The sequence below is a fragment of the Protopterus annectens genome, chromosome 5.part1 (assembly GCF_019279795.1).
Source record: "Protopterus annectens isolate FY-2018-M chromosome 5.part1, PAN1.0, whole genome shotgun sequence".
Lineage (NCBI taxonomy): Eukaryota > Metazoa > Chordata > Ceratodontiformes > Protopteridae > Protopterus > Protopterus annectens.
The window spans coordinates 17277679-17349767 of record NC_056736.1 but is presented as its reverse complement, the minus strand read 5'-3'; positions in this window follow the sequence as shown (position 1 = coordinate 17349767).

The following is a 72089-nucleotide window of genomic DNA, read 5'->3' as shown; positions in this document are numbered from 1 at the left end:
TACTATACAGATACACTCATTTGAGAAGGCTCCACCCCTTAGTTCATTAACTCCTTGAATTATTTTCTGTTTCCTCCCTTCCCACCTCTAACTTAAAAAAAATGCACCATATTCAACTGCTTTTAATTGTTTTTGTGTTTCTTCCCACGTTATTACTTTATTTTGCTTTTGCTGCTTGTTTTTGCAAAGTGTTCATTTGCATTTCTATTCTGGCTGCATTTATTACTGCTTGTTAGTAGCCCGTTTAAATTGTAAACTGCTATTCTGTGCCTCTTAGTTTTGGCTTGCCAGTTGTCTTTTATTACTAATAGAAGGTTTGTGGTCTACACCCATGTGGCAGGAGAGGTAGCTAATCCTTCTAAGTTTAGACATGCTGGTTGAAGGCTTAGTGTGCCTGTTATTTTAAAAGGTTCTTGGTTTATGTTTGGGCTTCATGCCAGTTATTTTATATTAAGGGTTTGTAGCCCACTCTTGCAGAGGAGAGTGTAGCCTTTGTCTTTCCCAATCTGGGAGTTGCTGGTTGAAGATTTATTGTGCTTGTTTCTTTATTAAACATTTTTCCTGAAATTGTTGCACATTGCTGTAATTGGTCTATATTACATGACGGAAACCTTTAGGGTTATCATCGGGACACCAAAGGTTTCCATCACTAAAATGTCGAACTCTGAAAATCAGCGAACACAGGGAACAATGGCGCTAATAAATTAAAAAAAAGTTGGAAATAGAACAGTCAGGAGTTTCTTTGCCCCTACACTCTCAATGTAGAGGGGCTGTGCCTCCTACTAATTCCCCAAATGATTAATTTTATTTATAAAATCAAATTAAAGGGAATTGGAATGCAACAACCTTTAATTTGGTAAGAGTGAAGAGTTATACAGCTTGATGTGTGCATGAACATCTCTACAGGCTTCGCTTCAGTGGCAACTGAGGTAACTTACAAGGGAACATTGTTCATATCTCTTTTTTGGTCTTCTATGATATGCTTCTCATCTTTCTTCAGTAAGATGACCACTTTCCCTTTCAGGTGCATTCTAACTAATGGAAGTTAGTTCTACCGAAAAACATAAATACATTTTATGCAGAAGTAATTACGTGCTAATTGCATATGTTAGTTAGTTAATTCCTGAACTAATGTAAGCATTGTGGTACTTTTCATGAAAGCTGGATTGAAAGCTAAATGATTAATTTTATTTATGTAAATCAAATTAAAGTGGGAATTAAATGCAACAACCTTAATTTGGTAAGAGGAATAAATATACCAACTGAAATACTCTACATCGTAAAAGGGCAAAATCCACTTAACGGCCAAACAACTTGTTTCCTTGTGTGGAAATAGCCATTCACTTATTTTCAGAGTTTGACATTTAGTGATTGGACCTTAGGTATTCGGAGAACCTAAGATTTTGACTCCACATACACTAGATTCAGACCTGATGAATCTAGTTTTGTTTGTATAACTTGAGCACTAAACTAGGGCATCTTTGTTGGAGAGGGCTCCCTGCATCCCAGTGGCAGGAGTATGCAGTTAGAACCTGGGGATGATTGAAGGCTGCTGGAATAGGGCTCATTTTGAACTTTTATTGATTAATTTGTTTAAGTCTAGTTTGCCTTGTTTGATACATAAGCACTGCATTTGCATGGATTTGCTTTCTGCTTTAGCAAAGCTACACAGTTTGCGGACTAACTACTGCCCTGCTAGTATTTATCTGATCAATCCAAGACATTTGCTGATCTCTGCAAAACGAAGCAGAATTGTTCACTGTATATTGCACTTTTTAACTGCATTTTACCATAATACCTCTATTTAAACTTTTTCTGAAATTGTTGCACTCTTTGATGTAGCATGGACTAGATTCAGACCTGATGAAGCTTAGTTCTGTTTATATAACTTGAGCACTAAACCAGACCATATTTGTTGGAGAGGGTTCTGTACCCTAGTGATGGGGAGGTGCAGTTAGAACCCATCTAACTGAAGGTTGCTGGAGCAGGGCCTGGCTTTTCATCTGTTTTCATTATTGTTTAATTTATTTAAATCACAGTTTGCTCATTTGCTACATAAGCACCATGTTTGCTCTCATTGCTAGTGTTTCTGTTTGTGCATCAATGACTGTTGAGCAGAGGTGGGTACTTTGGTGGTTATAGATGCAATTTCTGTCTGCAAATTTTCCCCTTAGTACTCTGATGGTGCTTAATCAGAGACCTCTTGCAAATGTCCCACTGAAAGGTGATACATCTGAAACTCTGAATTACCAACATAGATCATACCCATTAACCCTTCATATTGTTTATCTTCTCCGTTCCCAATTCTATCTTGGTCTCTCATGTCATCTCCCTGTTTTCGGACCACATCAACCTATCTAGCATTCTAGACAGACACCTTCCTACACTTTCAGCCAGCCTGGTTGGATATGAAATATCCTGAGGTAATGCAGCAAATGCCCCAGGTACACGTTATTGATACAATGGAGGTGAGACTGTCAGTGGATACTGTATTTAAGACTCGTGAAGAGCATTTAACAGCACCATGCAAGGCAGCATTGTACCACATCTATTTGTAAGTAGCATCAGTCCTTATTTTGCAATTTGGATTAGGAACTAGCTTAGCTGGGCAAGGTGGCAATAATCTATTGAAGTTTATATGTGTATTGTGAGGAATTCCTCATGGTTTAGTATAGGGACTGACATTTGTTTAACCTGTTTATATTGACACTTCCTATAACTCTTATGTATAAAGCTGCAAATTTGCAGATGTTAAAAATTTCCCTCTGGTTGCTCAACATGTAGAAGATCAAAAAACATTGAGGATCCAGCTGGATAAACTGGCACTGAAATGGGATCATAATTGGGCAGAATGTAATATTAACTATGTGAAAACATGTATTATGAAAAGGATTACAAATACCCATAAACAATTAGCAGACATATTAATCCAGTCAGCAACTTTCAAAGACCTAGATATCATTGTTTCTATGAATTTTTCCTTTGAAGTCCACATTTAAAACATCTGCTGCAAAGTAGCTAGTACAATCAGACTCTAGTTTTGCCTCCTTTTTATAAGAGTGTGGATGCTTAATTTTTTACCTGTGTAGCTCTAATCATACTATACACTGAAAATCCATCCTTATTTTCTTTGTTTTCCGTAACTAACAACACAAATAAATATACAAATAAATAAATAAAATAGAACACTTAAAGAAGTCAGAAGGTGCAGTTTCTCTTCCCACTTTAGGTAACTTGCTTAATTTTCAAATGTCTGACACTACAGTGTGCTTCACTCATAAGCATGCCATCCTTTGGATGATATGTTAAACTGAGGTCCCAACTGCTTGAACTGGTGGAAGCTCAGGTGGATGTAAAAAGTCCTGCAGCACCTATGAAAAGGGTAAGAGAAGTTCCCCAATGTCCTAGCCAAATTTCACCTAATAGTACAAATACCACTTGAAAAGAGGTCAGCGTTATAGTAGGACTAACATGGACAACAATGGATAAATAAATAAAATAACAATATTTGAAATATCAATGGGTTATATTAAACATCTTCATATATTCAATTTGCTGTTGATACATTTTGGACTCAAATGGGGGGTTTAATTAAGACATTTCCCATTGGCCTGTGAAAGGTCATGTATGCACGCTTGAATTTATTGTCCTCTCAAGTCACTCCTTTAATACAGCTAACAACCTTTTTTTTTAATTGTGGAAAGTTTTGGCACACATTTAAAAAATATGGCCTAGCATGTCATGGTGCCTGTATTCTGTGAAATACTATTCAAAGACAGCACAAGATTATGTTTTATTCTAGGCTTCAAAATTAGACTAAAGGGTTATTATTCTGAAAATAAGATTAATACTCTGTGCAGTGGACATGGATTTCTTGATAGCCATTTTAGGGCCCGCCCTGTTAAAAATTGTTGTAAACTTTGAAAGAAACACAACTGAACTTAGCAAAAAAGGAATCAGTAGCAACATTTCAGCTTCAAAAAATATCTAACATATTGTGAATTACTTGGCATTTGCTAAAAGCAAACAAAACAATACAAAACATTAGCTTTCTAAAATTAAATATACAAACTTTGTCAGTAAATCATGGGCTACATGCAAAAAATCCTATGATTTTCTATGAGCCACTTGTCCTAAACAACTTGGATTTCATATTTATTTCTATACAGCTAGGATGACAGCAACACAATAGATTTTCTCAAATTGGCCAGCTTGTATTTATGTTTGTTAATCACTACCAGCCATAATACGAAAGGCGACAAAATATATTTTCTGTAGACCAACATTTATGTTATGCCAGAGTGTTGAATTTAAGTATAAACCCCTGCAACAGAGCCTTAAGAAACAGAACTAGTCTAATAGTCTAACAACCTAGTAGCCTTACAGTATACGTCTGCTCCCCTAAAGTTTTGTGGAATGCTGTCTCATACTCTTAATTACCCACAAGCTGTTGGGCATAATTTCTACAATTTATGCAGAAGTAATTACGTGCTAATTGCATATGTTAGTTAGTTAATTCCTGAACTAATGTAAGCATTGTGGTACTTTTCATGAAAGCTGATTGGAAAGCTAAATGATTAATTTTATTTCTAAAATCAAATTAAAGGGAATTAAATGCAACAACCTTAATTTGGTAAGAGTGAAGAGTTATACAGCTGATGTGCAATGAACATCTCTACAGGCTTCATTCAGCGGCAAATGAGTGTAACTTTCAAGGAACATTGTTCATATCTTCTCTTTTTTTGGTCTTCTATGATATGCTTCTCATCTTTCTTCAGTAAGATGACCACTTTCCCTTTCAGGTGCATTCTAACTAATGGAAGTTAGTTCTACCGAAAAACATAAATAAATAAAAGATTCACTTTTACATGAAAAAATCACTTAATGCTTCCTTGTGTGAGGGGTTGTACCCTGCCATGCCACTTTCTTTAATTATATGTATCACACATGTACTGTGGATCAGACATACAATCTACATATGCTGAGACTATTAAATGCAATCTACCCAAACCTCTAAGGGCCACTCAAATACTGTCCTCAGCAGCCTTCCAAAACTATACAAAGACAACAATACCAAGGAAACATACAACATGTCTCACAATGTCTAAACCTTTAAGCCTTTAAGGCAAACTACCCCACATTCAATTTATTGGCCATTGGAGACTCTATTCTGAGACACTATAAATCTGATTTTTTGCACTCCTCGCAGTCCCATCTCATCAGCTTATTCTACTAAGTACAGAGACATCATTTGAGAAGGCCCACCCCTTAGTTCATTAACCTTGAATTATTTTCTGTTTCCTCCCTTCCCACTTAACTTAAAAAAATGCACTATATTCAACTGCTTTTACTGTTTTTGTGTTTCTTCCTACGTTATTACTTTATTTTGCTTTTGCTGCTTGTTTTTAAAAGTGTTCATTTGCATTTATTCTGCTGCATTTATTACTGCTTGTTAGTAGCCTGCTTAAATTGTAACTGTTATTCTGTGCCTCTTAGTTTTGGTTTAAGCCAGTTGTTTTACATTAAGAAGGTTTGTGGTCTACACCAATGTGGCAGGAGAGGTAGCTTAATCCTTCTAAGTTTAGACATGCTGGTTGAAGGCTTAGTGTGCCTGTTATTTTAAAAGTGTTAGTTCTGGTTTAAGTGTTTGGGCTTCATGCCAGTTATTTTATATTAAGAAGGCTTGTAGTCTACACTCTTGTGAGAGGAGAGGGTAGCCTTTGCCTTTCCCACCTGGGAGTTGCTGGTTGAAGATTTATTGTGCTTGCTTATTTAAACATTTTTTTTTCCTGAAATTGTTGCACATTGCTGTAATTGGTCTATATTACATGACGGAAACCTTAGGTTATCGAATACCTAAAGGTCGATCACTAAATGTCGAACTCTGAAAATCATGAACACAAGGAAACAATGGCATTGGCCAAATTAAAAAAAAAAGTTGGAAAGAGAAATTAAGTCGGGAGCTTTGCCCCCTACACCCCTCAATGTAGAGGGCTGTGCCTCCCACACCCCCCCAAATAAATATACCAACTTCGAGATCACTCTACATCGTAAAAAGGGCAAAATCCACGTAATGGCCAAACAACTTGTTTCCCTGTGTGGAAATAGCTATTCACGATTTTCAGAGTTTGACATTTAGTGATTGACCTTTAGGTATTCGATAACCTAAGATTTTGACCCAACATACACTAGATTCAGACCTGATGAATCTAGTTTTGTTTGTATAACTTGAGCACTAAACCAGGGCATCTTTTGTTGGAGAGGGCTCCCCTGCATCCTAGTGGCAGGAGTATGCAGTTAGAACTCAGATGATTGAAGGCTGCTGGAATAGGGCTCAGTTTTGAACTTTTTTATTGATTAATTTGTTTAAATCAATTTGCTCTTGTTTGATACATAAGCACTGCATTTGCATGGATTTAAGCTTGCTTTAGCAAAGCTACACACAGTTTGGTGACTAACTACTGCCCTGCTGTATTTATCTGATCAATCCAAGACATCTGCTGATCTCTGCAAAACGTAAGCAGAATGTTTCACTGTATATTGCACTTTTAACTGCATTTTTACCATATCACTTATTTAAACTTTTTTCTGAAATTGTTGCACTTTGATGTAGCATGGACTAGATTCAGACCTGATGAATCTAGTTCTGTTTATATAACTTGAGCACTAAACCAGATCATCTTTTGTTGGAGAGGGTTCCCCTGTACCCTAGTGATGGGAGTATGCAGTTAGAACTCATCTAACTGAAGGTTGCTGGAGCAGGGCTCAGTTTTCATTTGTTTTATTGTTTAATTTATTTAAATCAGTTTGCTCTCATTTGCTACATAAGCACCATGTTTGCTCGGGTTAGTGCTTGTTTGTGCATCACGCACTGTTGAGCAGAGGTGGGCACTTTTGGTGGTTATAGATGCAAACACTTCTGCCTGCAAATTTTCCCTTAGTACTCTGATGGTGCTTAATCAGAGACCTCTTGCAAATGTCCTTCACTGAAAGGTGATACATTCGGAAAAACTTCTGAATTACCAACATAGATCATACCCATTAACCCTTCATATTGTTTTTCTTCTTCTTCTCCTATCCTCTAATTTATCTGGCCTTCATGTCATCTCCCTGTTTTCTGACCACATCAACTTATCTAGCATTCTAGACAGACAATTTCCCACACTTTCTCAGCCAGCCTGGTTGACATGAACATCCTGAGGTAATGCAGCAAATGCCTCAGGTACACTGACAACCTACTTCTTCTAGTCGACACAAATTCATTATGTGAGAGATGCATCTATATCAAGAACCAAGAATCAAGGCTCTTTCACTCATCAGTCAGTTCTTCTGATACAAAGCAGGTTTTCAGCATGCACACCTCACCTTCTGCACCTACCAAGTGAAGTCTTCCAAAGCTAACTACAAATCCAAGTTAGCTTCCCTAACTAAGGATAACCACAAGACATTCTTTAGTTACATCCGTAACCACAAAGGTAAGGCCCAGATTTGCACTGAACTCATAGTTAATGGTACTACATATACAGAAACTGTGGATATAGCAAACCTGCTTGGCTGACAGGTTCAGTGAAAACTTCACTCCCCTGTCCCCACCACATATACACCAATGCTTCTCTAAAACCTATTCTCCACCTAGTATGTCAGAGGAGCAGGTCTTAAACTCCCTCTCGAAGGCCAAAAACACAGCCTCTGTGTGACCAGAAAACATCCAAGGCTGTGTTCTCCATCGGCTAAAACAGGAATTAGCATCACCACTGGGCATGCTTTTCAATCGCAGCCTAAGCACTGACTTCATCCCAGCGGAACTGAAAACAGCTGCCATCTCTTTGCACAAAGCGGGTGCATTCAAGGACCTAGAGAACTATAGACCCATTAGCCTGACCAGCCTTTTCTGCAAGGCCATGGAACGAGTCATTATGGACCTTATTAACAAAGATATAGGAACTCTCTAAATGCTCGACCCCACCCAGTTTGGCTTTGTCAAGGAGAGATCATGCCTGTTAAACTTGGTAGACTTCTTCGAGACAGTCACCAAAGCCCTAGATGATGGTAAATCTGTGCATATGTCCAACCTAGACTTAGCCTAGACCATTGACACAATCCCCCACTCAGGCATCATTAATAAACTCACCAATCTGGGTGTCAACCCATATATTGTCACGTGGGTTGCACTGATAGAACTCATATGGTCAAAATAGGGGACTCTGCCTCCTCTGGCAGACCCATAACCAGGAGTGTTCCACTGGGATCGGTTCTGTGACCCATACTGTTTGGAATCTACTTCTACAAAGTACAGGCGAAAACTAAAGGACAGTGGCTGACAAAGTTCACTAATGACTGTAAACTGGGAATGATCACTGAAACTCCTAGTGATGTCAACATCCTGCAAGAAGGTCTTACACAGAATAATGACTGATGCCAAAGTCACAGTCTTATTCTTAATGCAAAAAAAAAATGATCATCCCCTTCATCAAGGGTGAGGTTCCTGCAAACTATGACATCAATAGCAATGCCCTAAACACGCATTCAGTGATGAGAGATCTGGGCACACAGGTCGAGAACAACCTTAACTTCTATCAGATATCTCCCCAGTGGTAAAGAGGGCATTTTATATTGCTCATCTCATAAGTAAAGGCATTGCCTCCAGAAAAAAAAAAAGAGGTTATAACCCCCCTGTACTCTTCCCTCATCAGGCCAATAATAGAGTACAATACTCCCTTTGATATGTTCCTTTCCAAACACCTGCAGTAACTGGAGAGACCACAAAGTTTCCTTATCAAGAAAATTCAGGGTCTTCAACATCTTTCTGATTCAGACACAATGAAACCGTTGTCACTTTACACTGCTCAATACAGACTGTTCAGAGGCAACCTGTGCCTTGCATATAGAGCAATCTCTGACCCAGCTTTAATGTAAATGCTGTACATTTGCAAGTCAAATGGCACACTAGTCACTCACTCAAAGGACCTTAACCTGGTATGTTACATGAACAAAACTTGCTGGAGAGACAGATTAGTCTCACAAAAGTTGCCCTACCTTTGGAACAAGCCTCCTGTTCATGTTAAACAAAGGCCCTCACTAGCCCTATTTAAACATGATTTGGACATCTGGATGGGAATCAGAAATTCAACCCAGGAGTTCCACCTGTATCCCTGCTGATTTTAGTGTCTGCTTGAACCAGACACCCTTGGGAAAATGGGTTGAACTTGACTAGGCTTGTAAAGGCCCTTTGTTCTTTAGCCTAGTAACCTCTTATAATCCTATGATGCTCCCTAACTAGGATGAACATGGAGGCAGTCACAGACATTTGCCTATCAGTGGCAAGGATTTGACAAATCACACACACAGCTCAGGACATTGAACCACAAGTGCCAGTATGACTTTTTCATTGTCTATGCGGGTGTTAATGACCTGAGATGTACCTTCCTGGACTTTATGAAGAGAGACATGACAGAACTTTCAGATTATGTGTCGCAAATTAACTGGAAACCTTCCTTAGACCCAAAGTTCAACAATATTGAAACAGTAAAACTGAAATATGCAACTACTAACATTGGTTTGACTAACAGCAGTCTACTTTAACAACTGGCTTAGTTAGTGTTGTCATTCTGTGGCCACAATATTTATTGGCTTAGGAGGACATAATCGTTGACTAAGCTGCTTTTCCAGAAATGCTCAGCATCTGTCCCCACTAGGCTATTGCCCAAAATATTGTTCACCCCTGTAATAACCTTTTTAGGCAATGCCAACCTGATAAACTTTCTGACATAGTAAATTATAATCAAGATAAACTAAAGGTGTTGCTGCTCAATGCCAGGAGTGTCAACAAGAATCCCCACTCTCTAGAAGGGCACTTTACCCTTGAGAATATTAACATCTGTCCAGTTATTTAAACATGGTTTAAAGCCATGGAAGGCGTCCTGCCAGTGCACTGTTATAATGCCTTCCACACATTTAAACCAGCTACCACACAGTAATGAACAAGAGGTGGAGGGGTATCAATCTACATAAAAAGTAAGCACATCTTTTGATGAGTCTACCTAATTTAACCAAAAGCTTCAAACGCCGACAACGAGAACAGCGACACCGGAAGATCGACAACGGAGAAGACTGAAAGTTGAAAATCATGATGCTGAGAACACCAACATGTTAAGGTAAGTGTGCGGTAGGGACGGATGTTAGGGTCAGGGTGCAGGTAAGGTAAGTGCGTGATAGTGACGGACGTTAGGGTTAGGGTGCAGGTCAGGTAAGTGTGCGATAGTGATGGACTTTAGGTTTAGGGGTGGGTTAAGTGAGTTAGGGATAGGGTACGAGTAAGGTATGTGTGCGACAGTGATGGACTTTAGGGTTAGAGGAGGATTAAGTGAGTTAGGGTTAAGGTGCAGATAAGGTAAGTGTGCGATAGTGACAGACTTAAGGGTTAGGGGCGGATTAAGTGAGTTAGGGTTAGAGTGCGGGTAAGGTAAGTGTGCGATAGTGATGGACCTTAGGGTTAGGGTTTGGGTTAAGGTTAGTGCATAGATAGTTGTGTATGTAAGGTTTAGTGTAGGTTTGTAAGGTGTTTGGTGTGCTTGTGTTATGTGTGTTTTTCGAAAAAGGTATTTGTTTTGTTGATTGTCAGGATTCTGGTTTGTCGGGCATGTGAAGTTTCGTGTTTTTGAACTTTCAGTTTTGTGGTGTCGGTTATTTCGTTGTCGGTGTTTTGCCGTGTCGGCGTTATCAGGTAGACCCCTTTTGATATAATGCACTTGAGATAGTCCATGTCTCACTAACCTTAGGTAAAGTCCCATACTATGATCTTGCTAGTTTTAGGTCTCCATCTATGACACAATAAGTATACCATGTATGTGAATGTGCTAGATTCACTCACCATTCAGCCCTACACCACATTTATGAGTGATTTCAACTATTCCAACATAAGCTAGGATACATACACAGCCACTAACAAGCAGGATCAAAGATTCTTGGATTTTTTCAATGCAAGCTGTCACCCCAAAATAAATAAAAGAAAAATTTCTGGCAACACCCAGAACCTTTAAGAACTTTTCCAAAGCTAACTACCTTGTATTAAACAATGTGATTTCTAAATTCCAAGCCCCCATCCAAACTCAAGGACACTGTGATCTGTGTGGAACAGTATAAGGAATTCTTGTGTAAGCATGTAAATAACTGCATAGAAACAGCAGTACCAAATCAAAATAAACTTAAGACAAATTCCAAAAAAGTGCCCTGTTTGATGGATCCCCAGTATAAATGGGTTGTACAACAAAAGAAAGAAAATTGTGTTCAAAAATAGGATGGGGTATTCCCTACAGGCAAAATCTACCTCATTAGTCTCAGAAAGCAAGTCAAGGGACAAACCAAGTCCACCAGAGCCAATTTTGAGGTGAGCCTTCCAGACTACAGATAAGGCCTTTTTTCAGTTATGTACACAACTTTAAATGGTACACCCAACAGTGTGCTGAGCTAACAATAAATTGCACTCCCTATAGTGAACTGAAGGATATAGCAAATTTCCTGGCTGATAAATTTAGCTCCAGTTTCACCCCTTATCACCCTATTTATCCCCGAAGAAATACCCTCTGCATTTATCCCCCAAATATCACTAAAGAGCGGGCCCTCTCTGTACTTTCCAAAGATAAACCACTGAATCAATGGGTCCTGATAACATCCCAGGATGCCCCCTAAATACCTCAAAACACACTAGAGCCTCTATTAATCCACAGCCTCCAGACTGGCTTCATCTATAGGGAAGGGAGGACTGCAAATGTCATCCCTCTACACAAATGGGGGATCTTCAACAGGAATTACACTCCCAGAAGTTTGATTAGTTTTATATGCTAGGCCATGAAAAGAATTATCATGCACCTGATAATCAAATACACAGGAAATCTTTCCAGACAGGACCCATCCCAGTTCATTTTCATCACGGGAAGATTATACCTACTAAACCTGTTGGACTTCTTGGAGAAGGTCACTGCAGCCATGGACAAGGGCAAAATGTAGCATACAGCCTACATAGACCTCCTGTAAAAGGCATTTGACATGTACCTCAGATAAGCTCACAAAGTTAGGTATAAATTCCTATGTTACCAGATGTATAGCCAAATGTTCAATGGATAGGACATATGACATTAGGGTGGTGGAATTCACCTCCGCCAAGAGGCCTGTTACTATTGGTGTCCCACAGACTTGTTAATGGGACTTCACTTGTTTAGAATATATTTCTTTTTAGTCAAGGTAAATGTAGAGGGTATTTGACTGGTCATATTTGCTGACAACTACAAGTTGGATGCAAACATTAAATCCCACAAAGATGCAAATATCCTTAAGGAGACTCTGACATGGACAAATAACTAGTGCCAGAGCCATAGCCTAAAACTCAGTGCAAAGAATGCTTAATTATATCCTTTGGGAAGATGACCATCTCTGCAAATTATAGCATCGATAACATACCCTATGAGCAGACCAGGTAGTAAGGGACTTGGGAATACAGGTTGACAGTAACCTGAACTTTGATCACCATATGTCCATGGAGGTGATAAATTATTTCTACATGACATCACTTATAAATAAGTGCATGCCATCCATATCTAAGACAATCATAGTCCCACTCTTCTCAACCCTCATTAGACCAATAATCGAGTACTATGCATTTGATATGCTCCTGACCAGGTATTTGTAACAGATGGACTAGCCACAGAGGTTCATCAGTAAAAGAATACAGGGTGTAAATAACATGTCTTGCATGGACCACCTCAAAGTCCTGTCCGTCTACTTTGTCCCCTACAGACTTCTGAGTGATAACTTATGCCTAATTATTAGATATTCCCTGATCCAGCCCTGATAGATCTGGTACTCATTCACAAAAGAAACTGCATTAGGATTACCCAGTCTAAGACTCTACACCTCACCACTGACATAAATAAAACATGCTGGAGAGATAGATATGTCTTAGAGATTACCTGCTCTCTGGAACAGAGCTTTTTCCTAAGTGTATTGAAATTCAATTTGGATCAAATAGATGGAGAATCATAAATCTACCCCTGGCTCATCAGTTTAGTCCCTTATACACAGTGGTAGCTCATCAATGCACTAAGGCACAGGCATACACCAAAGCCATTCAATTCCTATTGCAGTGATAATTAGGAAAATTAGGGCAGGAATGGCTAGGCTTAAAAATGCTTTAGGACTGTTAGCCTAGTAACTTCCAATGATCCTGTAGTAAGTTGAAGAATATTAAAATAATATTAAGGCCTGAGATTAACTGGAAACCTTCCTTAGACCCAAAGTTCAACAATATTGAAACAGTAAAACTGAAATATGCAACTAACATTGGTTTGACTAACAGCAGTTTACTCATCATGTTCTAAACAGTGACTTTGTTGAAATCCATGAATTCAGAGCCTCCTTCTTCCTTTCTGTTTTATTCTTGCCAAAGTATTTATTTTCTTTCCAGATCCCTTATTCAAAATTTCTTTCAACCTCTGCCTTTCCTGTCATTACTCCTTTTCATAGGTTCATAGGTTGGTACTAGGCTATCAGCCCTAGGGCCTATACAAGCCCAGCCATAACAATTCCCTGGCTATTTCTTCCCACATTATTTACTTTCCTGGACCCCTGTCTAGCAGGGTGACTGACGTGATCCCTGGGGTGAATTTCCTTTCTCCCATCCAATCGTCAAGGTTCATCTTGAAGAGGTCCAAAGAGGCACTCTGCTTGACATGTATGGGCAATCTATTCCAGAGTCTGGGTAGTCTCTGGGTCAGGAACCTATCCCTCCAGCATGTTTTGTTTATTGTGATGAAAAGGTTTAGATCCCTTGAGCGTGTAACTCTGAGGGATTGTTATTTCTTTAAGTGTAGCATGTCCAACAGCTCTGGGTTTGACATGGCCTTGTATGTTAAGTAGAGATCGCCTCTGAGTAGACGATATGCGACAGAGTATAGCTGGAGTTTTTTATTGTTCATCTTCTGATAACTTCTTTGAACTATGCCTCCTCCCCATAACACCAACCACAGTCTATCTCTAATACATAATCTTTTGCCCTGATTGCTAGCCTCACTTTTTTGTGCAACTACATTTGCTTCATTTAACTTTGCTGCCTCATCTTAACACAGCTGTCTACCTCCTAAGTACTTCATCTCTAACTCACTTACATATTTTTCCTCCCTCATTTTGCTCCAAGTCTAGTAATTCATCCTTCTCTCCCTCTCGTTTTCTCTCTCTCTCCATTTCATCATAATATCCTATCCTAAAATCTCAAATGGTTATCTTTGAATGTTTGCCCTTCACCTCCTCTTAAAAATACAGTTGTGTGATTATTGCTGGCTAATTATGCCTTCAACTGGAAATCATCTGGCCTTTTTGAAGCTGGCCTTTTGTCATTTGGGATTTAGTGGTGTTCTCTTTAAACTACCTTGCATTGAAAAAAAAGCTCATTAGTTAATCTCTTACTGTCATATTTATTATGTGCTATGTATATTAACTGCACTGACATAACAATGTGTTTTTATGTGTACATTATATTGCTTGTCAACAGCTTTTAGCTCCATTTGTCTTTTGACCAAGTTATAACTTAAACAGGACTAGTTTGGACTGATCTACTAGTAAGACTGACAGATACTAAGTAAATAAAATACATCTAGATCAAGGCAGAATCCTGATTCCCCCAAAAATTGAAAATGTCATGCATATGTTTTGTGATGGTATATAAATGAGAGTATATACCTTTGAAATAAGAATTCTAAACCCCTTAATCCAGTCCTTCTGCAAACTGCAGTGCTAAATTGTGGGTGCAATTAGGAATTGTTGGGTGCAATTTAAAATTGTGATTTTAAATTAAATCCACATTTATATCTCTGGGAAATGTTTTTGTCATCCTTGGACATCTCTGTTTTACATCCATCCAGCTTCTTATTTATTTTGCTAGACTAGCTGCTTGAAGATATATATGTATTATTAAATTCTTCCCCATTAAAATATATCACTTTATTTGCTGTAAAATGAGAAATCATTTCTAAGACCAGGTAATGTGAATATAAATGAATTACTAAATTACCATATTGTGCGAATGACAGTTAATATGTTCTATGAAAAGTAAAAGTCCAATACCCTATCCTTTAGGATCTTAAGTACTCTCTTCACTAACAAACTACATACTGCCACTGGACAAGCATCCCTTGTCCAATATGCAGATGAGTCTACCTTAATATGTGCTGCATCCTCTATTCAACAGTTACAGGCAATTACCCAAGAAGCATTCTCTGACATGGTAAAATGATTATCTGAATCACAACTCATCGTAAATCCAAACAAGACAAAACTTATGCTTTTCTTCCCAGGAAAACCAACAGCGCCTATGCCTCTTTTCTCTATATCATCTGCTAACCACACTGTCATTTCTCCACTACATCATACTAAACACTTTGATGTCACTATCAACTACTCACTTAAATTCGACCTATACATAGTCCACACCATCAAAAAGAAAATCATAAAACACTCTTTTCTAACACAAACAGTACCTAACAAATAGTACTAAAGCTACTCTTGCAACTACCCATTTAATCTCCACTCTACTGCTTGTCTCACCCATTTTTACTAACCTAAAAAAAGGTGACTTCACAAAATTGAAAAGCTGCTATAATACAATAGCCACATTTGCTACAGACCTCAACTATTGAGAACACCATTACTTAGCACTCAAACACTTAAAATTGGCTCAGATTACCTAACTTACTTTCCTATAACCAATCTCTTACTCTACACAGTCTTATCCACCAACCAACCTGTCACTCTGCACACTCTTATCCACCAACCAGAAAAAATCCCTCTTGTTCAGAATCTAGTGCAGTCTTATAGTACTACACGCCCTCTATGCTCTAGTAACAAAGCTCTGTTAACAGTTACCAAAGTAAACAACATAGCTGGCCAGTCACTCTATTCTAGGGTTGTCATTTTGTTGTGGCTAAAGCCGGACTAAGGCCACATCCCTTGCATCACCCATAACCCTACCCATTCCCATCCCTCTCCCATCTATTTTCCGCCCATTTTGTGACATCACTATGGAATCAGCTGATAGGAACACCCTCTTTTTCTTTTCCTGGTGCCTGCTTTTAGTCGATTTACTATGCTTTTCTGCAACAATTCATAGTAAATCAGCCAATTTAACAAACTCTTTAGTATGTTTCCTTTTTTGAAACAGAATACTGGAGTTTGCACAGAGTTTTCCAGACTATTGGAGAATTGTTTTGATTTCTGGATAGTCCAGAAATAAAATGGATAGGTGGCAACCCTACTCTATTCATCAAGTACAGCTAAACTTTGGAACACCCTACTCCCTGACTTAAGATCAACTACTGTTAAACACCACTTTAAAAAAGAACCTAAAACATTCTTGCTTAACACCAAACTCTGTAACTGTCCTATCCCCCCTTAGCATTTCACACTCACTCTCACTTTTTCTCACTATATTTAACTGCTTCTTGTGGTGTTAGTCAGCTAACCACTGTGTAAATACTTTACCACACAATTGCCACACCATGGATATATAATGTAGAAGGTTTTGTATTCCTCACTGTGCTATAATTTGATGTTATTATTTTGATGTACTATGTGATTGCCACCTTTTGGAAACTTTCTATTCACTGGGTATAATTAATATATGTATAATTGCTATGCTATAATCTGTTGTACTATGTGATTGCTGCCTTTGGTAAACTCTGTTGTCTTACTGAGGAGGTTTTCTCCCCGGGCCTTTGCTGAAAAAGGACATGTGTCCAGTCGGACTTTCCCAGTAAAGGTTGTGTACTTCTGCAGATATAACCTTGTGAGTTTTGACTTTGTGACAGGCTGTAAAGAGGATACCAAATAACTCAAGCTGATCTGTCAGAAGTAAGTTATTTAAAGTGACAGAGTCTCTTTATATAAAAATGCACAATTTACCTTTGTCTGGTACCAGTGGCTTGATTATGAAGGGGCAGGAGATTTTTAAAAATTCTAAGGATGAAAGTTACCTGCTTGCATAAATCTAGATCAGGAAAAGCTATGTGAAAGGTTCTGAAAGACTTGCTGGACATTCTCATAAGACTGATCTTCTGAAGGATAAAAGTCAAAGCATTACAGGAAAAAAAAGGGAATAACACTATCAGGTCTATTAACTTAGACTGGCCTCTGAAGCCAGATATAATTATAAATCATTCTTTAGCAATGTTAAAAATCTAAAAAAAAAATAAATAAAAAAATAACAGTAACTTGAAAAACAAAAGCAGCAGAGCATTGCTCTATAACAACAAGTCTCTCCTATCTGTAACGAACTCAAAAAACTATGCTGGAATCTCAGTCTATTCTCACTGAGTCCCAAAACTGTGAAGCTCAATCCCATTAGAGTTAAAGCTTACAGATAACAAAAATGCTTTAAAAGTCTGCTAATACAGCATCTGCAAGACACTTAGCTCTAGAGCCGAATCCAGCACTAGACGACTAGGCAACTTAGGCAGTTGCCTAGGGTCCACTGGCTGGGGGTAACTGCTGGTTAAGGAGCCAACACAATATTTGATTTTTAATTAAAAAGAAATTACAATTACATATCTGTTTTTAAATACCATTCTTCTTTAAGAAAGCACTCAATCTTTGTGTGTACATCAGTGCATGCACATTCTACATTCCTGCTGCTTCTCTTTTTGTTAGAGCTGCTCCTTCTTCTTCTTCTAGAACTGCAGTCGTGCTACTATAAAATAGCCATGTTTGTCTCCAACATGCCATCTCGCACACATCATTGCCTGGTCATTAAATCTATAAACTGGTCCGAGTTTCCTCATTACCTACATTACTCCCAACTTACTCTCACCCACAAACTACTAAATAATCCAAGCTCATGTCCATCCCTTCAAACTATAATAGAAACACACACTCCTACTTGGCATCTTAGGTCCTCTAACAAACAACTCTTAACCATAACTAAACCCAGCAAAAGAGATGGACAATGTCTCTATTCCCATGCCATTGCCAAACTTTGGAATGCACTCCCACTCTCTCTTACTCAACTAGACTCTTTAAAAACATTTAAATTTGCACTAAAAGAACACTATCTCAATAACCTTGTCTGTTCTTGTCATATAATTACACCACCTTAAATGTTTTGGCCACTATACTCTACAAATACTTTTACTAACTTAATATAGTTGCAATTTACACTATCTGTCTTCGTATCCAATCTCTCTTGCTTTCTTTATTTCTGCGGCTGAATAAACAGATTTGGTTAAACAGTATTCTTACTTATGAGAACATGCAAACAGAATTACTAAAAATCTAACACGCTGGGTTTATTTTTCTTGTATTGTATACCTCTAAATATGTATTTGTCTTTTATATCTACTTCAGTTTGTATTGTGTAAAAACTTTATTGACATTCAAAGTTAAGCTGATGTTATGTAAAAATTTCTGCGATTGTATGGAGCTTTTCTCCCCGGGCCTCCACTGAAAATGGGTCATTGGCCCAGTGGACTTATCCGGTTACCAAATGTCAGTAAATAATAATAAATAAATATTATTTTCCACATGTGCAGAATTTAAAGCTGCTTGTGTGCCTTTACTTCCAATAAGACAGACATTCATTCCAGAGACATGTCTTCTTTTCAGTAAGGTGTGTGTGTGTGTGTGTGTGTGTGTGTGTGTGTGTGTGTGTGTGTGTGTGTGTGTGTGTGTGTGTGTGTGTGTGTGTGTCTGTGTGTGCGTTGTAATGCCCTACTTAGGGATGGCATGTTAGTTAATTAGTTTGTTCAGACTCAAACCTTGTATCTTGGTTACAAAAGACAACAGCCTGAATATTCTACACAAACTACCAGACTACTTAAGAGTCTTAGGGCATTTTTCAAGGAATTGCGAGTTTCAGCATACTTCTCAACTATACAGATCTTCACTGACTGTCCAGAAGTTTGCCTTATATTTTTGGTCCATTTTTCATAAAATTGTGGTTTTCTGAGAAATCTTTAAAGACTGAAGTCAGAAAATAATGACAGCTATTTGAGTTTCAGACTTCATGTCCTTCAGAAAATCCATGTCAATGCAGAACTCATTTTTCTATCAATGTTCTAAGTTTTTAAGAGCAATATTTAAAAATTATTCCTATTTGTGGTCCTTTACCTCCCCATTATTTACGGTTTTGTCTAGATTTTTTACTCTAAGAAGTTGAGGTATGAGTTTCAGTGCATTTTCAATTGAGTGAATTTCAAGGGAAGAGAAGCTTACTGTTGCTCATGCTAAGTCTGTTTGCAATATGCTATGTCTGTCTGCAATGTGCAACTGTTTTCTGCAGCAAATGGCCATCAGTGTTTGTGCTGTGCAATTCAAAATCAGTGTTAGTAGTACAATAGGAAGTATGTTTGCCTTTGGTCTGGAAGGCTGTTGATTATACTCATTGTGTACTTTAAGGGGGATGGGGTGCTGCACTTCTGATTCTGTTCTACTTTGGATGGGATGCCTAGTAACTATGAACCTGTTGCTCATTTACCAGACATTGCCTATTTCAATATTACCAGTTTACAATTTTTTTGTATGTAACATAGGCACTGAATTTGTAGATGAAACACTGAAATATAAAGTTGTGGCCAAAAGCCATCTCCACTAGTTACAGATTCCTTTAATGTAGAATTATTCAGATTACTTTCACTTCTGTAGAGATTGTGCATATTGACTGATACTGGTGGTTGTAATAAGCTTAATTGGCCTTTTATAGCTGAAATATTCTGAAATGAGTAGTTTTGTCATTATTGGTTATTACATTTTATTTCATTGCTTACTGGAAAAATTTTCAAAACTACAAATTTAAAGCACACTTATAAGACATGGTGCTGTATTATACAAGGAATATAATTTAATACAATCATGACGTTTGCATGTGCATGGTCCTAAAAATGTGTACAAGGGTCTATGGTTTGAAAACAGACCAAAGGTAAACTTAATCCACCACAGGTCAGATGCATTTTCTTTGAATATGGGTTTCAATGCTGTTTTAGGGGCAGAGATATTTACTGTTAATGCCAAGTTTTTTTTCATTCTGAGACTGTATTGTTTTATTTCGCAAATGGCTATCAGTGCTTGTGCTATAAAATTTAAAGTAACAGTTTTGAACTAAATCCAAATATGTGTTATCATTGTGGAAGTAAAATAGTATGCACACAGGCATATCTGAAATTGTTTATGGTAAATGGGGAGAAATAGCCAAGCAATGAGACTCTGGAATGGCTGCGGGGTGGGGTCAATCCATTACCCTGCCTAGGGCCCCATTTGACCATGATCCAGCGCTGCTTGTAATTTCTGATCCCGGATAAAACACAAGCTGCAATACTTCTTACAAAACAATAGCTGCTCTGTACTAAATTCCTGGATGGTGATTATTATACTTCCCATTATATCTACTTCTGTAAACATTTAACTGATTGCTTTTCTTAACTACCTACTTCTACTTAATCCTCACTCTCCCTCATTGTGCCACAACTTACTAAATTCAACCCAAATGTCAATCTTTGTCTCCCTTGTTTTTCTTTGTATTTTTGTCTTTTTGTCTGCTACAACTTTATACAAATGCACATGTAATCTCTTATGTATAGGATCATAGGAAGTTACTAAGCTATTGACCTTGAGGCCCTTACAAGCCTAGCCAAGAATTTAGCCCATGTTCCGAGTCAGTGTCGCTCATCCATTTAGGATAAAACAGATGAACAGTTATGGGTTTGGTTCAAACAGCTTTATTATATAAAAACACATCAAGGTTGAGGCTTAATAACTTAAATAAACTTATAAATAGACTGACTACTGCAATCATACATGTTAACACTATGGCTGTTCTCTTAAAATGGTGCTGGTGCCTGCACATGCTCTCTATTTACGTGCACGTGCCCTCACTTTGAAATGCTTCTTAAAGGAACCATACACACTGTTCTACATCCTCCCTCTTTGAGAAATAAGTTATACACTGAAAATGACAACATTCATTGACATGCAATTGTACAGAAATGATCCTTTGACATGCAATTATACAGAACTAAATACAAATAAAACGATCATGGCCAGGTTGTGTATATTTTACGTTAGGTCTAGAAATATGACATGATTATGTGAGATAAAAATTAGCATGGGATCTAACAAGAGGGACTATCTTTAATGAATCTGATGAAGTTTGTTTTATGCAGACGAAAAGCGCATGATTTTTTTTACATTTAAAGTTGGACTTGGACTTCTCAGCAGGTGAACTGTGTTTTGTTATCTTTAATGAATGTTCAACTTCAAGGACATCTGGGACATCATTAGGAATGGGAATAGGTACTGAGACATGTTCTTTAACAGGAAAATCGTCTGGGTTACTCTGAGATCTAGAGTCTGTATCACAAGGCCAGTGCTGCAATATCAATTCAGAGACTGGAAGAAGATGCCTGTGATTTCTTCTGTATTTTGTACCCTCAGATTCCACTAAGTAGGATCTTGGCTTGGCACATATACCCCTCACTTGACCAATTCAATCAAAACCTTTCATAGTTTGTATCCTCAATATCTAACCTTCTTTCAGTAGACAAAGAAATGTGCTTATTTTATTATAGCTGGACTTCTGTTAAATAGTTGGGCTTTGTTCGCTCTGATGTTTTTAGCATTAGGCACCAACAAACAGGAACTGATAGGCAAGGTTGTTTTGGTTTGCCTAGATAGAAGTATCTGAGCAGGTGAACCAAGTAAGTTGTTATGGGGAATATTTCTGAGATTAAGCAAATTCAAGAAGATATCAGTATTATCACACTTTCACCTCTCTAGTAATTGCTTTGCATGTTGTACTGCATGCTCAGCCAGGCCGTTTGACTGGGGGTATTCCATACTGCTAATAATATAAAGTCCCACTCTTTTGCAAATTTCTGAAATAACTGACTGGCAAACTGAGCACTGTTGTCAGAAATAACTTTGTGTGGACTCCCATGTACTGAGGAATGATGTTTCATCTTAGTAATAACAGCACTGGACGTTAGGTTAGGTACCACATCGATCTTGAGCCAGTTTGAATAAGACTCTACCAACACTAAGTAATTCTGATTGTTCCACTCAAATATGTCAGTGGCTACTGTTGACCAAAATAGTTCAGGAATCTGGCTTAGCTGAAGTGGCTCTTTTTGCAAATGTGGTTTAGTATTATTGCATACTGAACAAGATGAAAACACTTTATCAATGTCTTTTGACAGAGAAGGTCAAAATACTAGTCCTCTCCTCCTTCTTTTGGTAGCTTTGGAACCTGGGTGGCCATGATGCAAAATCTGAATGCACTCAAGTAGTAAGGAATGATAACTTTAGTACCCCTGAAAATGATACCATCTTCCATCAACATCTCATCTCTGTAAGGAAAATAGGGTTGCACTTCTGTTGGTACACAAGATTGCTTTGATGGCCATCCAACAATGATGAAGTGGTTGAGCTTTTGCAAAACTGGATCAGTCTTTGTATGATCTCTTAGCTCATCAAGTCTTATGGTAGAAAAATTATGCACTTCCATGCCATTGTAGACAAAATTTTCTGCATCAAGATTTTCTGTGTTATTTGTGGGTGTTCTGGATAAGATATCAGCCAGATAAAGAACTTTGCCTTTTGTACAGACCATTTTGAAGTTGTACTTTTTGTAATCTGAGCATCATTCTTTGTAGTCATGTTGGAGCTGTATGCATAGGCTTCTTTAAAATAGTGACTAGAGGCTGATGATCAGTCTCAAGCTGGATAGCTCATCCATAAATATAATCATGGAACTTTGAACATGTGAACACAATTTCCAAAAGTTCCTTCTCAATTTCAGCATATTCCATCTCAGTTTTGGTAAGAGTTCTAGATGCATAGGTTACTGGTCTGTACTTTCGTAGAATAACTGCACCAAGACTGAACTTTGAAGCATCACTGGAAAGAATTACTGGTTTGTGAACATCATAGTATCTTAATGTAGGTGCATTGTTCTAACCATGACCAGACAACATTTTTCCATGTCAGCTCTCTTAAAGGCACTGATAATCCACTGAAATCTGGCATAAACTTTAAACTTGCCTAAATAGTTAACCATACCAAGGAAACGCTATAAGGCTTGGACATTGTCTGGAGTTGGCATCTCAAGAATGGCTGTTTGTTTGGAAGCATCTGGTCGCAAGCCTGTACTGGCAAATAAATGACCTACATAAATAACTTCTGGTAGGCTAAATTTACATTTCAGAGGATTGAGCTTTAGGTTCACTTCACGTGCTCTGTCCAGAAATTACCTGAGGTTTCTGTCATGCTCTTCTTCACCATTGCCTCCAACTAGTAAATCATCTACTATTCCAGCACATGGATAACCTGAAAAAAAATTAGCTCCATTGCACACTGAAAGATTTCACTGGCAGAATTTATTCCAAAATGTAGTCTGAGAAATCTGTATTTATCAAATGGGGTTCTGAATGTAGTCATTAGTGAAGATTTGTGATTGAGCATCACTTTCCAAAATAAACTCTGCATCTAAGACAGAAAAAACAGTAGCATTTGGCAGGAGGGTAGCAACCTCCTCGACTGTATGTATAGAATGGTGGGGCCTCTTAAATGCTTTGTTTAAGTGCTGGGGTCAATCCAAATTCTGATTTCATCTGAGCTTTTCGTATGAGCAACTACCATGGAAGAAACCCATTCAGTTGGTTCTGTGATGGGACAAAGCACACCTTGTTGTACCATTTTATCTAACTGGACCTTAACTTTGTCCTGCATAGCTGATGGAACTTTTCTCACTGGTCTGACTACTGGACTGAACTCAGGGTCTAATCTCATGGAGCACAAAACTGGAAGTTGCCTAGCTTATCTTCGAAAATATCAGCTTACTCTGAGAAAATAGCATCGATGAAACTGGAACTAGGACATGTGCTTACATGATGGACTTCTTTGGTAAAAGAAAGCAGTTTCATTCTTAAACTATCCCTGAGACCTAATAATGACTGCACATGTCTTCTGACTGAAATGTGTAACTGTTCCCAGCTGAATAGCATGAAAGCACTACTGAGCCTTCAGTTTGAATCTCTTCACCTCCATAAGCAATAATCTTCACACAATTGGCCAAATTAAGTTGTTCACCAGTTCTTACTCTAGCAAATGTTTCTGCTGACATAACACTGCACTTTGAACCAGTGTCTACTTTGAGCTCCGTAGGTTTATCATTGATCAGGACAGTACAAAACACTTTGTTCCTTGCCAGCAAATCTACTGCCTTAACCTTTTCACCAACCACTGATACACCATCTGCACAGAAAGTAGAGTTGCAGCTTTCTATATGATCAATTTACTTTTTTGAGTGACCTTTCTTAATAAATTAATGAGGCTTGCTTGATTTGCAAAACTTTTGAAAGTAGTTCCATTTTTTACACTTGTGGATTTGCTGGCCAAATGCTAAATGCTTTTCTCTTTTAGACTCATGATTGGCATCACAATTATGACAGTTAACAGTAAAAGTTAACATGGGTTTTACTGACTCACCCTTGTGCTGCACTGAGCATATCTATTTTACTGAGCTAGTCTTGGAACTTGCTGGAGAGTTACGGGTTCTCCCTGGAAATCCTGCAGGGGCTGCAGCTGCCATGTGCTTAGGCCTGTTTCTGCTAGCTACATGCTGCGTGTTGGCTATGTTTGCTCTAGAAGCTGTTGAAACCATGCTCTTATCACTTTCAGGCATATTTATGTGCCCTTCTGTAAGCTCATGTATCTGACTGCTCAATGTTAAATCACTGTCACGAAGCAAAATCTTTCTCACTGCAGCATCATTAACACCACACACAAGCCTGTCTTTTATCACCTCGTCTTTCAAATCCCCAAACCTGCATGTTTTAGATTTGTTTCTCAAGTCAGTAATAATCTAAGTTGCAAAAGATTCCCCTGGCTTTTGATCTCTTGTATAAAATAGGTGTTTCCCCAATGTAACATTTGTTTGGGGGGGTACACATTTCTCAATCCCTTGATTTAGCTTGGACAACAATATGACAGATTTCCCCTTCTCCTGCATATACTGTTGGTGCAGACACAAATGAATGCTTTCTCTCAATGGCTTCTGACCCTGCTAAGTTAAGTAAAATAAATGCCCTCATATGTACATCTTTATCAGAAAAAGTTGCTAGTATGAAAATATTGTATTCCTGCTCAAATACTATCCAATTCTCTGCAATATTATGATCAAACACAAGTGGACTGGGTCTTTGAAATACCTCTGCCATGTTAACACACAGTAATAAAGACCCTTGGAATTATGTATAAACATACACACATATATGCCAGAAATTTATGCCAGAGCCTGTAATTATGCCCAATAGCACAATAAACTCTTTAAAATACCTGTACTGTCTAAAATAAGTCTTCATAGCACAAGAACACTTTGAAACCAATATACGTTGTGAAACCACTCCTTATCAGTGTAAGAAACACTTTGAAATGACTGTACTCTGCAAATGAACTGTACACAGCACAAGAAACTTTTTGAAATGGCTGTACTTTGCAAAATAATTCTGTACAGTGTAAGAAACACTTTGAAATTACTGCACTTTTAGAATAAAATGTACACGGCACAAGAAACATTTCAAAATGACTGTAGTTTGACTGCACTTTGCGAGATAACTGTACTTTGTGCCCAGTAAATTCTTCGAAATAATTGCACTGTAATAAAGCACACTGCAAACACTTTGCATACTCAGAAATACCTTGAACAACTCTAGTTGTACTTTGAATAGCTGTGATCAATGCAAAATAGTAGCTCATGTCAAAACATGGTCGTTTACTAAAAACATGCCGTTGCCTTGCTTTTATATGCTTACTTTGCCCTTTTACTGCATTTGTTATGCTTATCTGACCTTTTTATCATGCTTGTTACACTTTTCTTGTGCTTATTTTACTTTTAACATGCTCATTATGCACATATGAAGTAACTCTGAACACCCGCATAAGTATTTCTGATAATTCTATCTAATATCATGGTTTTGAATATTTTGTTTAATCAATAATGTATTGTGTGCCTTCCATTTGATTAGTCATGCGTTTTGTGCTACTCATTTAATTAATAATGCGTTTAGTGCTTTGTGAATGCTTCATATCATTCTGTTTACAAAATAAATCATCTATGCGAGTTTTGGTTATCTGAAGTTCATTTCTGGCCTTTTTAAATTGTTTGAGCGCTGTATCACCCAACCTGCTCAATGTACCTTCACTGTTAACTCTGCACCTCATGGCTTGAAGAAGTTGCACTCTCTATCCTGGTTCTGACACCATGTCGCTCATCCGGCCAGGATTAAACAGATGAACAGTTGTGGGTTCAGTTCAAGCAGCTTTATTATATATAACCACATCAGGGTTGAGGCTTAGTAACTTAAACTTAAATAAACTTAAAAACAGACTGACTACTGCACTCATACATGTTAACACTCAGGCTGTTCTCTCAAAATGGCACTGCTGCCTGCACATGCTCTGTATTTATATGTATGCGCCTTCACTTTGAAATGCTTTCTAAAGTTACAGTACATGCTCTGTTCTACAGTCAGCACCCGATGCCTCTGTCTAGCAGGGACACAGGTGGAATCCCAAGGGTGTATTTTCTGTTCCCCATCCAGTTATCCAGGTTGCGCTTTTAAGGGTTAATGAGGTACTCTGCTTGATGTGGAGAGGGAGTCTATTCCACAGAAGGTGGAGTGTCTGGAACACAAATCTGTCCCACCAACAAGTCCTATTGATGTCACAGACCAGGCTGAGATCATGCGTGCAGGTTACTCGAGTGGAGCTTGACTTGCTGATATGCAGCAATCCCATCAAGGTGGGATCTGAGATTGCCTTGTATGCCAGACAGAGGTTTCCTCTGAAGAGTCTTTGGGAGACTGAGTAGAGGGACAGGGCCTTTAATCTTTCTGCATAGGGTAGATTTTTGAGGCCCTGGATTCTCCTGGTGAGGAACCTCCATGGTCTCTCCAGCTGCTGCATGTGCTTTGCGAGGTACATGCCGAAAGGGGCATTATACTCAATAGTGGGTCTTATAAGGGAAGAATACAGGGATGTTTGACCACTTTGTCCCTGGATGAGATACCGTTACTAATGAGGTGGGCCATGTAGAAAGCTTTGCGTACAATGGAGGCAATATGTTGGTCAAAAGTCAGTTTGCTATCAATTTGGGTGCCCAAGTCCCTCACGACTGATTGCGTGCTTAGGACTTTGTTATTAATGTGATCATTTGTGGGGATGTCACTCTCCCTAAGGGGGATGATGATGCATTTTTTTTGCCATTCAGTTTGAAGCAATGTTTCTGGCACCAGTCATATGTTTGGGTGAGACCCTCTTGGAGGATGTCCACATCACTATGGGAACTGATGACAACACCCGGCTTACAGTCATCTGCAAACTTCGTCAGCCATAGCCCTCCGGTTTTGGCCTGCACCTCAGAAAAGTATATCCCAAACAAACAGAGTCCCAGTACTGATCCCTGGTGTACACCACTCATTAGGGGTGACTTCTTGAGGTGTCTTCCCCTACTTTGACTAGGTGGGTTCTATCAGTCAGCCAGTTTGCTACTATCTGGTAACATATGGCCTGACACCTAGTTGAGAGAGTTTATCTATTATACCCTACTGGGGAACAGTATTGAAGGCTTTAGCCAGGTCAAGCTAGGCGGTCGGCACATCTGAGACACATCATTAAACATATTAAAAATTATACATATAAACATATTAAGATATTTTATATAAGATGTTCATGGTACTGTAACACATTTAACAAGTTACCAAGCTATCTGTGAATTAGCCAGTTTAAATGTCATTTAACAAGAAGCAATAACTGCTGAATAACATTATGTTGCAGTGATCCAAAAGGGAAACTGTTTTATCAGAAAATAAAAGTTATTTTAAAATGTCCATTATATTTTGATTTAGCACTTGTTATTGCTTTAAGCAGTATGTACATCTAATTTAACTAATTATAAGTCATGTGAAAAAGATGACCAATGATGAGAATGATATTGAAGGGTTGCTGAGTCTGCACATTCTTGTGAAACACACCTTTATTGAATTATCAGTTGTGACATAGGCAATTTTAGATTTATACAAAAGTAATCAAACTGTATTAACAAATTAACATCAACAAACATTATACTTCATGTATAATGCTATATATCATATAACCAAAGCAAGATTACAAAAATTATTCAGTTCCTGCCCCTTTTTTTTAAACAAGAAACATCTTTATTAAACCATCATTTACAAAATAAGCAATCATACATGTGTAAAGAAATATGCATGTATGCCTTTAAGAAGCTTTCTAGGGGCATGCACAAGTGTATAAACACTGAGCATGTGCGAGCTTGACTGCCATTTTGTAGTAAGCTGCTGAGATATAAGCATGTATCTCTGTGTTGGCTGTCAGTTAATCAGTTTGTTTATATTTTGTAATTGCTATCCATTCTGATGTGTTTCCTTGTAATAAAGCATATAAATGAACTACCCCACCTGTTCATTAGCTATACTAGAGAGAGTCGAGCGACATGGTGCCAGAATGGGATCCAGGTTCTTCAGTTCAAGGCCAAGAGGCACTCCTACAGTTAAGACTGGAGGAATATACAGGAGTGAATCATCCCTACTGCATGTATAACTCACAAAACGGGTGAGAAATTAATTTCAGGTATAAAACTTGCTCAAACTATTTCTTATTTGCAAAATTTGAAACAAGACATTCAGAGCACTCTAAATGAATTTCTAAGTAACAGAAATATCCAATACTGTGACATATTTTAGAGATATTTGAATAACTACTGAAAATGTTTGAAATAAAGTCAGAATCATATAAAATGAATAAAACAAGGAAAACAACCACTTTTTTTGCTAAGCGCTACTTTTTCACATTAATCAAAGCTATTCGAGTATTACAGTACAGTTAGTTCAGAAAATACAGCCATTTCAAAGTATATTTCGCAAAGTACAGTATTTCAGAGTTTATTGTGCATTTGAATGTTATTACAGGCACACATAGCAGCTTGTTCATATATAATTACAGGGGTCAGTTTTTTTCAGTATGTTTGGGAAATCTTTGTTGGCATGGCAAATGGATTTCGAAAACCTACTTTTGTTTGGCAATGATATTGTAGAGAACTGGAGAGTTTTTGAGCAAGAGTATGATATTTTCATACAGGCTGCATTTTCTAATAAAGGTGACAGTATAAAGGCATTTATTCTGCTTAAATTAACTGGTTCAGAAGCCCTTGAAAGTGAGCATACATTTGTGTATGTACCTGCTGCCATTGCAGGAGAGTTGTACCAGCTGGGTCAAGGGAAAACCCAGTGTGTTTAAAACATAAATTTAGGGAAATGTGTAACCCCCCAAATTAATGTTACAATGTAAACACACTTATTTTACACAAGTGATCAAAAGCATGTGAAACCTCTGCAGCATATATAACTGATTTGAGAAATGAGGCTAAAACATGCAGATTTGGTGATTAAAGGGATGAGTTGATAAAAGACAGACGTGTGGTATTAAATATGATGCTGTGAGAAAGATTTTGCCTTGTGACAGTGATTTTAACTTTAAATAAGGCCATTGACATTTGTCAGATATATGAGCTCATAGAAAAACAGATAAATATGCTCAAAAATAAGAGATGCATGCTTCCAGTAACTTCTAAAGCCAATGTTGATAGTATGCAGCACATGGCTAAAAGAAACAGGCCCAAGCATGTGGCAACAACTGTGAACCCTGTAACACTCACAGGTAAACCCTGAACCTTTTCAGCCAATTCCAGAGGATGCACAGTCTCAATGAAGCATAAGAATGAGTCAGCAAGCTCAGAGAATGGGCCCCAACGAGTTTTATTGCCAACTGTTGTACTTGTGGTGGAAATCATGAGCCTAAAAAGGAAAAATGTTTAGCTTTTGGTCAGCAATGTCACAGCTGTAATAAGTGGAATCATTTCAAAATATTTTGTAAATCAAAAGGGACACATTATTTTATTAAAAAAAACAAGTTGATCAATTAGAAAAGCCGACTAGAAAGCCGCGGACCCTTTTATGTCAATGTTGTGTCAGTGTTTGATGAAACAGTCAATGCGGTAGATTTATGGGCAAATAATGAAGTGTTTTCTACTGTTCAGATGAATGGAAAACCCATACAACTCAAAGGTGACACAGGTTCAAAGTGCAATGCTAGGTCTACAGAAAAATTTGCTAGAGTATTTGCTGGTGAGAAGCTTGATTTGGCAAAGTGTGTGAAGCTTGTTGCTTATGTGGGTGAAGAGTTTCAAACTGAAGGCTCAGGAGTAAGCTATGACTTGTTATTTTATGTGGTTAAAAGGCACTTCCAGTCATTATTAGGGCTCAGAGACAGTTTGAAAATGGAACTGCTTTCATTTAATAAGGAAGCCCACCATGTTAGCTTAAAAGACCACTGTTCTAATTTCACCCAGTATATTTTTCTACCTATGCTGATCTTTTTGAAGACAAACTAGCAAGCTTCCAGTTGTGTACTCCATGAAGTTAGACCCGGATGTCATCGCAGTTGTCAGGCCAGCCCAGAAAGGTCCAGTAGCTGTGCAGAACAGAGTCAAAGCCGAGCTAGCTAAAATGGTGCAGCAAGCTGTAATTTGTCCAGTTGAAGAACCTACTGAATGGGTATCATCCATAGAGGTAGCTCATAAGAAAAGCTCAGATGATATTTATTTTATTTTTATTTTTATTTTACATTTGTTGACTGGGCTGGTCTAACTGGAATACAAATCCATTTTCAGTAGAGGCCCAGGGAGAAAAGCTCCAACACAAACACAATATATACAGTAAAAGTTGTCACAATTCAGAGAAGTATAACAGTAGTTACAAAGTTCTAAACAGTTTCAGCCATACAGACTTGATGCAGTTGTCATTACAAGAGTACATGGCTCATGATGAGGAGATATGAAAAAACAAAAATATAACAAAATAGTTGTGTACTTGTGAAAGCAGGATAAAATAGCATAATAAAGTTGTTTACTTATACAAATGTACTATGTGATATAGTGAAATACAAGATTTATAGGAAACAGCAAGAGAATTTCAATAGATAGAATCCAGGCCAGAATATGTATTGATCCACAAGGGACTCAGAAATTCAAGGATAAAGGGACTCAGAATTTCAAGTATATAATTGGTATGGCAAGGAAAAGCTGGGTGTATTTGCAGATGATATTATTTGTTACTTGACAAAACCAGAAAGGGACATTACAGTGTTGTGGAACAATTTAAGACAGTTTCAAATCTTCTTGGGATTCAAAATCAATGAAACTAAAACAAAGGCTATAGTGGTAAATTATATACCCACACACAAATTGGTCCACTGATATCCATATGGTTTGGTATATTTAGCTGTGTGTGACACCTGTAAATACTTTTATGTTGTCAAGACCGAAAGACAATTAAGAAAATTTATATATAAACATGGTTATGCTATTTCTCAAAAAAAATGATAACAATGCTTAAATATTGAACTATGTGAGTTAAAGTGGCAATTTTTATTAAATGTTTTTTTGAACCTGGATTAAATGACACTTTGTCTCTAGCACCTATTTTAAAATCCAGGGCACTGATTAGATAGACATCTGACATTTTTTTCAAGTCTGTTTTTCATGTAAGCCTGTCTTTTTAAAGTTTTGTAAATATATGTATTAATTAATTGGGTTCTAATTATTCAATTGAGTGTTTGTATTTAAGTTGGGGTTTGCTGTGTCTTTTTATTGGGAAGAAGTCTTAGTATGGGCCAAGAAGAAAGTGCTTAATCATTTGGCTTGCTGGAATAAATTTTGTTGCTGATTATACTTCTAAAGGACTTCTTACTGGAAATGGCTGGCTTCTTTCATAGTTTTTTATCCATATTTATGGGTCATGATAAAATTAAGCATTTAGGAATATGGATTAGAAAAGACTCTGTGGTTACAGCTAAGGATATGTGGGGAGAGACTGAAAGGAAGATAATACAAACATTGAGAAAGTGGAAGTTTTGTTTTATGGATATGTATACTAAGGTACTAGCCATTAAAATGTTTTTGGTCCCTTTAGTCTTATACACAGGTCATGCATACTTTTATCAACCAGAGGAGAAGCTGTGGATAGCAGTTAAAAAAGAGTTGAAAGATGTTATCTGGGAAGGGAAGACAGCAAGGGCTAAGTGGGATAAGCTGATTCTACCAACAGAACAAGGTGGACTAGGATTACATAATTTGAGGGGGTATTTTAGAGCAACACCATTAAGGCTCTTATACATAGCACAAGCAGAAAACTATAATTCATAGTGGAAAGGAATGATGCTGACACAGGGAGGAAGCTCAAGAAATAAGGAGAGATTGGGATGTTGGATGCAGACTCTTAAGGATGTATGTCTGTGTAGTCTGCCAGTTAATCAGTTTGCTTATAATTTGTAAAGCTGGTATCCATCCTGATATGTTTCTGTGTAATAAACCATATAAATGAACTACCCCACCTGTTCTTCATCTATACTAGAGAGAGACAAGCAACAATACATGTATATAAATAAAAACAAAACACACCAACACAATCTTAGTTGCAAGCATTTTATATTACAAATTATACTGACACACTCTCAGTTGCAAACATTGTACATCACTTATAATCTTCCCAATCATTTTCAGTCAAACATTTAATTTCACTCCTGCCTTCTTTTAGACCTCATTCCTCTTCTGTATGTATTGTTTCCACAATTCCCATTTTTCCTATGAAATTTGCTCCTGCCCTTTTCTAAAGATCTTAGTTCCAGTTGTTTTATCTCTGTTACTATGTTCACTACTTCTGATATAGTTGGTTTAGATTCTGATTTCCATTTTCTAGTAATTGCTTTTTTGGCAACCACCATAATTATACACAGCAAGCCCATACCATGTCTAGGCAATTCTGATTCTGTATCATAGCTCAGAAAAATCATCTCCATCGTCATACCAATACATCCACCTAACATCTCTGACAGTCCATCTTGCAAGGAATCCTTAAAGTCCACCAACCCACCACACTCCCAGAAAATATGTTCCCAAGTACATCTTTCTTCTCCATCACACCTCCAACATTTGCCGTGTACCTTTGGAAAAATTCTCTAGAGTCTACTGGGGGTATAAAAATATCTGTACACATTTCTATTTTCCAAGCAAAAGTCCCAAATCTTCTATGTTTCGTTGCATATTCGGGAGACGTACATAAATCCACCCATTGTTTTTTTTTTTTTTGTCAATTTTTTTGTGATTTGCTTATCCATTCTCTCTTCCCAATCCTTTCTAACCTCCTCTGATTGATTCTCTTATCATACAATATTTATATGGTCTACTAATTATACATTTTTTAATGGCAGCTTCTGTTCTAGATTCTATTAAAACTCTACAAGTGCTGGCCTTTCATTTAGGACCACCCCTATTTCTTTCTGTTTGCCTATACTCTGATATCAATCTTTGATAGGGTAGGCAATCTCTAGCCTGCAGTTCAAATAAATTATTGGTCTCTTCCCATTCTATTACCTATCTCTCTTTAGTTATTTGCTCCCAGTACCTTGTTTCTTTGCCAGTTATTTTTCCAATAAATTCCAGCCCCTCTTGCCTATTGTTCATAATTGCAGTCATAGCCACTCAGTAGGAACCAGTGCCATACAAATCAAACAACCAACACCTGCACCAGTACAGTATCTACATGTTTATTTTCCTAATTGCAGTCATCCCTATTGGCAGAATCTCATTTCTCCATTCACGTGTTGGCTTAGTTCTTAGAATACTTTCTGCTATTTTTATGGATATAACTTTCTTTATGATTATTGTTATTCTCCTTAAAGGCCTGCATCCAAAATCCCAGTCTCTTCCTGTTTCTTGTGCTCCCTTTCCTCTTTTAACATCATCTCTTTACTCTTTGAATTATAGTTTTCTGCTTGCACTATGTATAGGAGCCTTAACTGTGTAGCATTGAAATACCCCTTCAAATTGTGTAATCCCAATCTACCCTGTACTAGTGGAAGAATTAGCTTATCCTACTTGACTCTTGCTGTCTTCCTCTACCAGATAAAGTCCTTCAGCTCTTTATTAATTATTATTCACAACTTCTCTGGTTGATAAAAGTATGCCTGACCTGTGTATAAGACTAGAGAGACTAAAAACATTTTGACTGCATGTATATTCATATCCATATCCATATAATAAAGCTTCCATTTTCTCAGTTTTTTATTATCTTTTGCCCCCCCCCCCCACTTGCCCCGCCTTGCAAACATGTGATGTGAAATGTAGCAGTTTCACTTACCTGAGCTCCAACATGAATATCACGTGGTCTGTTCAGCGACAATGTCAAAGAAATTTATTTGTACGGTGGCATTTTGATAGTAAACCAATTGTAATACAGGTACTGTTAAGATGAATTGCCTTAGATTAGTTATATCTGTCAGATATATTACAGCAGCACTAACATCTTCAGCTGAAATATAATCATAGGATTAAAATATAAATATATTTATATAAATATCAGAAAAGTATATGCAGTGCTTTCAGTCTATCTCATCCTGCGGGATTGTGGGTAGTATACATAGTCCCATGGTTTACAGTTCTTCACCAGTTATCTGTGAATCGTGTGGTTATGCTTATATGCAAATACACTGAACACATGTTATTTAAGATGACTGCAGAAATGCAAAAGCCTGGGCGAGGAAACACCCACTTTTTAAATCTGCTTAAAATTGGAAAAATAATGATTTAGTTACATGGGAATTAAAATACATTAATGTGCAACATCTCAATTAGCTTTGAAGTTTTTCATAAGTTGTGGATGATTGAGGCAGTATGCACACCCACTTGAAATAATGGTAAGTTTGTAAGGCACGTGTCACTCAGTGGCACTATTCAGAATTAATTAAAAAAAAATATAAAGGGGTTTGTGTATTGACTATAGGGATGTCCTTATGTGTGGACACCTTCACTGATTCTTAGAAAGCTGTCAAAGGAGAAGATATGAAAGCTAGAAAATAGGGAGAAATAACATACGGGACCCACAGAAGGAAGACATCAAGAGGGTTATGCTTCAGGAGGTGGGAGCTGAGCTGGGTTCAGTATTTTTGGGAGGAGAAAGACCGTCTATTTTCAATCTTTTTGTTTATATACGAGAGGGAAGTAGGGGTAAGAAGTAGGGAAGAGAATGTAGGAGAGAGAGGGTTAGTAAGCAGGAGTTGCAGCAATGTATACCCCAGTCTGGAGGACCTCAAGCACTTCTACAGCCTGGTGGTTGCAAAGTGGAAGAAACGCATGATGTGGGGAATGAGGTTTCCAGTGGCTTGGTGGAAGGAGTGTACCACAGCAGTGAGTCTTATACCTGCTGAAGAAGATTCTGCATGGACAAATGGTGTCTCTGCATTTCCCCCTCCACCACATCCTTGACAAGGTCCTGAAGTTCACAATGTTTGCAGCTTTTCAGACTCCCCTGCATCAGGGTACCTACAGGACAGGAGTTCCTGCTTTGATGCCAAGGGAGCACCCCTGGATGAGAAGGGAACCTGGAACATTAACTGACATAGGCTAGGAGGAATGTTGTTTGGCTGTTCCTGGGATTTCTGGACTTCTGGAAAATTAAACATAAATGCTCCAGAAAGGAGAAAAAAATACAAAGTAATATGTAATTAAAATAAAAAAGGCAGGGAGGGTGAAAAGACACACAAAATGGAAACAATAAATTCACTCATAATTAGGTGTTCCATCAATATGCCCTTTATAGCCAGGGATTACTAAGCATATGGTAATTTTTTTTTTCATTTTAAAAATATCCTCCCAGGCAGTACTGGTAAATATCAAAAAGCAGGTATAAGATTTGAACTAGTAATACATTTTACACTGAGAAATTATTCCGCAATATTCTGCTGATATGAATTGTGCTGGAAAGGTTATTGGTTTTACAGTAACTGTGAAAGTCTACATTATTAATTATATCTGAATGGTTGGTCAGAGACTTAGATGGCTGCCATCCTATAGACACTGCTTTTTCTAAACTCTCTCAAAGCTAATACTAATCTCTAACTTCTAAGGTAGAGAAATCATTTTTTTAGCTCAAAACTACCAACCAGATAACTTATTCTACATAAACAAGCTATTCAACTGCTTCAGATTAGACGTAGTACTTGGAAAATAAGTAGATTACCTTGGATCCTTCAGTACATGTGTTCTGCATGTTCAATGCCATGTACTTGCTACTGCTACATTCTTCAGCCTAAAATAACACAAAGAAGACAAAAATGCCGACTGATGCTGATTCTATAGACACACAAACTTCTAAAACTAAATTTTCACTGATTGCTTCTCCAGAAAAAGACAAAAGACCCAGAATGGGTAAGCAGCTAGAATCTAGTAAAATGCCCAGTAAGAACAAAACTGAACTTTCAAACCTAGAGGAACTTAAAATAACACTAGAGCCTTTACAACTAGTTGTCCAAAACTTTTCGGACTAGTTAAAAACCTATGGAGAATCCATCAACTAGATTATAACAAAGGTTGAGAAAACAGAAGTTAAAGTACTGGACAATGAAATTAAATTTGAAAGGCCACAGAAAGAATCTTCTTCAAATGCAAAATACATACAGGAAATACAGCAAAAAATACTGGACCTGGAAGCAAGATCCAGATGTAACAACATTATCTTCAGGGGTTTGCCGGAAAGTATGGATCATTCTAGCTTATTAAATATAATTTTCAACATTTTTGCCATACTGTTAGATAACACAGCTGAAGCTAGACAAATAGTCATTGAGAGAGCCCACAGAGCTCTTTGCCCCGCTTTGGATTCTACCAGGCCATGACTAGTCTATGTCAAACTTCTTAATTACCAAGATATTAGCAAAATACTTGATTTGGCAAAAACAATAAATAAATCAGTTACCTGGAATGGAGCTAAATTCCTTTTTAATCAAGACTTGCCACTACAAATTAAACAAGAAAGGCAGAAACTATCCTCCTTCTGTGCCTACCTGATACAGAATCAAGTCAAGTTTCAGATGAAATATCTGCATACCCTTTCTTTTCAAAACCAAGGCTCCAAGTATACAATCTCCAGTGTAAAAGAAGGTAAGTCAACCATTCTCAATTTATTTAAAACTGTTCCTGAAGCTAATATACCAAAACGCAGAATTTAATAACTGCTTGTTACTTACATGTTTCAGAAACACGAATCATAGGTTCATAGGTTCATAGGTTGGTACTAGGCTATCAGCCCTAGGGCCTATACAAGCCTAGCCATAACAATTCCCTGGCTATTTCTTCCCACATTATTTACTTTCCTGGACCCCTGTCTAGCAGGGCGACTGACGTGATCCCTGGGGTGAATTTCCTTTCTCCCATCCAATCGTCAAGGTTCCTCTTGAAGAGGTCCAAAGAGGCACTCTGCTTGACATGTATGGGCAATCTATTCCAGAGTCTGGGGAGTCTCTGGGTCAGGAACCTATCCCTCCAACATGTTTTGTTTATTGTGATGACAAGGTTTAGATCCCTGGGGCGTGTAGCTCTGAGCGATTGGGAGTTCTTTATGTAGCATGTCCAACAGCTCTGGGTTTGACATGGCCTTGTGTGTTAAGCAGAGATCACCTCTGAGTAGACGATATGCAACAGAGTATAGCTGGAGTTTTTAAGGCGGTCAGCGTGGGGCATCTGCTTTAGGCCTGTGATTCTTTTAGTGAGGTATTTCTGAGGCCTTTCCAGTTGTTGCAGATGTCTTGAGAGGTACATACCAAATGGGGCGTTGTATTCTATAATGGGTCTAATGAGGGATGAGTACAGTGGGACAATGACCTCCTTTTTTCTGGATGAAAAGCCCTTCGTGATGAGGTGTGCCACATAGAAGTATTTCCTGACTGTTGTGGCGATGTGGTTATCGAAGGTGAGAACACTGTCCACCTGTGTCCCTAAGTCTCTTATCACACTTTCTGTGTTTAGTGTACTGCCACCTATATGGTAATTCATGGATACATGTTTTTTCCCAAAGGGGATAACAATACATTTCTTGGCATTGAGCTTGAGCCCATGGCTCTGGCACCAAGCATCTGTTTCTGTAAGGCCCTTTTGTAGAGTATCCACTTCATTCCAACTTTATAATCAGTGATTTTAATGCTTAAATATTCATTCTAGCACTTACCATGGCAAAACAGCAGCTTTATTGATGTCTGAAGTGTTTATTTCCATGTGGGAACTGCTGATATGCTCCGTATCACAATCTCCATGATTTTACAGTCCTGGGTAGGCCCAAAAACACTTAGTTTCAACTCTGACCTCCCTATCCAGTCTGCAACATTCTCTTAAAGAGCTCCAGCCTTAAAAACGTGGTTTACAAAAAAAACAACTTAAAATGATCATTTTTTTTCTGGCTCCTGCCTCACTTCTAAGTAATGAATCACCCTCAAATGACATTTTAGTGAGGAAATCTCTAAAAGAATAATTAATTCTGTTTTTTTTCCAGCATCCTTGGACTATCACTGCTGTTTTACTTGCTCTAGAATTAATACTGCTGATGCTTATGCACAGGACTTCATACCTACTCTGTATGCGACCCTACAGCTAAGTACATACTATGTAGTTTGTTGCGAGTATTCTGTAGCCCTTACAGGCTACATCCAGGATGTTAAGTTATACTGCTGTATTATATTTAACATAGCTTAACCCTCTCAGTTTTTCTACATATCCTTATACTACTGTTACCACCAATTCCACATTTGTTAAACTAAGTCAGTTCTCATACCTTTACTTTCACTGCAGTCCATGGTTAAATGCACTGCCTTTCCTACAAATATATGGCTTTTGTATGATTCTGTGTTTATCAGTGGCTCTCAACCCTTTCCATACAAAGGATGCATTATCATGAGCAAGACGTACTCACAGCCCTTGACGTATTCATATCATAGTGCCTTCATACTGTAAGAGGATGCTAAACACAGATATAATACAGCTATCTTATTAAAATTATATGTTTCCTTCATGCTTTTTGGGCATGACCCATGAATATGTCACAGAACAATCATACACTCCATGTTCATGAAGGCTCACCCACTTACACTAAAAGGCTACTGACATATAACATTTCCTCTCTAAATGAACTGGGTCGCTGCCAAAATTATACCTGTTGTCATTACCTACAGTATGTTTTCTGCTTGATGCTATTAACTTGGTTCCTATAGTATAATTAGTATTAACTGGAAAGTTGAACTGGATAGATGGTAAATGTGTAATTTCTCTGGTATATATGTGAAATGTTTACAGTCTTTCTTTGCTTGATTTGCCATTGAGTGACAGTTGTGAAATGTTAACAGCCATATCTATTTCTAATTTCATGTTGAAACTTTATGTTTATATTATACTGTTTATCTTGTTTATACAGAGACAATTGTCTCCAAGAAATGGAATAGAAGACTTTACTCAAATTACCTTCACACAGTTCAACATGGGTCGTGATATCTTTTGTGCGATACTTAAATATCCAGTTACACCTTATGTGATACCCACCATAATCATGTCCAGTCCCCACTCTCTACCTTACCCCACCTAGAAATACAATGCTTAGAGATTGCATGCTCACTAAACATCTCAATGTTTATAAAGTTAGATCTCTATCACTTACATTCCCTATCTCTTCTGGGCTACATAGGTTTGTGATTAGGCACAAGGTAATTGCAGGAAGAGACTTACGCCTATGTCACTACAAACTAAGGTATCTACTGTCCTATCCCCCCCCCTTTCTCCTTATCAGTGTAACCAAAAATAATCCAGCTCCATATGGAAAATTGATTCATGAAATATTAAGGGGATTCATATAGAAAAAAAAAGAAAAACTGTTTTTAACTTGGTCTTTAAATCTAAAGCTAACTTAACTCTAGTGCAGGAAACATATTTATTACCAGATCAATGGAGTTCTGAACTCAAGAAAAATGTATTAATTCTATCATAACCTCTGGCAAAAATATGAATAGCTCAGGGGTAGCTATCATAGTGAAAGGGAACTTCCCCCAGGAAATCAAAAGATATCACACAGATACTGAAGGCAGATGGTGTTACATAACATTCTGCTGTCCACACTTAGACAAACATATTCTCTTATTAAATCTATACACCCCTTGCACCAGATAACATGAATCTATCATGACTATTTACAAAATCCTCTCCTCCTTCCATAACCACTACTATAGTCTAGGTAGAGACTGGAATGCTGTTCAAGATCCACTAACTGACAGAACAAACACTAAAACCAAGTATAACAGCCATGCTTTTTTTAGCCATAATGGAACTCAAGAAAGACTTCTATTTATTTGATCCCTGTACCTCTCAGTCCAATAACACCATCAATAATAAATTCACTTTTTACTCACACTGCCATAAGATGTGGTCCAGGCTGGATTTTTTTCCTTATCTCTAATAACCTCCTCAGTTATAACATGCTATTTCATACTGAACCCAATTTCTTCTCGGACCACTCTATGATTACTCTAAATATTGACTGGTCCAAAGACCCATCTATTAAAGATAGAGGCCACAGCTGGGCATGTAACCCTAACTTATTAAACAACAAAGAGATTCTACAGGAAGTTGAAGGTGCCCTCGACCAAGTCTTGACCTCTGTCAAATGCAACCAACTACCCTTTGACATTTATTGAGCCTCCATTAAATCCATGATCAGAGGCACTGTCATCAATAAAGCATCTTCTTATAAAAAGGTACTTCTCCCAAGACTCGTCTAGCAAAAATAAAATTAATAATCTTGAGAACCAACTTCAATCAACTTTCAATCCTATATCTGAAAAACAATTAACCCATCTACAAAAAAAGTTTTTGGACCTCAACAATAAAAACTTATCTTTCCATGAAATAAGGACTCTAACAAACTACTCGGAATGGTCCCACCTGCCCCCAAAAATTCCTTTCTAGATTAATCAACCAAAACAAACTCTACCCAAGTATGACAGAAATAATGTACCAAGGTAAGAGCTACCATAAAAACCAAAATATAATTGACATTTTTGTACAAATCTATTGAGCTTCATATAGTTTCCCCGACCTTTGTTCAAATAAATCAGATATGGAAACTTTCTTAAGGCAACTAGCTTTCCCTACACTTAGCCCTGAATAACAAACCACCCTATCATCTCTCATTACCCAACAAGAAATTGTCTGGCTATCAACAAGCTTAAGCCAAATAAATCCCCAGGCCCGGATGGCTTTACCACAGAATTCTACAAAGGTTTTAGTCAAAAAATATCAACTTTCCTTTTCCACCTATTTACCTATATTACTCATAATGGAATCAAAAATTTACACTTAAATGCCTCAAAAACTATTTTCATCCCTAAATTCAACTCAGATCTTAAAACCCTTAGAATTATAGGCCCATCGCTCTTATTAACCTTGACATGAAAATCTACGTTTCTATCCTAGCCAACAGAATTAAACCGATTGTCTCTACCATTATCTCCACTGAACAATGAGGGCTCACTCAGAATAGACAAACCTTTGACCATACTCTTCTCTTTGATGCCCTCTTAACCCATTCTACCACTGATCACAACCCTATATATACTCTGGTTATCAATGCATCTAAAGCCTTTGACAGATTGAATGTAGAATTCCTCCTATCTACTCTCCCTAGATTCAGCTTTCCTACAGCTTTCATACAATTCATTAAAACTCTATACTCCAATGCCCACACTATCTTACAAATCAATGACAAACTTTCTTTTTGAATTGACATTAAAAATGGAGCTAGATAAGGGTGTCCAATGTCGCCCTACCTATTAAACCTGTATATTGAACCTCTTTTTCTGTTAATCACCCAAAAAACCTTTCATTGTATTCTCACCATCTTTAATACTAAAATTCCATGCTCAGCCTTTGCTAATGACCTTAACCTCTAGTACTCCCTCCCCAATTTTGACCTTTCAAAAAGACTAGACTCAATAGATAAATTCTCAAAATTCTCCAACTATAAACTAAACTTAGAGAAAGCAACCATTTTTCAGCTGAACCCTTTTTGCTGAATACCTAGCTGGCCCCCAAATCAAAATTCATGTTTCTCTACAGTATCTTGGTATTTCCTTTCACCAAGACCCCAACCAAACATACTCAAATAATATCCTCAAACTAAGATCTAACATCCAACAAGATTTGAACAGATGGACAAAATTACACCTCCTACTTCTTGTCAGAGCTGCTATAATCAAAATGAACAGTCTACCTCATCTACTTTATGTTTTCAACGCATCTAACATAATAATTCACAACAAATTTTTTAAAACTCTCCACACATCTTTCTCCAAATTCCTATGGTCCCCCAAATCAATTAGAATTAGTTATAATAGAATGGAATGTAGTAGTAAGTCTTTCGGCTTTTCCCGGTTAGGGGTCACCACAACGAAAACTCCGGTCCACTAATGATTGGTAGTTGATTTTTACGTGCTGAGTTACCAGCCCTGATGCACAACCTTCAATGAAGGTACGCCCATTCAAGCATGTCTCCAAGCAGAAGATGCTCTAGCTGAGAATCGAACTGGACAGCGTCTTACTGTGAGGCGACAATGCTACCGCAGCACCACCACCGCAGTGTATAATTAGTTATAATAGAATAATTTTCCTGATGAGATTAGATGCTGCTATAAGTCCAAAGGTTCCCTCGTCAAAAGACTGAACAAATCAAAGAACATACACGAGTGAAACCACCACGAAAAAATACTGCTGTATAAAAGTCCAACTGATTTATTAAATAAAAAGAACAGATGAGCGCTTTCGCATACCAACCAGTACGCTTCTTCAGATCTTAACATCTAAATTTATAAAACCACTTTTATACAAAGGCTCATACTCAAAATTGATCAATTAACCAATCAATTTAACAATTAAACAATTAAACAATTAAATAGTCAGTGCAGTACAATAAAGTATACCAGCTTCCTGATAGCTCTGTGAGCTCTACAAGTAGAAAGCACAGAGAGAATGAGACATACCTAAAAATCCTATTCCTCCAAATAACTGTGCATTCCACAGAATGGTGGAATCAAATAAAATAGATACAAGGAAATGATGAAATAACAATACTTTAAAATCACCAAACACCCGTCATTCATAGCGTATATTTTTCAAAAATACATATATAATATATACGCATATAAAAAATAGATACATATAGGACATGAGAGAAATAAAAAATATAAAAATAAATGAAGGTTTTTACACTTTATATAAATACATTTATTTATAATTAAAATATCAGTATTTGCTTTATTAATAAGTATAATGTAGTGTTTCATGGAGTATGGGCATTTTGACATATTTATTTGCTTCATTTATTTATTTATTTATTTATTTATGCATATACATTTTCATATACACACATTCATCTTTATTTTTATGTATTTGGTATGTTTACAATTATGTTTGTATTTGTATCTACATAATATAATAGGTATTATTTTATGGTAATTAATTAATGAAATTTTGCACATGAATTAATATAGTATATAAGGTATTTTTATTTTTTACATTTTTTATTTTTCTTATGTCCTATATGTATCTATTTTTTATATGCGTATATATTATATATGTATTTTTGAAAAATATACGCTATGAATGATGGGTGTTTGGTGATTTTAAAGTATTATTTCATCATTTCCTTGTATCTATTTTATTTGATTCCACCATTCTGTGGAATGCACAGTTATTTGGAGGAATAGGATTTTTAGGTATGTCTCATTCTCTCTGTGCTTTCTACTTGTAGAGCTCACAGAGCTATCAGGAAGCTGGTATACTTTATTGTACTGCACTGACTATTTAATTGTTTAATTGTTTAATTGTTAAATTGATTGGTTAATTGATCAATTTTGAGTATGAGCCTTTGTATAAAAGTGGTTTTATAAATTTAGATGTTAAGATCTGAAGAAGCGTACTGGTTGGTATGCGAAAGCGCTCATCTGTTCTTTTTATTTAATAAATCAGTTGGACTTTTATACAGCAGTATTTTTTCGTGGTGGTTTCATTCGTGTATGTTCTTTGAGAATAATTTTCCTAAAAGACAAGGGTGGTTTAAGTCTACCTGACTTCCAAGTTTATTACGATATTATCAATGGTAACAAGATGGTAACAATATCTGATTATGCTCCCAATTCATCTACCTGGTTTCCTGCATGGGTAAAATTATATTCTAACTATATCAAAACATTCATCTTTAGCCCCAAAGCTCTCCTCTTTCTGAATAAGGAAAACCTTAAAAACGTCAAATTACTATCAACCATTAAGCATAAAATAACTATTCTTCAGAAGATTTTCAAATCTCTAAAACTGTCCATTTCTTTTAATACCCTGCACCATTCCACCTCAACCCTAACTTTAGATTGAACAACAAAATGATCAACCTGGATAAATACCCCTGTATCAGAGAGTTAACTACAGCAGATCTCTTTCCTCTCAGAAATAATTCATTATCTGAAATACGACTACACATGTCTCTACCAAAAAGTTATACAATCATCTTGAGACAAATCCTTGAACTCTGTCATAATACCTTGGAAGATACCTCTCTAAATCTAAATGATATTAAAGCCTGCAAATCCATATGGAACCTTCTCTTAATTAAGAAGAAAATGATTTCTAATTCATACATACTTATTCTTTCTATCCAAAACCAAAATGATCAATTTTTTTCAAACTACTGGAAAGACCAAGATCCTCTATACATTATCCATTACCTCTAACCAAATCTCCCAAGCTATTCAACCCTCCTTGAAACTTAATCTCCTTTAACAAACTTAACTATACCCAACTTATGATCTTAAACAACGCATACCTCACCCCTGCCATGCTTTCTAAAATCTATCCCTCCTCCTCCTCTCCCCTCTGTCCCCACTGCACCAATCACAACACTGAACTGTTACAGATTTTTTGGAGCTGCAAATGCTCTTATAGACTTTGGTGCTCCCTTAAGGTATAATTGGAAAAAGAAAGGATATGAAAAAAACAACTTTATCCTGGAAACTTGCAATATTACATATCCCCTCTACAGGATTATCCAAACTTCACACTCATATTTTAATAACACTCTTTTCCCCTTGTCAAACTTTATATCACCCTTAACTGGAAGGATAGATATCTATTCACTTGGGATGGATTTATACAACTTGCTACCAAACACTTACTTGCCCACAAATATCTGAAATACACCCAAAGACTTAGTACACACTTTACTGAATATTGGGATACTTTATTTGATATCCATCTAGCTTAATCGCTGTTAATGTATCTATTTTGTGGGACATAAGGTGTATCTGTAAATAGTTATTTGTTGTATATAACTCTATATTGCTTTCATTGTTTTGGTTGTGCATTGTCTGTTACCATTTTGTATTGCATTATTAAAAATTGTTAATAAAATGATTTTTAAATTAAATTATATCTGAATGGTTTCTTAAAAAAATGGCTGTATACTTTCTTTGCACATGCAACAGAATGCTTTGCTTAAGCTCACATACTGATCTCATAAACATGAATAATGCCTGCATCCTCATGAGCACTCACAGTGAGCCAATCAGGTCTCTCAGTGCCTTATCTGTTGTATACCTTTTCTCCTCTTTGGCTGCAGAAAGAGGAACAAAAAAGGATGCATGGTTATTTACCTATGATATATGTGTGTGCATGGCTCTGTAAGGCAATCATTTTTACTTTAATTAGATATGATACATTTAGTGATGAGTAAAAAGACCTTTATATACTACATGTAGATTGCTAACAATGGTGAATGAGTTCTTGTATTCGGTGACCGTTTTTTTACTTCATATTTCTATTTTATCCTAACTTAATTTACTGTAAGAAAAGTTGCAGAATGTCATGATTTCCTCTTCCTTGATACATTTGTACTGGCTCCAGCTTGTGTGGTTGGGGTGGATGGAAGTCAGGGAGGTGCAACTTACAACTTTTGCCTTGGCATATATATTACTTTCAGTGTGTGCTCTGCACTATGCCTTGTATATATTATCTTTGTTTTCACAAGTTAACATAATCATAATTAGCTTTAAGGATGAGACTTTGTGCAAAAATAACTTTAATTCTTCAGCCTGCAATAAGATGAAAACATAGGGTCATAGGTTCATAGGTAGGTACTAGGCTATTGGCCCTAGGGCCTATATAAGCCTAGTCAAAAATGTACCCTGGCTTTCGTCACCCAATAAAATAATTTTCCTGTGCCTCTGTCAAGCAAAGCCACAGAGGTGATCCCCGGGGTGAATTTCCTATTTCCCATCCAATCATCAAGATTTTTCTTGAAGAGTGCTAATGAAGAGCTTTGTTTGATATAGATAGGTAGTTTGTTCCAGAGTATGGGAAGTCTCTGGGACAGGAATCTATCCCTCCAGCATGTTCTGTTTATTGTGGTGACAAGGTTTAGGTCCCCAGAGTGTGTAGCTCAGAGGGATTGGGATTTCTTTAAGTAGACCATGTCCAACAGCTCTGGGTTTGACATAGCTTTGTATATTAGGCAGAGATCACCTCTGAGTAGGTGATATGCGATGGAGTTAAGCTAGAGTTTTCTGAGAGGGTCTGTGTAGGGCATCTGTTTGAGGCCAGTAATCCTCTTTGTGAGGTATTTCTGTGGCCTTTCCAGTTGTTGTAGATGTCTTATGAGGTACATACCAAAAGGGGCATTGTACTCTAAAATGGGTCTAATGAGTGATGAGTAGAGGGGAACAATGACCTCTTTTTTTCCTGGATGAGAAACCTTTTGTGATGAGGTGTGTCAAGTAGAAGGATTTTCTGATTAATATGGAGATGTGATTATCAAAGGAGAGACTACTATCCGCTTGTGTCCCAAGATCTCTTATCACACTTTCAGTGTTAAGTAGACTACCACCTATGTGGTAGCTAATGTGGTAGCTAATGGGTACAGAATTTTTACCAAAGTGGATGACAATGCACTTTTTGGCACTGAGCTTGAGGCCATGGCTTTGACACCAGGCATCTGTCTCAGTGAAGCCCTTTTGTAGGATGTCCACATTGTTAGGAGTTTCGATTATGGCTCCTAGTTTGCAGACATCTGTGAACTTCATTAGCCAAAGACCTTCTGTTTTAGCCTGTACTTCAAAAAAGTAGATACCAAATAGGAGAGGACCCAGGGCTGAATCCTGTGATACTCCACTTGTCACTGGTCTGAAGTCGTATTTGGAGTCTGCTACTACAGTGTGTGTTCTGTTAGTGAGCCAGTTGGCAACCCATTTTGTGACATAGGGATTTATGCCTAGTTTAGTTAGTTTATCTATAATTTCAGAGTGGGGGATGATGTCAAAAGCCTTGGCGAGATATAGATAGGCTGTGTGAAACACCTTACCCTGGTCTACAGCTTTAGTGACTGCTTCAGAGAAGTCTATCAGGTTTAGGAGACATGATCTGCCTTTTACAAACCCAAACTGGGTGGGGTCCAGAGTTTGGAGATAACCAATGTCTTTGTTTATAAGTTCCATCATGATACATTCCATGGCCTTGCAGACCAGGCTTGTTAGGGTAATGGGGCAGTAGTTCTCGAGGTCCATGGTGGCTCCCCTTTGTGGAGTGGGATAACCATCCCTGTGCACCATTCAGTGGGCACAAAGCCTGAGGTGAGGCTATGATTGAACATGGTGCTTAGGGGGGTGCCAGTTCAATCTGTAGTTCGTGTAGAATGCAGCCAGGGATGTTGTCAGGTTCCAGGGATGCTGTGTTCTTGGCTTTGGAGAGTGTGGTTTTTACCTGTACAGCTGTTATTACAGGAACTTTACATTCTTCCAGTAGAGAGATGGGCCCTTAAGGGGGTGAGAGAGGGGTAAAGTTAGCACTGAACCTATATGCCAAGATGTTGGCAATATCAGTTGGTTCTGTATATTTATTGCCATTGTACTGTAACTCAGAGCATATCTGAGTGTTGCCATTGTGATTCTTGACATAGCTATAGAATGCTTTGTGTTTGTCTTTAGAATCAGTGGCAATTTTGTTTTTGTAACTAGCTTTGGAGGATTTTATGAGGGATCTCAGCTTCTTACTGAGGCTGACCAGGGAGTTCCTCCAATCATGGGATTTTACTCTTTTTTGCATCAGTTTCTTTCTTCTGTTGTAGAGTTTGTTTATGGCAGGGGACCACCAGATTGGCTTCCTTTTTTTTGAGGATAGCATCTTGGTTATGTTAGGGATAGCAAAATCCATGCACTCGTGTAAGTGCTTATAAAGTGCATTTGTCTAGGATTCAGCAGTCATACCGCTATTGTCCATCTGCATGGATGTCGTGAAGTTTGTCACTTCTGTCTTAAGAAACGTGAAGTTGGCTTTGTAGATATTTTTTACAATGGTTTCCCTAATTGGGGAGGGGCAGGATTTGGATTTCTAGGGTGATTAGCTTGTGGTCGGATATGATCAACGAGGAATTGACCTCTGGTGTGGAACACCAGTTGCCCATGCTGGTAATGACCAGGTCTAGGATATTGCTACCCCTGGTGGGGGTTTAGATAAGTTGATCCAAGGCATTGGAATTTATGAATTCCAGAAAACGTTGAGCAAAAGAGTTGGTACATGAACTGTTTTCCCAGTTAATGGTGGGGCAGTTGAAATCACCATTATTAGGGTGTTGGGTTGTACCCTAATATTTTCCAGTGTATCAAGAAATGAGGAGTGGGATTCCTGGGGCATGATGGGGGATCTGTAGCAAGTTACAGATCATTCATTTGCTAGTTTGCTGCCCATCCACACTCCCACTCTGCCTGGGGTGCAGTGACTAACTCTGACATAGTTGGCCGTATTGTACCTGCATCACATAGTCTGGAAATAATGACTGTATTATAAAAGTAGCACAGTAAGAAATTATTTTTGGCTGGTTCTGAACATTGCATTCATTGCATTTATTGGAAGCTTTATACAATCCATGCAAATAATCCTTTCAGTAATAAGTGCTGCTTATTTTTAAATATATATGTGTATGTTCATATTGAAATATATATATATATATATATATATATATATACACACACACACACACACACACACACACACACACACACACACACACACATATTTACATACATACATGTACTGTATGTAAACATATAAAGTTATGCGTATGTCTATGTTTATTTAGATGTTTCTTTTCAGATATATACATACATGTTTGAATTTAAGTTCGTTGTTTTAGATGCCTGCATTTATGCAACATACTTTCACACTGTTATCCTACCACTAATAGTGAATCTATGTAAATGAACAGGAAAAGGAGAAATGTAAAAATGCTTGCGGTAATACTCTGGCGTCTTGCCTGAACCTACAAAATCCACTCAGCCAGCCAGTCGAGCCTCTTCCTTCGTAGGTTGTCATAACTCTGCTGACACTGCTGCCCAAAGCAGCTGACCCCTGTCAGGGATGACAGGTGGTTACCCATCTCCTGATGGGTGTCGCTTTTTTTCCACTCAGGGCCAACCACAGCATTATCAGGTTCCTGCAGGTATGGCTCATGTCAGAGGTAGACCATGAGCTTAATTTGCTACCTACGAAAGTGATTGCAATGTCATAATTACTTTACTTTTTATACTGAGGCAGTCACATAAAAAATTTTAATAAATAAGGAAATCGGTGATTAATTAAGTAATCACTGTGTATTTATTTAAGCAGAAGAATGTTCTCACTTGAATTAACATGATGCATTAATAAAGTTATGGCAGCATGACTCTAAAAGGACTACTTGTGATATTCTTTTCAAACTTACGATTTATACCTATAGAACATTAATGATATGCTTAAATTGTGTTTGTGGTTTCATTTAAAGAAAGTGAGTGCTAGGAAGTTATAAGGTGTGTCACACAGAGATAGGTGCATGTGGAGCATGCTTCAATACATTCCAATGTAAATATTCACTCAGTGTGGATATGTATCCAGATGCCCTTATATATTTATTTTTCATGGAGGTGTTCTTTGTGTTGCTGCTCATTTGTCTGGTAAGCACTAGTGAGTACAGTTGGTCCATGACCACCAGAAGTCATTTGAAACCTATGAGACCACATACACTGACACATAATCTTGCAGTTCATAGAGATCAGATTGACTGGACTTCATTTGCATAAAACATTTCTTAAAGGGCCATCATTTCCTTTAATAATTTTATAGTCACTATATATAGCTCTGTGTGGCTAAGCTCAATGGCAATTGCTGTTCGAAAGCACACAATTGTTAAAATAAGCTATTAAATATTTTACACTTAGAAATTAAGGAAAACCTTTTCCAGTTCAGTTTAGTGGATAATTTACTGTGACAAAACTATTATTTTCACAAGATAATGAAATGAACATGCTATTGCTGTTTGTTGATGTCTGTGACAGCAGCGGTAATGACAAGTGCTGTGAATGGGAGGTATTGTTTATTAGTTGTGCATATGTAGCAGTTTAATGTGCGCAAATATGTTCAGGAGGCAGAACACTGAACATTGTGTCTGTGCTGATCAGATGATGAGAAATTCATGTTAATAATGGAAATGATAGATGCTTACATTGGTGCTTTCATTTGTTCATATTGCTTTGCAGGGTAGTGGTGGAAAAGCTTTACAGTGCTTTGAAAATGGTAGAAATGGAAGTCTTCTTTTCTTTATTAATATGACTTTTATCTGCTGTCAGAATGCAATAATTAAATTAGTGCAACTGTTGTAGTCATTCCTTACATTAATGATTTTATGTTTTCATTTTGATCTTAGGTTTCTTTTTTCTTTTTTTCTTCTTTATGCTGCTGCAAGCATTGCTTGGCAAGAGACTTAAAATGGTGACTGTATATTAACACATTTTCTTTGGATGAGTAGGAATAATTTCTGAAAATTACTTTCACTTGGGTTACTACTGTATGTTAGTAAATCCAAAAAAGCGTAGGTGACCTGTAAAACCAATCAAGACGAACCAAATACACTTGCAGAACTCAGGTTTATTGCTTGAAATCCGACCAAGTACTAAGCGCTTTCACCCAAACAGTGGGCATCATCAGAGTACAATGTCATTCAAAAAATTCTCAGTTTAAATAGATGCATCAATAAATAATTATTCAATTAATTAATTAAACACTTCAATTTGATGCTAAGACACCTAATATATAATAAATATAATAACTAAAAATTACAAAATACTAAATACTAGAATGTAATTAAAAATGCAACCTGATTCTAAATATAATATAATATAATATAATACTTTAGTTAATTCAATAATTAATTTAATAATTTATTAATTTACACAGAATGAAATAAAATAAAATACAATAAAATAAGACACACGAGGCACAAATAATTGAAACTTAAAATAGTGTAAAATGGAAGATGTATATGTATATAATAAGCTATATAAATAGCGATTTATATTTGAGTACACTGACTATGGAAATACAATCATTAATACCAGGGTATGTGTTAGCATTAAATCTAAGCTGCCACAAACATTCCTTAACCTCTAATAGTGTTTTTTCATCACCACCCTTGTTGCTGTTAAAAGGTATTCTATCAATAACAAAAAATAAAAACCTTTTAAAATTGTCGCATCTTGTGCTGTGTAAATATAATGCACTGGTATCTTTCTTCTTTTTAATGTCCCTAACATGCTCACCTATTCGGTCTTTTAGCATCCTAATGGTTTTCCCAACATAATATGCCGGACATGTAGAGCAGGTAGCAAGATATACTACCATTTTAGTTTTGCAATTATAATGTCCCGGGCATCTAATGGTTTTACCATAGTTAGGAACTACTACATATGGACCATCATTGATGAATCTACAGAAATGACAAAACCCACATTTGCCCATCTTAGACTTAACATATGTATTCATACTTTGTGTTGATTCAAAATACTCTTTCAAATTCATACCTCTACTGTATGTAATTTTTGGCAAAAAACCCAAAATATCAGTGCATTCACCCTGGTTCATGAATACACTAGACCAACAATCCTTTACAGCATTTTCTATCTTCATGGATGTATCATTATAAGGGATGACTAAAATGTCGTTACCGATAGGTGGTCTGTTCATACTAGTGGTGTTAGGAAGACCAAATTTAATAATAGGTTGGTAGACATGATTTCTTTTGATCCATTATCTCGGTACTGATATTATCAATCAGTTCACTAGGATATCCTCTATCAGAAAACATGCTGGACAAGATTTTCATTTCATCAAGAAAAACTTTATCGTCACTAATAATTCTAGATAATCTTACCATCTGTCCTTTGACCAAATTCTTCCTTTGATGGTAAGGGTGACAACTATCAAAATGTAAATATGAATTGGAATGTGTTTTTTTCCTATAAATATTAGTATCTAAGGTGTCATTGTTTTTGTACAATAAAATATCAAGATATTCACAATGATTATCAACCATCTTACTGGTAAAACTCAGGAAGGTTGTTGTAGTATTCAAAAATGATTCAAACTCAGTAAATCTTTCTTTAGTACCCTTCCAAAAAATCAAAATGTCGTCCAAAAACCTCAAGTATAAAACCACATCATCCCAGAAAACATGAGGAAAAAATCGTTTGTGTCTCCCAAAATGCTAACACCATATTGGCATAAATCGGGGCACACCGTGCCCCCATTGCTACACCTGTTTTTTGTCTGAAATATTCACCGTTCAGGAACATGAAATTGTTTTCAAGAACTAGTTCCATTAATTCCTTAATGAATCTACATTTATCGCTACTAAGTGTACCAAACTTGAGTAGGCTCGCTTCAAACATCTCCAAACCTTGCTTGTGTGGTATAGCAGTGAAAAGACTCACAATATCAATAGTCACCATAAAAAAACCCTCGTTTATTCCACCAAGCCTAGTTCTAATTTTGTCCAGACAGTGCCATGAATCCTTAACAATATGTTCCAGATTACCTAACACATCCTTACAGTGAAAATCAATAAATGAAGCCATAGTCTCAGTTTTGGACCCTCTGGCTGAAACTATGGGTCTTAATGGTGGGTCATGAATGCTTTTATGAATTTTTGGAATACCAAAGATGGATGGAGTAATAGGATGTTAAACATTGAGAAAATTGTACTCATCCTTAGTAATAACTCCATCCATCAAGTATTCATACATGATCCAATCCAATTTGGTATATGCTCTATTCATTTCATGTCTTGACACCTTTTCATATATGTTATTGTCATTTAGAATAGTTGTAATTTTGTTAAAGTAGTCCTCTTTATTCATTACAACTACACCCCCACCCTTGTCGGGTTTCATAACCCTATATTTGTCCGTTGTTGTAAGTTCTTTTAAACAAAATTTCTCAGCCATAGTAAGGTTATATGCTGTAATTCTTTCTGTTTGAACAATTCTCCGAATTTGGGTGTCACATAACCTTTCAAATACTTGGATAATAGGATTCTGTGGGGGTATAAAAGTACTCTGTCTTTTTAGTGTTAAATACTCGTTACCAATCTGCATGTTCCTATTCTTAAAAAACATCCTTAAATTCAATTTCCTTGTAAAAAGTTTCAAATTAATCAAAATTTTACCAATGTCAGATCTGAATTTTGGAACAAATTTAAAACCTTTTTTAAAAAGGTTTACATAGCTTACATCAACCATCAACTCAGTAAAATTGTATACACAGAAACCTCCATCAACAATAACGGAACATACACTCTCATTGACATAGTTCTGTGTCACACTAATATCATCATCACAACCAGAAAATTCATCAATAATCTGTATACAGTCATGATTGTGAACAACATGATTACTGTGAACATCATCACTATCTATTGTTGAACAAACATGTATATCGTTGTTAACAACCTGTGTGTGATCAAAAACCTCATCTACTAGCGGTGCCATGAACTGGTCCTGTGATTTTTGTTCAAATAATGTGACTTCTGGTTTTGCCCCCCATACCTGTCCCTTAACCGCTCCGATCTCCTCAGAGTTGGTTCTTCTAAAAAAACATCCTCACCAATATCATAAACAGCCTCATTGTGTACATCAATGTGTGGTGTGTTAAAACCATTGTTAATACTTCGTTCATTCCAACCAACACCATCCACTTTCTCTAGTTCATCAATATTAAATGCACGTTTCATATTTTTAAACTCCTTAAAATGAGAATAAGCCCTCTTATACCTATAATCATTAGAGTCTCTGACAAGTTTGTGATTTTTAACTTCTAATCCATTCGAAATGAACTTATCATTGTCTTTTAATATTTTATCAAACCTAAATTTGTTGAACTCAAACAAAAGGTCATTACGAATACTATTGTCAAGTTTAGTTAATTGATCATTTAAAACAGATAATCTATTATTGTTATTACGTATAATAAGATGCATAAGTTCAATACCTGTTCTGTCGAACAGATGAGTGAGTTTAGTGAAAAGTTCTGTACCTTCAGAGAACCCAAAAGGCAGTTTAAACATCCGAAGACCTTTTGGAACTTGCCCCAGTTCAATAGACCTTTCCATAAATACATTGTCCATTTGTATGGATTTGAATTTTCTTAGTGCCTTCTCAAACGACATGAACTGCACATTCAAACTGCCAAAGTCATTGCTGATAGTATTCGAAGTAGAACAAAACGAAGGTGCCACCAAAATGTCTTTAAGTTGCTTAATCGGTCCATTTCCTTGTACAGCCTCTCTGCTGGTCGCGTCTCTAGCATTCGGTAATGGATGAAGAGTTGTTACTCCACACTGAGCTACTCCTGTAAGACCTCCTCCTGTAACATGTACCGAACCATTACTAGCCGACGGCCTGACTGGACTGCTTCCTGGTGTCGAGTGCAACGTATAGAGCATTTCCTGTGTTTCAATAACTATAACCTGAGAAGCAGCTGGGCTGGTATAACCTTTATCATGTAAAGCTTGTAGTAATCTTTGCGAAATATCAAGGTGCTGTTTTAATAATTCCTCCATGGACCCACGACCCAGTAGACACAAATAAGTGAAAAGGAGTGTAAAAAATTATTTACAACAATTTACTCAGCCCACGATCCTTGTGGTGAACTGGAATAACCACCAGAATAACACCAGAATATCACCAGAATATCAAATAGAGCACAAACCCAATATTCTGCTAAAAGACCGAATAGGTGAGCATGTTAGGGACATTAAAAAGAAGAAAGATACCAGTGCATTATATTTACACAGCACAAGATGCAACAATTTTAAAAGGTTTTTATTTTTTGTTATTGATAGAATACCTTTTAACAGCAACAAGGGTGGTGATGAAAAAACACTATTAGAGGTTAAGGAATGTTTGTGGCAGCTTAGATTTAATGCTAACACATACCCTGGTATTAATGATTGTATTTCCATAGTCAGTGTACTCAAATATAAATCGCTATTTATATAGCTTATTATATACATATACATCTTCCATTTTACACTATTTTAAGTTTCAATTATTTGTGCCTCGTGTGTCTTATTTTATTGTATTTTATTTTATTTTATTTCATTCTGTGTAAATTAATAAATTATTAAATTAATTATTGAATTAACTAAAGTATTATATTATATTATATTATATTTAGAATCAGGTTGCATTTTTAATTACATTCTAGTATTTAGTATTTTGTAATTTTTAGTTATTATATTTATTATATATTAGGTGTCTTAGCATCAAATTGAAGTGTTTAATTAATTAATTGAATAATTATTTATTGATGCATCTATTTAAACTGAGAATTTTTTGAATGACATTGTACTCTGATGATGCCCACTGTTTGGGTGAAAGCGCTTAGTACTTGGTCGGATTTCAAGCAATAAACCTGAGTTCTGCAAGTGTATTTGGTTCGTCTTGATTGGTTTTACAGGTTACTACTGTATGTTGTTTTAGGGTAAGGCATGATGCACCTGCAGATATACAGATACAGGAAAGACATGGGGCTATCAGAATGTATATCAAATACCTATTTGGCAAAAAAGAGTCGAAACAAGCTGAGAGAGAGAATATTTGGAAACAAGTGGCTTTGGATAAAATGCAGTTGAGAATGAAAAAAGACATTGACACAGTGCAGAAAAAGGGCTAATGACATGGTGGGATGTGCAGGAGCAAAACCTAGGCAGAAAACAGATGCCTGGGATGGTGGGTGGGGGGGACCTCCTACACTTATCCCTTTAACACCTGATGAGAATTGCCTCTTCTGCACACGAGGAGATGATTATGATACTTATCAGGATGTCTCAGAGACAATTGGAGGTGGTGTGGTAATGATTATCAACCTTTGCAGCAACCACAGTCATCCTCTCAGGAAGGTTTGTGCATGACCCATGGCAAATTCGCATACTGAATACTACTACAGAGGTTAACTAGCTAAATGTAACTCATCTCAATTCTTAAAAGTGAACTTTCAGTTCTGACAATCATATAGCGTGAATGTACATGGTAAGTGTCCTCTGTTCCCTATTATACAGCATTCATTACTGTGGTCTAAGGTCTCAGTAATAATGTCATCAATTACTTCCTCATGAGATCAACAACAGAAATGAGCAGTTCCACTATACCAGTAGAGCTGAGAAATGTCAACAAAGGAATAGCTGTTGATACTGGTAACATAACTCTTAATTTTATGGCACAGCCTGGGAGCACTGTCACACAGCTGCCAAGTGAAATGGCAGGATCACACACACCTCACAGCAAGAATATATCTCTGTGGGATGTGACAAAGGTCACACAGTCAAGTAAATGAGGGCATTACGTTGCCGGCAGTAAAGGGAGAGACACCATGCAGCTCAACATCACTGGTTCCTTAACCAGAGGAACACCTTTAGGAGGATGTTATGATCTCAGAGTTAGAAATATTGATTGTAACACCTGCTCTAAGAAGTACCAGGAAGAAAAACATGTCATAGCTACCTCCAGAAACATGAAAAGCATTGACTGCACAGCAGCAGATATGGTAGACATTGTTCACTCTCAGTCCACCACTACAAAGAGTGAGATAGAGGTGGTCAGAGATTATCATAGTATTACAGAGTATGCATGAGGATTTGCAACAGTACATGCAAATTGTAAACAGTAGGAATAATGCCAAGGTCACAATGTATGATGACACACACAACAGCTATTTCTACTATCATGTGCACACTAGTCAGGACCATCCAGACTCAATTAGGAAATGGTGGTGGATAGGGATAAGGATGAGGTACTGTCTGGACACATGGAAGCATAGTAGGTTGCTGAACAAGTGATTATCAGAAAAGTATAGTAAAAAGTGGAGGAGGGAATATAACACAAAGGAAGTTATGCAGGCCTTGTCAGCATTCATCTAGATGTAGTAGAACCTCTCATTTGAAGTCTTGGTCACACATCATTGTGAGATCACAATCTGTAGGATTGACTGCATCTATTAAGTCATTTCATCACAGTAAGTCAGCATCAGGTATGCAAGAAGTTCATCATGAACATGGGCTGCTCCATCACCCATACCATTCTTGGGTGAAATAAGTGGGGGGGGGGGTCCACAGACTGCAATGTAGGCCAGTAATAAGGGCCTATTCACCAGCATGGGTTTACCTTGAGCAATAATAATGCTTGAAATAAAAAGAAACATGATAAAAGATGTTTAAAAAGGGATGGAGCATACAGAAAGCTATAAAGGGCCTAACACACAATGGAAATAAATGATTATATGAGTAACACTAACACTACCAGCAGTAGTAGTAGTGCTGTTACTTCATCCTCAGCACTGCACAAATGATGACTGATCTTTCTTCTGATGACATAAGTGTTGTCATCAATGGCAGAATGAAGTTATCTGATGTGCAGTACCAGAAAACATATTTTTTTGTATTTATCTGAAAAGAACTACAGAAACATTGGAATATAACACAATACATGTATGTATTTTTCATTTTTGTTGAAAAGGGCACCTCATGAAAAGTGCAAGGTTGAATACAGCATCAGTGCATGGTTAAATAATCACAATTTCTACAGGCAACTCAGTCACATAGTGCAATACCAATTATGAAGTAATGAACATTCCATCAAAAGCATTACCTACATATTTCACAGCTGCTCCTAAAAAAAAACACATGCAGCAATAGAGTTCAGAATTACATGTTCCTTAAATGCTGCCAGGTCCATTTAGTACAGATATTGCAGTGATCCGTAAGGTGTGAATCTTACTATAGTTGTAAGAATAAGCAGACTGTATATATATATATATATATATATATATATATATATATATATATATATATATATATATATATATATATATATATATATATATATATATATATATATATATATATATATATATATATATATATATATATATATGGGACTACTTCAGTAGACCAACAGCCCACTTAACCAACAAGCACAATATCGACACCAGAAGACCGACAGCACAGAGTGATGAAATGCCAGAATAGCTACATGGCATTTCACTGACAAGTTCCCCACATGCAGCAGTTGCCTAGCAGAGTCCAGGAAGTCTTGCTGGTAAGTATAAACCATGAGATTGTGATACAGTAAGAATCGGGAAATATGCCCTTTCCTCACTGTAGTGCGATCTCGGAGTTGGTATATATAAGTAGGGGGGTGTAGGGGGTGCAGCCCCCCCCCCACTTGGAGTACAGTAGGGTATATTGTAGTTTGTGTAAGTATTTATTTTGTGTAGGTTTAATTGTCTTATGTTGTCTTATGTAGGTATTGGGTAGGTTAATGGGATGTGTGAGTTACGTGGGTAATGGCGTTAAGGGATGTTGCGGTGTAGTGGGATGTGTGTGATTTGCAGGTACGTTCTTGTTTATGTTTTAGTTGTGATAGTTTAGTTTATGTATGTAATTTTGTGTATTAGTGTGTAAGAATGCTGGGTGTGGTTTACACTGATGTTTCTGTTTGTGTTTTGTTAGTTGGTGTTATGGTGTTCGGTAATGTGGACTGTCGGTATTGTATGGTGTCGGTGTTTTGGTGTCAGCATTTTGGCTGACGGGTCTGTGGTGTGTTGGTGTAGTGTATGGGATCTATATATATATATATATATATATATATATTGTCAGAAATGACAATATCAATTGCACTTTTGTGCGAACCAAAAGTGCGAATTTTAAACTGAGAAAGTCTCCATAGTTCGAAAATCAGCAAATCGAACAGCAGATTTGCTGATTTTCAAACTACAATGTCGAAGACACATCATAATGCAGGGGGGTAAGACCCCCTGCAACCCCCACCCCCACTTTAATATACTAACTCCGAGATCGCACTACAGTGGAGTAAGGGGTCATTTACTGATCCCTGCTATAGTGCACTCCGCACCCAAAATGTAGAATCTGCATTTGCTTATTGCACATTCAGACAATTTTTGTTCAAGGTATTGCCAATTTGGGAACCTCCTTTCACACATAGTGGATTCGCCCAAGTGCATAATGCAATTATGAAGGTAAACCTGTATATGTATATAGGCACATAGGCAGTGAGATACTTTCCTGCAGTAAATTTATTTTTGGACACCTGGCTGAAGTGACATACAGCTGCAGAGAAATATGGCAGTTATTAATTGTGAATTCCTTGTGGGCAAAAAGAAGCACACACTGCCATGCCACAGCTTTAAAAATTAAGTACATAGTGTACAGTACATGCTTATGTAACTACAACATGTAGAAGTGTGCGATACAATGGAGGAAATTTTGTATGCTACTGTAGTTACATTTACGCTCCAGTACACATTTTAGATAATGTTCCCTAGACAATGTTAAGGGGGTAGTGGTTCACATTCCCCAATTATAAAGGCACTGCCCATTGAGCACTGCATTTTTACTGCCAGACATGCCCACGGATGCCTGCCATAGTTCATGCTGTCTCATGTTGCTTTGGGGGTCATAAACATTATTTTCCCCCTGTGCATTTGGTTATTAAATTTGTGGGCATGACACTGTATACTTCTCTTTGCCCACTGGGAATTTGTAACCACCATATTTCTCTGCAATCAAATGTCACATCAGTCTTGTGTCCCCAGCCACATGTACTGCAATGAAATCTCTTAATGCCTAGGTGCCCGAACCCAGAGGAGCTTGAAGCTGTTGAAGACTGGGGGGTGGAGGGTGAGAGGGGCACTTAGTGATCTAAAAAGGGCAATTTTTAAAACTATTTACTGCCACAACATAGGTTCACTTGGAGGACATTTTAAGCTTAGCCAATTTCCTTTTGGTGCTTGAATTAACATTTCCTGAATGGTCTTACCTATCCCATGGATGATAATTGTATATTAGCCCTAGTGAGAATAAATGTGATCATACTATAGATAATTTGAGGGGACCGAAATAAGGGATGCAACATTTAGGAACTGCCTTTATCCTTCAGTGGCAAGAGGGGCAATCCTGGAGTACATTTTCTACTACCCATCCTTAGATCCAAGTTGCATTTTAATATGGACAGGGATGAGCTTTGTTTTACTTGAATGGATAATCTGTTCTGGCACAGTGGTACCTTCTGTGATATATATCCATCTCTCCACAACATTCAGTTTAGATACCTGAACTGAGTATTTCTGATGCCATGTGACTTGCTGATGTTCAGTAGGTCCATCAGTATTAGGTCAAAAGATGCCTTGTATGCCAGACTCAGGTCACCTCTAAGCACTCTGTAGGATGCTGAGTATAGTGATAACTCTTTGAGGTGATCCATGCAAGACCTATTGTTTAGGACTTGTATCCTTTTAGTAAGGTATCTCTGTGGGTATTCCAGTTGTTGCATGGGTCTGGACAGATACATGCCAAAGTGGGCATTATAAAAAATGATTGACCTAATGAGGGCTTTGTAAAAGGGGACAGTAACATCTGTAGATCTAGTCAAAATCAATTTGTTTATAAGCTGTGCAATATAGAAAGACTTTCTTATGACTCTGGGTACATGTTGGTTAAAAGTTAGGTCACTGTACACACAAGTTCCCAAATATCAAACAACTGGGACAGTTCTCAGGGGGCATTGTCAATTTGGCAGTTTCCTGGAGTAGATGAATTTCCAAAGGATAGGATAAATTATTTCTTGGAATTGTTTCAATTCATAATTCTTGCCTTAGTTATTGTTTGGGACAAACCTTCCTGCATGATGGCTACATTATTTGGGGATTCAATAACTGCCCCTAGTTTAAAGTCATCTCAAACTTAGTCAGCCAAAGCCCTTTGGTATTTCCTTCTGCTTTTGAGAATCCTGGGGGACTCCATTGGTGACTGGTCTCTTCCACTGTTTTGATCTCCTGCATCCTGAGAGCAAGCATACATGTATGCATTCTTTGATTCACCTTCCTGATTGTATTAAATTATATTCCTTGTATAATACAGCACCACTTGTTAGAATGTGTTTTAAACTTGTAGTTTTAAAGTTGTAGTTTGGAACAACCTTCTAGTAAACAATGAAACGGAATGTATGAACCAATAATGACAAAACTACCAATTTCAGAAAATTTCAACCATAAAAGTCCACTCAAACGTATGTCATTACAATCCACCAATATCAGCAAATATGCAAAATCTCTGCAGAAGTAAGTCATCTAAATAATTCCACATTAAAAGCATCTGAAACTAATGAATATATATATATATATATATATATATATATATATATATATATATATATATATATATATAATGTGAATAACTTAAAAAAGATTCTTTAAAGAGGAAAGGGACTGTTGGATGAACAGTGACAGTAGGCCTTGCACCACAAAGCATAGCCTACACATAGAACTGCATTCATCTATTATACTCTAATGTGTTTTTTTATAATGAAAGTAACACAAACCTGAATGCCATGGTCCATAGTTGTGGATTAGATGCTGCCTCTTTCACTTCATGAACTTGCTGCATGGGATCTCTTACTACTACTGCTGTTGTCAGTTATAGAATGACCTATACTGGGAGCTCCAATGCAATCGTGGGGAAGATCAACACCAGACTGGCACATAATCATAATGTGCAGAATGCCATATGCAGTAAACATACCAAAGGGCACCACTACACTCATTCAGATAATGGAAATGGGCTTTTAGCAGGCCAAACTCTTACTCAATGACTATGCTTGTCTGCAACAGGGCAGTGTTGTACCATTCTTCTGTAGCTCCTGTATGGTTCTGTACAGGGGTTATCTACCAAAACCCTAATGGGTAGCTTGCATCACCTGGGAAAAAAGAAAAGAAAAGAAAAAAAATGAGGGGAGAGACACAACAAGGGAAGAATGGTTTAGTACTAAGTAATACATCAACCAAGGAATAACTAATTACTTAACTCTTAATTATAGTAAACACTTTCTCTTACTAAAAAAGAGACCATGGGGTATCCTACCATACAGGAAAAGGTGGTACAATGAGCTTGTGTGTCAGATATGAGAATCCTCGGCACTGCCGAGATACCAGGCTGAGAAGTTGATAATGCACTCCCATGCATCACATACCCTACCTGAGAGCTGATAGAATGGTAGCCCTTGCTATTTCTGTAAATCTCAGCCTCTGGTTCTGATGGGGCCCTAATGGCAACATGTGCAATCTTTCACAATGAGCAACTCAGGGATATGTACCATCCCACAGTAGGCATACATGGCTCTGGCTTGGTTCTGCGGTGATACTGGCAGATAAATATACTGATCCAAACATTCCAGAAGTATGTTGAGGAACTGCTGAAGTATCCTCAAGGCAGAAGTCTGAGAGATACTCAGCATGTCCTCATTCTGTCTCTGGAAGGTCCTTGTGCTAAGTATAATGAGGGCTATACATACCTTAGTATCCGCCTGCATAGAAAGACCATGCATACCCTCATTCCTGTATGTGGGTCATGCATACTTATTAAAGCCCTTACCATATCCATGTTTATGCTAAAGCTATTCTTTATATATATATATATAGTCACCTTCTTGTCCAGTGAGCGCCACTAGATGCAAGTGGTTTTGGTTTGGCCACGATGAGCAGCTTGCACTAAGAAATAACTAGGCTAGTGTCAACAGTAAGAATCTATGCCAAATGCAACGTAGATACAAAAGGTGAGATTCTGCCTTTTTTAACTCTTGTACAGAAGGTACAAATGCATATCAAGAAATGCTTATGAACTGCAAAGAGATGGGTAGAGGGCTTATTGGCAAAAGAACTTCTAAACCATTTCACATTTAAATCTGATTATCTCTTCATTTCCATATGTTTACTGAAGGTTACCATATGTAGGTGTATATAACCTCTATGAATCACACTAAAGCTTGGGTGTGACCTGCACTAATTGCCTTTATGTGTAAGTACAATGCCTACAAATACCACCATGTGTTTAAACAGCAGATTATAAAGGTTTTTCACTTTATTTTTAATTCATATTCTGTGCTTTTTCAACACTGAAAGCATGGAATGTTGATTATGTAAGTATTATCACGAAAAGCAACTATAATAATCTTCTCACAAGAATGCTTGCTTTTAAAATTTTTAAAATACTATCTATGCTGAATATGAACAGACTTTATGACATCACTGAACTGGATTATATGTAACTGCTAAGAAAACATGATATCACTCTGTAAAGCAACAAAAGCTGTAATTAAATTGTGATTACTGTCTGTGTTGAAAAGCTTGTATGCATAGCGTGATAATCAGAGGTAAGTGCATTTTAATATTGCCATTGTAATTATTACTTAGCTCAGTTTTAATTTTAGAAATTATTTCAAGTTTATCACTCAGAAGAAATGCAGAAACCATGTTTGAGATGGTGAGGAAACCTAAAGAATTAATCAAACTGAAACAATTTTATAGTGATCTCTCGCTACTTTCAGTGCTGTCGTATAACCTGAAGATTTGTTACATAAAGTATGTTTGGGGTGGTAGGAAACTGTCCATCGCAATATCCATGAAAGAAATTGATTTTTAATTAAAAACAAATAATTACAATGAGTTTTGTTATCAATATCTTGTGATATACTAAAAATATAGGAAGCCAGAAGGCGATGTTTTAAATATGATTATTAATTGGTTTGTGATGGAGTAGTTTTTGAAAGTTGGGAGATATTTTTAACCCGTGCATAAACAGATTTAGTGCATTGTTTTTTAATTATATGATGTTTCTGTGGTTCTGTGTGCAGAGGGACAAAACGCAGACTTTAACCCAGATGATCCAATATCAACTAATGCTTTGGATGTTCTCTAAAACTGGCATGCACAGGGGGAGGAGTGATAAGGCTTTGTCTACTCATCCTTCCTATGGAGAGCACATGCATGAATAATATTGTGATGGAGGAAGCCTACTTGTTATGTCCTGTTGTAGACCTGGAATTGGGGCAGATACCGAGCTGTATGTGCTGGAAAGCTAGGGGACATGCCTATACTACAGCTTAGAGCAGATATGCTCCTATAGATCATTGCTTATTGCCCAGCTAAGTCAATGTCATGCCAGCATGCAGGTGGATAAGGATAATATCCGAGCAAAAAGCATCCTTCCTATGCTAGCAGCAGTGGCAGTCCCCAGTTCCACCTGCCACCTGTAATGGGAATGGGTTATCATTAACTGTGTAAGGGAATGGTAGTGGTGACCTCAAGACAGAGAGGTTAAATACCTAGGTGAGCTGTCCACAGACCTTTGGGAGATTGTTGTAGGATGGGCTGTGGACTAGTTATGCTGCAGCAGTTTCATACCTCACTTAATAATGTAATGTTGGACACCTGCAAAAAAAAAAAAGTATTATAGTGGTTCATTTTTTTCTTTCAGTTTTCACAATGTCATGTAATTATCATAGCTTTTCCAGATATTGTGTTATTAACAACTGCATCTTAATTCAAAAAAATAAAACATAAAATATTTAAAATGATTGTCCAGAACTGCACAGTACATTGCAACAGTATTGGCAAGTATTATGCAAATATTTACTTAAAATGCAAAACACTGAACCCATATGCTTGAAAGCCAAGCTAATGAAAAAAAGAAAAAAAAAACACTCACATTTTTACCTATCCTATACTTTATTACTTATATATACCAACTCTGAAATCACTCTATTGTGAGGAAAGGACAAATTCCCTGATCCCCATTGTTTCCAGTCTTGCACAGAATTAATGCCAGCAGAAGCAATCAAATGGATTTCAATCACTTCTGCCAGCATAAAAAATGTTTGCATTATAAACATTTAAATATATGGATGTTTTACATATGTATATATAGTGTATGTCCATCTTAAACTGTAACTGTCTTGCACTCTTTAACTAGATAGTGGTATGAAAAAAGGAACATAGGAGTAATACTAAGCAGGTGGATATAAGGACCACAAGGTGCCCAGCCATATTACCATTAAGCAGACACACCTAAAGCTCCCTTGCCAAGCACTTAACAGTGCTCTACTCTAATGTTATATACTGATATTTATTCAACATGATGTGCATTGTTAGATGGATATGATAAATGTAATAAAACATGTATCTGCTTCTATCCACAACTTAAAAAAAACTTTGAAAAAATATGCTGCATCCAGTTTATTATCTTTCTATTTCAACAGTTTTCCAATGAATCAAGAAAATATCATTTAGTTAGCAAGATGATGAGCTATATAAGTTGCACTACCCAAAAAATACAAGAAAACATTTTTCTCAAATGTCCATTCAGTATATAAACATCAATATGCATTGCAAATCTTAAGATAAATAGTTTATTCTTAACGTAGCGCATTTACTGGAAGCTTATGAATGTGTTGCATTATATTTTTTTATTTTTTGTCACAGCATTTTTTATTTTATCCTGGACATTAGTATTATCATACTGTGTAAATTAGATAGAGGCACTATTTCTGTCACAACTCTCACTTGCTAGTGTACTAATGCTAGAATTATTTGTCATAGAAAAGCTGAGTGGCAGGTGTTCACATCACCAGGAAGTAACTAATACTGAGTTTGAGGTCTGGAGAATAAGATCTGAACAAGAAACTGGTCTGCCTTTATCATAACTAGTATTAAGGTAGTACAAATACACACATGCAACTTCTTGGGTATTCATTAAAATGAGTTCATCTATGTTTAAGACACACTAAGAAATCTTCTCAGGCTTGTAAATATACAATACACGGCATGATGGCATTGCAAGGAATATGAAAGTGTTATAACTACCAGATTCAATCTTGCCTTGACTAAATGATATTACACTTGAAAGAGAAGTTAGATTGGAATGCATGAAATATTAAACTCTTCTTCAAAACTAAGTAAGGTGATTTTTGTTTTTAATATCCAGACAGAGACGTAAACCTAAACATATGACATGCATAAGATTATTCATTAATGGGAACCACTAACCACCTGCTTATAGCATCTGTTACAAATCTAGACATGTCTACCTTCAAGCATGTTCATTTCACTTTGAAGATGTTAATTTTAAGAGAAATGCTGTAATTATACATCTGGGAATCATTTAGTTACACTAAATTTCATTGCACATTTGCTAAGCCCCTCTGTGGCCCTGTAAAATACCATGGCCAGAGTAATAATTTGTAACAGAAAAGTACTCAAACTGCCTAACAGAAATTGAGACTCCTTTGGGTATTGCAGGACACTTTCATTATCGCATAAGACTTGGTTGCTTATACTGAGACACAGCTTTCCTTATTATGCTAATTTTGGTGGTATCTAAGCATAGTCTGTGTCTCCAGTTCTGAAATGCTAATGAATGCATATCACAATTATAACTTATTACCTTTTTTAACAATGTCATTAGTTATGAAGGGAGAGTATGGTCATTCATAAGGCAGCTTAAAAGAGAGAATCAGTGCAGAGGGAAAACTATACCAAGGTGATGCCGACAATGACCTTAATATTTCACATGTGAAAAAGATCCTCCTAGCAGCAGAAAAATAGGATATTTTCCTGAGCTTCTCTTTGTGTATTTTTATGTTTCTGTGTGGGTCAGAGTTTGTGTCTGTGCCTTTTTATGCATGTGCGTCTATGCACACTCGTGTGCATGTGTGTTTGTGTCTATATAGTTATTTTAAGCCTACACACACACGCACACACACACACACACACACACACACACACACACACACACACACACACACACACACACACACACACACACACACACACACACACACACACACACACACACACATTTGAGTGTGAATGTGTGTATGTGTGTGTTAGCACACAGCTCCATATATGTGCCAGTAAAGCAACAGTTTTAGGAATTATTTTGCAAAAGGTAATAATGGATAGTCCAGTCACAAATTTGAAAAGTGGATGCTAAAACCTGTCTAATCCACCTATGTGATACAGGGAAAAAAATCTCCATTACAATATGCATCACACACATTACAAAAACATGATTTGGGAAAATCATGATATAATTCAAAACAGTAGTTAAGGGATATTTGCAAGAAGTAGTAATTACATGTTTAAACTCATACTTAAGTGAAAATCATAATTATGCATAGTGACATAGTGTGTAGAATGGGGGGGGGTAATAAAATTGTTGCAATATGATTTTACATAGATACAGCTGCAAAAAATGTTATCAGATCCACAAACATAAATTCACTGAATGCATTTTTAATTTTTGTAGAGATAGTGGGTTACTAACTCTTCAGCCAGCATATCTCTTTTTTCCCTGGAGCAAAGCACTTTAAAACTCCATTCAGAGATTTTACATTTTGCATCCTTTTCTGCGCCCTACTATTATTATAGTCAGATCTGGGATCTGTACAGTAAGGAGCTAAGTAAAAATCTAATTCACAGTGACCTGCTATGAGGAATTACCAGTTTCAGCAAAAATGGATGAAAATTTCCCTTGCTCTAAGAAAAATGACAGACGAGCTGAGTTATTGTGATAGTCTATAAGCGAAACATTAAATTGCATAAAAGCAATGGAAAGGAAAATAGAGCGACATGACAGTTATGTGCAGTATAGTGAATATAAACCAATCCTTCTCAACCAGTTCAACAATAATTTTCTTTCTGGCATTATGAAGACAGTAATTAGGCTAGAATAGCAGTAAGGCTTGCAAGTGTTGTTTCAACTGTGACTTGGCTCATCACACACAGAAACACAAAAAGTTTTCAGTGAACTGGAAAGGCAGTGCCTCAATGAACAAAGCAAGACAGCTGTAAACAGGTGTAAACAATGTACTTCAAGGAACTAAATAGGTGGTGAGTGAATCTGTGCAAACATATCTTGACAAAGAGTTGAGACTGCAGATAAATCCAACAACTCGAGGATAGCATGTGTCATCTCAATAACAATGTAATGACAAAGTGGAGACCATTCTACCTGACATGAGAAGTTAAGAAAGACATGAAAACTCAACTAAAGGAGAGAGTTGTTCATACACTGACTGTCATCAAATAATAGGAATAAAGGTGGTAGGTTTTTATCAGGGAACTCACATGCAACACATACATCCTAGCTTGCAAATGATGAGTTATTTTTTTATTTTAACACCATATTTTATTTATGAACTTGTGACACATGCACACATACACACACACACACACACACACACACACACACACACACACACACACACACACACACACACACACACACACACGCAGACATGCACACACACACACACACACACACACACACACACACACACACACACACACACACACACACACATATCAAAGGAAAAAAGCAAATACAGCATTAAGAAAAAGCTTATCTAACTTTAGTCAATATATAAGATAGAGCACAATTAAAATGATAAGACTTGACTCTGTTAATGATCTGTATAGTCTCATGAATGTTTTAAAACACAATCTTTAATATATTTAACAGCAAACAACAAGATCTCTATGGATTATTTTGCTTGAGTACTACTCTTCTGCATTCTTGTAAAGAAAGATAATTTTTTAAACTGTAATGTACATTTTTAAACACCTTTATTGAATTATCATGTGGACATAGGCAAATTTACATTTGAAAAAAAAGTAATCAAACTGTATTAAAATGTTCACATTTACAAACATTATACTTCACATACATCTCCATATAGCATACAACCTAAGCAACACTACATAAATTATTCAATTCCTGCATTTTTTTAATATAAGAAACGTCTTTATTAAACCATCAGTTATGACATAAGCAATCATACACTTATATAAATGAAAACAGACCACACCAACACAATCCTAGTTGCAAGCATTTTACATCACAAACCATGCTGACACACTCCCAGTTGCAAACATTATACATCACTTAATCTACCCAATCATTTTCAGTCAAACATTACATAGCTTATTTAAGTCCTTCCTTCTTTTAAACCTCATTCCTCACCTGTATGCATTGTTCCCACAATTCCCTTTTTTTCCTATGTAGTTTGATTCTACCATTCTCTAAAGATCTCAATTCCAGTTGTTTTATCTCTGTTGCTATATTCAGTATTTCTGGTATAATTGGTTTAGATTTTGATTTCCATTTTCTAGTAATTTTTTGGCAGCCACCATAATTAGACACAGCAAGCCCTTAGCATGTCAAGGCAATTCCAATTCTGTATCATAGCTCAGAAAAATCATCTCCCTCATCACACCAATCCGCCCACCCAGAATCTCCAAAAGTGCATCCCACAAGGAATACGTTAAGTACATCAGCTCACCACACTAATAGAAAATATGTTCCCAACTATCTCTTTCTTCCACGTCATGCCTCCAACATTTGCTGTCTACCTGAGGAACAATTCTGAGGAGTCTACTTGGGGTATAAAAATAAATATGTAAGCATTTCAAAGCAAAATCCATAAATCTTCCAGATTTTGTTGCATATTTCAGAGACATACATATATCCTCCAACTGTTTTTTTTTGTGACATGCTTATCCAGTCTCTCTTCCCAATCCTTTCTTACCTCCTTTGATTGATTCTTATAGTTATCATGTAATATTTTATATGCCCTACTATTTATTCCTTTTTTAATGGCAACTTTTGTTCTAGATTCTACTAAAAACTCTACCAGTGCTGGTCTTTCATTTAGGACACCCAACCCATTTCTTTCTCTTTGCCTATACTCTGTTATCAATCCTTGATAGGGAAGACAATCTATAACCTCCAGTCCAAATAAATTATTGTTGTCTTCCCATTCTATCATCTTTCCCGCTCTAGTTAGTTGCGCCCAATACCTTGGCTCCTTGCCAGTTTTCTCCAATAAAATCCAGCCTCCTCTTGCTTTTTGTCTATATCCCTAATTGCAGTCATCCATATCAGCAGAATCTCATTTCCCCATTCCCATATTGGCTTAATTCTTAGGATACTTCCTGCTACTTTATAGATATAATATTCTGTATGATTATTATTCTCCTTAAAGGCCTGTATCTGAAATCCTAGTCTCTCCCTGTTACTTGAGTTTCCCCCTTGTTTCATCATTATCGCTTTCTACTTTGAATTATAGTTTCCTGCTTGTGCTATGTATAGGAGCCTTAACTGTATAGCTCTGAAATACCCCTTCAAATCAGGTAATTCTAATCCGCATTGTTCTACTGGACGAATTAGCTTATCCCACTTGACTCTTGACGGCTTCCCCTCTCAGATAAAGTCCTTCAGCTCTTTATTAATTGTTATCCACAACTTCTACTTTGGTTGATAAAAATACACCTGACCTGTGTTGTACATTGAACTATACATAATAGACATTAGGTAGATCAAATTTTCATTTGCCAGTCACATTACTTTACTGGTTATTCAATACCATAGTAACACATTTAAGAAGGTCACCCAGAAAGAGTTTCATTCCCTCATATCTGCCTTTTGGAGATACCAACAAGTGCAACTGTGCATGTATCTGATCTATGATTCTGGCCAGCTATCAGGCTACCTTTTCCAAGATTTAGAGATGAAAATAATGTAGTTCACACAAACTAGTCAGACCCATTTCATTAAGGAGCTCTGATTATACAAACTATGAGTTGTTGTTGTGTCTTTCGTCTTTTCCCGGTTAGGGGTCGCCACAGCGGAACTCCGGTCCGCTAATGATTGGTAGTTGATTTTTACATGCTGAGTTACCAGCCCTGATGCACAACCTTCAATGAAGGCATGCCCATTCACGCATGTCTCCACACAGAAGACGCTCTAGCTGAGAATCGAACCGGACAGCGTCTTACTGTGAGGAGACAACGCTACCGCAGCACCACCACACAAACTATGAGTACTAAGCCCAAACAGACAAAGGCAGGACAATTTTTATCTGGAATGGTAAAGAAACCTAAAAAACATTGACATCCTTAATAGACAGTGTGGGGTTCCCAAATGTAAGTGAAGATATGAGTACTTGACGAGCTGATAAAGTGGATTGGAAGGCAAAGTTCTGGACTTAGTCTATGACCGCACATCAGTCCATTCTCATTGAATTTTATGCCCTAAATAAACTGGAGGTATGAAGTCTGTCCTGAATGTATACCACAGTGGATATATAACTATCTTAAAAGCAGGACAAATAAGTTTGTGTTTAATATGTGCTTTTCACTAAGGAGAAAGTAGGTAAATAGTATAGCATTTACATGTGGACTACTCCTAGTAAATACAAATAATGGCAAAACTGGAAAACAAAGCTGGACAGTCTGACTATATGAGAAAAGCAGTTTAAAAATCTGTATAGCAGACATTTCAAAATCTGCTCCACATGTTCAATATGGAACATATGCAGAAATAAAAATTATATAGACCAAAGAGATCAGAGGATTTCAGGACCGCATCTAAATACATAAGTCAGAGTTTGATCACTGTTCGAACAAAACTGACCACTTTCATTCACTTTCTAAGGGCTGATGTGCACGCAGCCATCTGACCTGAAATGTGGAATAGCTGTGTCATTTTATGGGACTGAAACACTCTAACTGGAAATAAAATGTCAGTGCCGGAATCAGAAGTGAGTCATAACCTTCAAAGCTGAACACTTATAAAACTTTTTTTTAATGTTTGACAGCTAAAATTCATTACACTGAAACCCAGGTTAATGGTTTTCTGAATAGTATTGCTACCGAAAAAAGTTTGCATCTCTGGTTTGAATCCCAGCTCGGGTGCTTTCGGTGCAGAGTATGTGTGTCTCATTGTCTGACTATGTTTTCTGTGTTTGTCCTGGAATCAACTCACATCACATTTCTAAAGATACACTGTGTGAACTGCAATCCTCCA